Genomic DNA, 66,257 nt, shown 5'->3' with positions numbered 1-66,257 from the left:
AACTTCACCTAAAATTTAGTTTAGATAATATTAATATTTTTTGAGCTAATATTTAAAATATTTTTTAGATATATTCATTTGAATGACATGTATATGAATATATAACTTTTACTTTGAATTATAATATATGTGAGATTTCAATATCCGATATCTGGACCGAACTTGTATTACGATGTAACATAATTAAAAATATTCGAACTAATAATCTATTGAGTTCAATCAAAATCTAAAACGTTATATAGAGTTTAATTCTTAATTTTGATAATGTAAATAATGTCTAACTTTAAAGTGTAAGTAAATAAGTTATGTTTAAATAAGTAAAGTAAGTAGAAAAGATAGAAGATAGTGATAAGTCAAATAAGATGATAATAAATATAATCATAGTAATGTGATTATAGTGACATATAACTAAATAGATGATAAGTGATTATGTTTTTTAATTAGAAAACAATTTTCTATTTAGAAAGCCGTTTTTAAGAGTGTTTTAGGGGTCGTTTACTTCGTTTTTCTGTTTTTCCATTTCCAGTTTTCCATTTCTCCATTTCTCCAGTTTTCCTTCTCCATTCTTCCAGTTTTCCATTTCTCCAATTTTCTAATTTTCATTCCACATTCCCCTAATTCTTCATTTCTCTAATTTTTTGATTTTATTAAATACAACCACCTCATATAGCATTTTTACATTTATACAACAAATATAATAATAATAATAATAATAATAATAATAATAATAATAATAATAATGTGTGCATAAGGATGAGGAAAATGGAAAATGGAAAAAAGATAATAATAATAATAAAGATGATGATAATAATAACAATAATAATAATAATAATAATAATAATATGATGACGATGATGATGATAATAATAATAATAATAATAATAATAATAATAATAAAAAGATAATAATAATAATAATAATAATAATAATAATAATAATAATAATAATAATGATGATGATGGCAAAGGCGCAACTGAAGGAAAGGCAAAGACAAAACTAATAATAATAATAATAATAATAATAATAATAATAATAATAAAAAGACAATACTAATAATGGCAAAGGCGCTGAAGCAAAGCCAAACTAAAACTAAAACAAAAACAACGGAAAGGCACGCAGCAGGAATCGAACCAGCGACCTCATGGCCAAAGAGCACTGTTCACCCGTGTTTCTCTCCATATCTCCATTTGGAGATATCCAAATTTTCATTCTCCAAAAATATACATGAAGTGGAGAAATGGAGAAGGAATAAGCATTTGGAGGAAGAAATTTAGTAAACAACTTCTCCAATTTTCATTTTTCCACTTCTCAATTTCTCTATTTTTCTGGAAAATTCTCCATTTTTCCAAGTTGGTAAACGACCCCTTAGTTTTCTAAAAATTTTTAGAAATTATTTTTAGTTTTCAAAATGAAAACTGTGCTAGTAAACATGTATTCTGTTTTCTATTTTCCAGTTTCCAAAAATTTCCACAAATTTCTAGTTAGTAAACGGCCCCTATAGTTTTTGTTTTCTCCTAAGTTTTATTTTATAATAATTAGGTCTTTAAACTTTTAAAATGTGCAATTAAACCTTCTAATGTATTAAAACTGGTCAAGTGAGTTCAATTTATTAGTAACCAACAAGTTACTATAAAATCACACTGTTGATTGCTGTCAGTTGCTGTTGACCACTGTCTTCTTTTGATCGAAGAAGAAGGCAACCAAAAATAGTCTCCATTTTTCGGGGAAGGCGACCGGAAAATGGTTGTAATTCTCCAGGGAAAGTTTAAGAACCTTTTTTACTTTTCATATAAATTTAGAGGTTTATTTGATCATTTTCCTTTTTAAAAAAAATCTTCTACCATTCAAAAATATTATCTATGTGTTTTTTTTTTTTTTTTCTTTTTTAATGATGAGACTCATAAAAAGTGTAAAAACGTTACACATTTTGTTATTCATTTAAAACATAATGGTCAAATAATGATCGAATAATGCAATTGAGATTCCAAACTATTTTAAAAATTCTCCATTGAAACACTTGAAAATTGACAAAATATGCAATCAAGCCAATTAGTAAGTTAACCAATTATTATATCATAAACCACGATTGATTCACTGATTTAAAGCTCATTTTTAATATATTAAATATTTATTTTTTAAAAAATTCATTATTTTATACTAAAAATTCAATATTTGATATATATATTTTAAAAATACATTAAAATCTAACATTTTTAGTACTAAAAATGAATATTTATTCATGGGCATCGTAATGTAGAGCATGGTGCATAGTATAAGTTAACAATGTCAGAGTTGTCACTTAAGTAACACTAAAGGGACGTTATGCCATGGAACCGTGTTCACCATTCATGGTGAACACGGTTCTAACGGTGTTAGTACACCGTTATCTTTTTTTTTTTTTTCTTAATTAATTGCGTGACTTTTCTTCTTTATTTTCACATTTTGCGGTTTCACTTTAATTTAAGGTGAACAAAGATTTCGGACATTCATAAATTATGAATTCATGCCTACACATTCACTTTGGAACCATGCCTACACATTCCCGTCCGAAATCACGGACATTCATAAATTATGAATCCATGTCTGCACATTCACTTTGGAACCATGCCTACACATTCACTTTGGAACCATGAGATTATGAATTTTCTGTTATAAGATTATGAATTTTCTATTATGAGATTATGAATTTTCAGTTATGAGATTATGAATTTTCTGTTATGAGATTATGAATTTTCATTACATTCATAATTTCGGACATTCATAAATTATGAATTCATGCCTGCACATTCACTTTGGAACCATGCCTACATATTCCCGTCCGAAATCACGGACATTCATAAATTATGAATCCATGCCTGCACATTCACTTTGGAACCATGAGATTATGAATTTTCTGTTATAAGATTATAAATTTTCTGTTATGAGATTATGAATTTTCAGTTGTGAGATTATGAATTTTCTGTTATGCGATTATGAATTTTCTGTTATGAGATTATGAATTTTCATAAAATTCATAATCTCATAACAGAAAATTCATAATTTGATCAAACGCGCGCCGTTAACTCCACATCTGCGATTTTTTTTTTTTTTTTTGACTAAAACCGACGTCGTTTTGCCTTGTGTTCACCATTCTCGGTGAACACGATTCCATGGCATAATTTGCGAACACTAAATAAATTGACTTCCATTCCTTTAATTGTTTCGTATGGCCCATCTTTCTAACTCTATTGAAAAGGGCAAATTATATTATGCACCGCGGTGCATAATCGATTATGCACCGCGCGTCTTTTTTTTTTTTAAATGAAAATAAACAGTGTTTGTTTCCGCCGTTTCGCACCCTTTTGTAAAAAGTAACTCTGTTATTCAGTGTCATTTTATATACACTGCAGTTTCAGTTCAACACAACTACAGTTTCATTTCGATATAATTATAGTTTCATTCGATATTTATAAACTCAAATATGTGAAAATGTTATTTAATTTTATTTTATATACACTATAGTTTCATTAAAACACAACTACATGATCATTTTGATATAATTACAGCTTCATTGTACAATATACACTCAAATATGTGAAATGTTATTCAGTTTAATTTTATATACACTGCAGTTTCATTTCACTATAACTACAGTATCATTTTGATATAACTGCAGTGTCGGTTTAGATATACTATAGTGTCAGTTGATATTTAATACACCAAACAAGCGGACTCCGTTAACTCTAACGGCGGGCCGTTTCTTTACTTAAAGAAACGGCGCCGTTTTTTACCGCTGTGCAAATATAACGACTGATTGAAAAGACTACAACGAATTAATAAAAACGGCTACAATAACAACAAAGGCTGTACTAGAGGTAGAGTCTTTGTTTCTAAAATGAAATGATGGCCCAAATATTTGACGAAAATCACCACAGAAGTCTTCACCTACAATTTTTTATTTTAGATGAGAGCCTCTATGGTCCTCATCTACATCACTGAGTAAGTCAATAAAAAATTCTCCTTTTTTCCCTTCTCTTGTTAGGGAAGGACCTCCATGGTGTCTACCAAGAAGTCAGACCGATGAATGTTTCATCAGTTAGAGCATTTCCAACTGTTGATGTTTTTTTTTTTTGGTGAGTCCACAAAAAACTTGATTTTTCTCATTCTCTCTCCCTCTTTTCTTACTCCACTAAAGCTAAAATCAATGTTACAGAAAGCATTAGGCGTTCCGGGTGCGCCTAGACACCTCCTAGGTGATCGAGTAATTCAAGTATATCGTCTCCACTTTTTTCATTTAGGACTGTGAATTGTTAGACTGTTATAATCCCACAAACTAGTCAATTACATATATTAGATGATTAGTTGAATAAATGGCTAGAAAAATATAGGAGAGGAACAACCGAGCATGCAAAAAAAAAAAAAAAAAAAACCGACTCAATCAAGTTCAGCACTGACTCAACCAAGTTGGGCGCGCGCCTAGAGCACCTTGTCAGCCAGTTAATCGGTCGACCGACTAAAAACCGCCTAGGATTGAAATCGCCTCGGCCTAGGGGGTCGCCTAGACCGATTTTTATAGCACCGCCTTTAAAATTATGAAAAAAAAACTCAAAAAAACCCTTCTTGGGGTTGCTCAAGCTTTTCTTTCCTTTTTAAAAAAAAAAAAAAAAAAAAAAAATATATATATATATATATATATATATATATATATATATTTTTTTTTTTTTTTTTTCAATATTAATAGAACAGTAATAGGTAATTATAGAAAAAAAAAAAAAAATAGTACCAAATATTCAGAACATTGACTACTACGGAGTATAAAAGAAAAGGGTAATAAATAGTGAAACTGTGAAAGTAAAACAATTATCCTATTTAGAAAACATCACTAACCCCTTTTTATTCGCAGTAATCGACACTCCTACTATTCAGTATGGTAGAATTTCTAAATATAAAAGGCATGTTGAATGGCCACCCTATAGCAATATAATAATGATGAACACTAATAACAAGTCCAGCCTAAAAGGTTGAAAATGACTCAAACAGGAGTTGGATTTGGCAGACTTACAAACTCCAACCACAGAGCTGAAAGGGACACCAAGAGGCTATAGTGTGTATGGACCCAATCATAGAGAACAGCTCCAACTCTCCGGTTGAATCGATATGGAGCAGTTGCATATCTTTATCTGTTGGCCCTCCAGTTACCATCTTCGATTTAAACTTGAATTGTTCAACCAGGGACAGCTGGTAGGCAATCAAGAAAAGTGAAACCTGCAAATGCCAAAACAATCACTCATGACTGAGAAACAGTTAAAAGGATAATCGTGATAATAATCAATAACCCTAGAGTCTTTGTAGAAGTTCCAGCATTTCTGAGGCATCCAAGATTCTGAACAAGAAGTGTCTGGAATCCCATTTCTGGAGAAATAGTTGCATGAAAGTCTCTGGTGGGGGATACCCTTATGCAGAAGGAACTGCATTCACATGGAAGAAGACAAAAAAAAAAAAAAAAAAAAAAAAAAAAAAGGATGCACTGGGGTATCATTAAGTTCAAACTTCCCATTATTGCAAGGAATCCAACTGCATTGTAATTGTGCTTTTCATACAAATGGTGCTTGAATGGCAGAAAATACAAAACAACACAGCACTTACAACATGTGCAACTCAGATGAAGAAATGTGAGTGAGAGAAACAACCAGTCAACCATCACTATATGCACAAAGGAAACTTACGATCTGCTGACAAAGAACAAAAACTTAAAACATATCATTGATTTTACACCAAACTAAGCAGCCTAAATTTCAGGAATTGATTCTTTCAACGTACACAACACCACAGGAACAAAGCTCTGTGATCTGCAAGCAAACGTGAATTTGTTTATAGTCATCTAGGAAAAAGTCTAACCCGAGCCTTGACAAGATGAATGGCAAAATGTGCTCTCGGGCCTTGCTTGCTGTCAATTGATGCATCTCGGGTTGTTGGGACTGCAGCCATGAACCAGTATGGGATTATCAACCTTCCTTTGATAGCTCCATGTCCTATTCTAATTGATACCAAGTCTGCACCCAACTTAAGCAACAATTCTTTAACATCTCCTGCAAGGACAAAATCAGCTTGTTATCACCAACCAGGAATAAAGCTTGCCAAAAAAAGCCCAGTTCATATGAGAAGCAGAGCTGGGAGGGGAAGAGAACCATACTTATCACTTGGCAGAAGAAATGCGACGTAAAGAGGAAATCCAGCTGCCTGCACCAGAATTATCACCATTTACATGACCAGCATTGGTCGTTTCAGCAGGTAAAGTAGGTTTAGTTGCACTTGCTCTTCCAAAACCAGCTGGAGACAATGATGTAGATGCCATGTATGCATTGCTCAGCATCTATGAGACAAATTAATAATTTTAGGTTGTCCAATTGATCAGAAAGATAATAATAAAAATGAGTACATTTTTTATTTTACCAAACAGGAATAGTTGCATCAATAACATAATAGTTGAAATTGTAGTTTATAATGACAAGAAAAAAGGAAATTAGTTTATTTATTCATTCCTAACTCTATCAACCAAAATGAAATTACTAACATTTCTCTCAACTGTTTCAAGATTGCCAGAAGCCAAATTCCGATTTGTTGACAACTTGAATTGTGCACGAGCACCAGGACTAGTAGGAATGCTTGATTTTGTCAACTCAGCAGAATAAGGAGCATTGTTTCCCACTGAAATAGAAGAAATAGCTAGCTTTATTAATCCCTTGCAGTAAAATGAGTATGGAAGCACAGATGTTTAGCAAGGTTATGCTATTTCTGCAATGTAATACAGACAATAATATTGTCTTGTCATCAGCTTAGTTTCCTACATCTATGAATTTGACATATTAATTTTGGATTATAGAACCACTCAACCAAAACCAGAGCAACTAAATTCTCCCTGCTGTAATTCCTGATTAGCTGCCAAGCTATCAACAAGAATTTTCACTTGAAATTCTCCAAGGTACTATTATCTTAAAATGCAATGTGTTTATGAGATTCAGAAGTACATTTAGATCAAAGAAGTGGAACCAGTTCACCTAACCTTGATGCTTTTCTGAATCCAATGGAACTCTTCGGCTGCTCTCTCCATGCAGTGGCTGTTACATTTCAACTAAATCAAATTAATATCTAGGAGAAGAAGAGTGAAACTAGGCAGAAGGAAAATCGGCCACATCAAACTAAAAGACATTATAACCATCAAACTCTGGGTCAATGATGTAGAAGGGAAGAAAAGTGAGACTGGTGAGTGCTATCTATTGGCTAAAACAACATACCCGTTGCTGTGTTCTACTACTTTGTGCCTGCTGGTATTTTAGGATGGTCCAATCAAATATGTAATCAAATTCATATCCTGCATGATACAAAAAAATAGCCAGCTGACCTTCAGTACAATAAATGTGCAGAAACTAGAGACATGATGAAACACTGCATTACATCAAGAGGAAATGGGGTAATCAATATACAAACTAAGAACTATGACACGTATAATGAGGACAACAAGCACATGCCAAAGTAGCATTTCACTATCTCCATGGTACAGCATTGACAAAACCTGTTGCAGCACGAATTTATACTAACCTTCTCGAGTGAAGAGTTCTCTGAAGAGACGTTTCAAAAAACCATAGTCAGGCCGCTGATCAAATGTCAAAGAATGACAGTAATGGAAATATGACGCAAACTCAACAGGATGAGACTTGCACAAGACCTTCAGGTAGGACATCAAAAGCAAAATAAGAAATTTAAGAATAACTTCAAAACCTTGAAGGAAAAAGTAAATGAAATTTTATACACACCTCAATAGGGGTTGATAACTTCTTCTCACATATTTTGTCATATTTTTGCTTCTTGGTGGCAGCTTTGAGACCCTGCCATGGTAGGCTGTTCAAGAATTCAGAAGTAGGTTGAAGTCAAACTATACATGCATATAGATTAACAAGATAAATAAAGCCAAAGATTGAGAAGAAAAGAAAAGAAAAAAAAATAGTTACCTTCCTCTTAAGAAATAAAGAAGTACATATCCCAAAGATTCGAGGTCATCCCGCCTGCTTTGCTCTGTTAAACATAGAAAAAGCCAATGTCAAGCAAATGGCTAGTATCATCCAATCACTGTCAAACACTCGATTGACTCGAACTAAAATCCCATCCTTGGTCAAGGGATTTTGCATTTCTTTTCCTGTCATTCTCTTTATTAGAGGGAAGTGGTGTAAGAATGCTCACCGATCCCAAGATGAGTATTACAGCTTGCATATCGTGCAGTTCCTGTTAAATTCTTGTTCTCTCTGTATAAATGAAGGAAAAAAAAAAAGAAAAAAAAAAAAGAAGAAGAAGAAGAAGAGAAGCTCATTAACAGCAACAATAACTACATATTTTGCATAGTCAGGAAACTAAAAAGCAACATTACAATTGCTTCTAGAAATGGACTCAAGTCACATCATTGCAGAAAGCTGCAACTTATATGAGCTAGTTGTTACTTCCATATGAATACACTGACAGAGTGGTCAAGATGACAGTAACAGACAGAAAAGAAAATAAGATAGATTAAGTAGATAACTTGGCAATACAGGAATCAGGATTATGCATGTAAGGATCTCAGTACCTGTACGGAATGTGGCGATTCGTAGTTGCATCCCTATACCTTTTAGCAAGACCAAAATCAATGATGTAAACCTAAAAAGTTGAAAATTTTAATGAGAATCACTCAGAGAGATGTATGAAGGATGGGTTATCAAAAGAATAGCAAAATGATAAAAACAAAACACAATAGATTAGAAATAGTAGAATGAAGTCCACAGGGTATTTATTACCTGATTTGCTTTTCGACCAAGGCCCATAAGAAAATTATCCGGTTTAATATCTCTATGTAAAAACCCTTTAGAGTGGACGTACTCAATCCTAGTCATCTGCTCAACAGGAAAAGAAATAGAACATTTATTAGAGAAGAGTAAAGGACCCTAATAAAGGACAACTTATGAGTATCATATATTCTCAAGTGCAACACATTGGAAATACAGCTGTATCTGAGCATTGAATATACCATCTGATCAGCCAACATTAAGACAGTCTTCAATGAAAACTTTCTACCACAATATACAAAGAGATCCTCTAGACTTGGACCCAGCAAATCAAGGACAAGAGCGTTGTCTTCTCCATCCACTCCAGACCATTTTATATGGGGAATACCACCTAGAAAGAAAAAAACAAATCAAACCATTAAAGAACTTTAGCTACCTTAATCTGTGGCCCTTTGCCTCGTAAAATGTAACTAGACATATACTCCCTATTATAAAGACTTATTGTTCAACTGGCACATACTTCCTCCCTGGAGAATATTGTATAACTTGGCCTCGTAAAGAAGTTGAGGATGCTTAGTCTTGTTATTCTCCTGTCAAAAGGATTTATATAACCATCAGAATGTGATTTTGTGGGAATAAGGGGTGGGGGTTTGACACTGATGAAAAGGAAACACAAATACTACATAATGGTGCTCTAAAATTAATTGATGACCAGTGATGATGAATATTGGTTGAAACATATCTGAATTAATTCATGAATCCTTAACAAGCATTCTCATCTTAGCTTTCATTAGCTTAATTCAGTATCAAGACCTGAATACCCTTTACTGTTGCAGAAACGGCATGTCTAATAATTGCTAGCATATTCTCCATTACCATTACTTTTTTTTTTCCAGGACATCATTTGTCCTACTTGTGCTAAAAGGAATTAATTTTGTAATATAGAAGCAAGAAATTCTAGTAGATGAAAGCAGTGCCTTTTACAACCAATAACAGTAGCTACTGACTTGTAATTAAACATAATCACACACTGTTTGAATGTTTAAAGTAACTTACTGGAATTAATCTATTTACTTAAGTTAGAATAGTACAAAATTGTATTAAGGAGATCATCACTTATCACTAACATCCTGTTGTAAGCCATACTAAGCAACTTTTCTTAAACCTAAAGGCAACAACCGATGGAAGCTGCTCAGACAAGGGTTTTGTGGCTTTTGAGTTTGACAGGAGCAAAATTGATCAATTACACAATTACGTATTCATCAAAAATGCAGACAATAAAACTAAAATTGTGTGATCATACAATAGACAGTAAAATTCAATTGATTCGCATAATACACAAGCTAAATTGAAATTTAACTTACAATTTTGACGGCTACAATCTCGAACGTATCGATATGCTTTGCTGCAGAATACACAGAATCAACCAAGTTCAACACAAAGCGAAAATTACTCGAACTCATAAAAAACGAAAAAAAAAAAAAAAAAACCATAACAGATTCTGGTATAAACACGTGTGTATATACGTATAGCTTACCAAGGAAAATTTCGCCAAACGATCCACTTCCGATCTTACGGCCGAGCTTGTATTTACCTCCAACTATCCTCTCCATGCTTCAGATCGACGGATCAGACAGACTTTAGCTCAGATCACGCAAAAACAAAAAGCGGAGTTTTTGACGTTGTGAGCTGCCGAATCCGAGACGGAAAAAAGCAGTATATGTTTCCCCAGAAAATTGTCTAGAAAATCAGGTGGGAAAAAGTAGAACACGAGGATTTCAGGGGGGGAGAAGAGAGTGTCAGAAGTATGAACTGTGCTGTCGAAGACTTGGGAGAACAGCCCGTCCGCCGTTGCGAGAGAGAGAGAGAGGGGGAGAGAAACGAGTGTGTGTGAGAGGATAAAGGTGCCACGTAGACTGAGACTGGAGGGTAGTTTTGGGCTTTTGCTAGATCACGTTCCGTTGACTTGTTGACTATAATTTAATGGAGATAGGGTTAGGAATTACGGAGTAGGATGCCCGCTCTTCGTTTCCGGTTGAACAATTGGGGCAATTTATATCGTGCACCAGGGCGCACATTGCATTGTGCACCCTGGTGCAAAACGACGTTATTTTGTATTTTTTTTTTTTTGAAAATTTTGTTTTTTGTGTGTCGGCAATTAACTTCTTAAAAAAAAAATTCATGTTTTAAAAATGTATATAGTTATATAATAAAATGTACATAATTGAATAGCGTAATGCACATAATTGTATAACAAAATATACATACTCTTTTTTGAAAAGATAATACACATAATCTAACATAATACATAATACACATAAACTCTTAACATAATACACATAAATTTTCTGTTTCGAATGTACATAATTGTATATAAAAAATGTACATAATTGTATTAAAAAAATGTACATAATTGTATAACATAATGTACATAATGGTATAACATAATACACATACACTCTGTCACGTCAACTCCCCACACAACTTAACAAAACGACGTCGTTTTGGGAGGCGCGGGACGCACAGTGCTATGTGCGCCGTGGTGCACAGTATAACGATTGAACAATTGGTTCTCAGTTTTATTTTATTTTTTTAAAGCAAAAATGTGAAATATATTAAGTAAGATCAAGATTTAGTACATGCGTGATAAAGGGAAAAAGGATTGAGAAACAGTCTGTACAATCTGACTTAGAAATGACATCCCTAGCTAGCTCGTGGACGATTTTATTCGCAGATCGCTTAACAAAATAAAATCAGAGGTCAGAAAAATCCCTAGCTAAATCCTTAATGTTATTCACTAGTTGATCAAAGGATGAGCAAAGAGAATTGTTTTCAATAGCTTTGACCACCTGGGCACAGTCAGTTTCAACTTGAATACTTCAAGGTTGAGATTCTTGATCCATTTCAGAGCTTCGCGAACACTGAGAGCCTTCGCTTCGTCGGGTTCAAACAAGCCAGACTAAGGCACCAATTTAGCAGCTACAAATGCACCAACAAAATCTCTGATCACAAAACCAAGACCCATTTTTCAATTTCTAGAATCAAAAGCAACACCGACGTTCATTTTCAACCAGCTGGGAGGAGGTTTAGACTAGGGAGTAGTCTGAACAAATGAGGAATTAGAGACCTGAACACCAAATTTGATTCCCGTCCACTCCTGAAGAAAGACACAAGCCTAATCAACCACCGTGTTGGCATAGGTGGTCTTGTGATTCCAGACTTTGTCATTACAAGCTTCCTAAATACGCCAACAAATCATGATAACTTTGCACAGATGCCCCTTGTCAAGAGGATTGAAAATACTATCAACCCATTCGTGAAGATAATTACTGCTCCAATAGTTGATTCCACCAAGCAAATCCCAGCACTGTTTAGCTAAATCATAACTCACAAATAAATGGAAACTAGATTCATCATCATTCTTTCCAAAAGGTTGAACCCCAACCCTAAGGGCCCCCCACACCCCGACCCGACCTAGATTCATCATCATTGTTGCACGATTGATATAAGGAGGGAGTGTGAACCTGCTTAGTTCTCAACATACCATATGTAGGAATGTAGGGAGAGAATTCGAGTTAAACTGCCAAAAGAAAGTCTTTACCTTTGGAGGTAATCAAAAATTCCACATTCCGGTCCAGATAGGTACATCTGTCTCAAGAAAGTTGGCTGGATCATATTGTAACAACTTCGGACAGTAAACTTCCCTTTCGTATCGCCCATCTAAACAATTTTGTCTTCAACTTATGTCTCAGCTATAGAGATCTTCAAGATCTGATCAACATCTTCTTCCAAAAACAAATCCTTAAGAATATCAATTTCCAATTTGATTTTCTACACATTCATGAGAGACTCCACCTTTACGATGTTATTAATAGAAATGTTGAGAAAAAATCCAATAGAAAAAAAAAACAAAAGAAATTCCATTTTCAATTGAATTGGTTCAATTGAAAAATGGAAAAAAAAATACTAATAACTAATATATGAATAATTCATATATTCATTTAAATGAATGAAAATAAAACAAATGGACATGTATTAGCACTACATATAGAATCTATATACAAAAAATTGTAGCTGAAAAAGAAATGAAAAATAAATAAAAAGATAATTTTCATAATGAAATTGATATCATTGAGATGCTCAATCGCTGTGTGAGTAATATTATTGTTATTATTATTTTATGTTTATAACCTATAGTTAATTATGTATGGTTAGAATAAGTCTTCTGCTGGTAACCTGTTAGATAGGAACCGTTAGAGATAGACTCAGATATACTCTCATGTAATCTTATCTTTCTGTATTGAATTGTATTTTGAATTCTCATTTGGTATCAGCCTAAACACGATCCTCCACCGCAAAACACCCAACCCCCTCCTTACCCCACCATGTCGTCGAATTCGTCGGAGAGAACTCCGTCCGGCGACCGGAAATCCCTTGGCCGGCGCTCATCATTTCATTTCGATTAAGCTTACCTCTAGGAACTTTCTATTTTGGAGAACACAACTTCTCCCGTTTCTTAGAGGACAGGACTTAATCGGCTTCGTGGATGGCACAACACCGTGCCCTCCGGCGATGATTTCCGCGACGTCCGGCGAGTCTGGCTCCGGCGCTACCACCACCGCAACGGCGACTCCGAATCCAACGCATAAGGCCTGGGTTCTCCAGGATCAGTCTATCCTGAGCCTTTTAATTTCATCAATGTCTGATGAAGTCCGCTGGAGTTAGAACAAAAGGAGAAGAAGGATTAGGTAATCAAAGGTCATTCCAAACTTTGATGGAGGTCTCATCTCCCACCCTCCACCTAAACCCACCCCTAACAATATGTTAAGATTCAAGAATGCTACGCCAAATAAAAAAAAGTGTTACTACCCAAAATGACATCAAGAAAGGATTCTCTCGAGTAATAACGAGCCTTATTATAAACCGTTGCTACTAAGAAATTGAGATGTTGAATAAACCTCCACGCTTGTTTTGCCAACATGGAAACATATTGGCCCGTTTACTAACATAAAATTTTCTTCAATTTTCTGGAAAACTGGAAAATTAGAGAATAGAAAACAGACAACATGTTTACTAGCACAGATTTCCATTTTGAAAACTGAAAATAATTTTCCAGTTTTCTAGAAAACCGTTTTCAAAATGGAAAACAAAATTTTCTATCATCTATTTGATTATATGTCACTATAACCACATTAATATGATTACATTCATTATCATATTCTTTTACTTATCACCATCTTCTATCTTTTTTACTTTACTTATTTAAACATAACTTATTTGCTTAATTACACTTTAAAGTTAGACATTATTTACGTTATCGAAATTAAGAATCGAACTCTATACAATGTTTTAGATTTTGATTGAACTCAATAGATTATTAGTTCGAATATTTTTAGTTATGTTATATCGTAATGCAAGTTCGATTCGAATATCAGATATTGAAATCTCACATATATTAGAATTCAAAGTAAAAATTATATATTCATATACATACCATTCAAATGAATATATCAAAAAATATTTTAAATTTTAGCTCAAAAAATATTAATATTATCTAAACTAAATTTTAGGTGAACTTAATTGGTTATTTATTCAGACATATTTTTTTAGTTTTTATGTAAAAATCTTAAATATATTAGACTTAAAAGTAAAAAAAATTAAATTAAATTTATTCTATTTAAACCAAACTTATGTAAAAATATATTAAATATAAGATCTAAAAATCACTCGAAATTAAACTTGTGTTAATTTTATAACGTTAGTCTAAACAAAAATAAATTAAAAAAAATAAGTGTTAGTAAACAAGTTTTCTAAACAGAAAGTAGAGAATGAAAACTGAAAAATTTAAAAACATAAAACAGAGAACAATTTTCTGTTAGTAAACGGGCCTAAAGTCCCGATTTTCCCAAATTTCATACCTCCCCATTTCTCAGGCACACAAAGAGACTCCCAACTCTTCCATCTAATCCCTTTACTCCTATCACCCTCACAGTCCCACCAGTACCCATTCATAGCCCTCTCAATTTCCTTACTGGTTTCAAGAGGTAGGAGAAACACGCTCATAGCATAGGTAGGCATGGCTTGGATTACATTCTTAAGAATAACTTCTCTTCCCGCTCTAGAGAGGAATATACTACTACAACTCTTAACTCTTCCCACCACTTTATCTTTTATGTAGCCAATAATTTATCTTTTATTTCTCCTACTCATAGAAGGAAAACCTAGATATCCTCCACTGAGGTTGCCCTCCCTCATCCCGAGCAAAAAACTCAACTCATCCCTTATAGCAGTTTGAACATTATGACTAAAACTGGTTATGGACTTGGAATGATTAATAATCTGTCTTGGGGTAGACACAAACTCCTTGATAGTATTGTTCAATATAGTGCATTCAGTGATGTTAACCCTACAAAAAATGTAACAATCATCTGCAAAGAAGATTTTAGAAATTTCAGGGGCTCCTCTGGCCACTTGAACCCCATGAATCTACCATGTAAGGAGAGATAGGATCTCCCTAATGTAAACCTCTAGTAGGATATATAGTACCAACTTCCCTTCCTTCCAGGATAATTCTATAATCGACAATAGAGATAAAGATGGAAAAAAAAAAGAAGATAAAAGTTACTGGCTTATTTTTGAAACGCTATTTAAGGTAGTATTTCAAAATAAGCTCTTATTTTGAGAAGAAGGATATATAGTACCAACGCTACTTTCTCAACCTATTGAAACATAAAGAACCAATAACGCCTCCACTAAGGCTCAAACTCACAACTTTTCAAATGAAAGTCCAACACAGGTACCATTAGACCACATAGTCCTGGTAGTTATAAACTCTTAAATAAGCTCTACCAAACAGAATCCTAATAAAAAATAACACCTAAGCATTATTATCAAATACTCCGTATCAATTAATCAAAATGAGTTTTAAATAAAACTTTCATTTACTATTCTCCTCCCAAAAGCTTGAATTCCCAATCTCAAAGGCCTCCGCACTAGGGGTGAGCAAACGGTCAATCGGTTATATAATCAACCGAAAAAATTGAAAAATCGACCGTGATTTTTGACCTCATAACTGACCAAAACCGACCGAAAGTAATACTATAACCGACCGAAAAACCAAAATTATCTTCAAAAATCAATGCTTAATACTTGGCTATGTATCACCCCCTATCTTCTAGCTATATATTTCTCCCTGGCTAATAGTTCTAAAATTGTGTTTAATTCCCATCCATCTCTCATCAAACGCACAGAAGAAACCAAGCTGTCAGCGCGACAATCAGATTATCAGAAGCAGCTATCCAGCTATGCGGCAGTTTTTGAAGATGAAATCTTAATTCACGCAATGAAGCAGAAGTAGTGATACTCCTCATCTTCACGTTTGTGAAATATATATATTCTCATGCAAAGAAAAAAAAACTTGACAGTATGATTGGACTATATATATATATATATATATATATAGGAAGGTATCAGGTGCATTTGTGGCTTCTCGTGCGGTTGATTAATGTGCGTGAGTTTTATACTTAATGTGCGTGAGTCTTGTGCTTAATGTGCCTGAGATTTGTACTTAATGTGCATGAAAATATTAATGTGCGTGAGTTTTGTACTTAATGTGCCTAAGTATTGTGCTTAATGTGAGTGAGGTTTGTGCTTAATGTGCGTGAGTTTTAACACAATCGCACAGAAAGCTATAAACAAAATACATTCAGACAACAAACTCACACCTCAAGCTAACGGAAGCGATGAAGAACAAAGAGAGGGGAAGAGATGATTAAGGGAAAAGAGGAAAACTGTTTTATTAGAAAGAGAAGACGAAGACGACGACGACGACGTATATGACGAAGAACAGAGAGAGGAGAAGAGAGGATTAAGGGAATATGAAGAGAAGACGAAGACGTATATGGTGAAGAACAGAGAGAGAGAGGAAGAGAGGATTAAGGGTAGTAAGGGAAGACGAAGACGAAGACGTATATGTACAGGAGCAATAGGAACACATTAAACTTTTCAAATTCATGCACATTAAGCACACAACTCACGCACCTTAGGCACAAGACTCACAAACCTTAAGTACAAAACTCACACACATTAACATTACACACCCACGCACATTAAGTACAAGACACACGCACATTGAGTACAAAACTCACGCACATTAATCAACCGCACGGGAAGCATTCAACCGCACTGGAACCTTTCAATATAAATAAATAAATAAATAAATATATATATATATATATATATATATATATATATATATATATATATATATATATATATATATATATATATATATATAATCGGTTATCGGTCCCCGATAACCGAAAGATTATAACCACAAAATAATCGAAAAATTGAAAAATCAAATTTTTTAAAGATTAATAACCGAAATTGACTTTTTTGGTTGGTTCAGTTATGTGACGGTTAATTGATAGTTTGCTCAATCCTATTCCGCACCCTGTCCGACAGAACATTTAGAAGGACGTAAATCACACTGTCTCATCACTTAACAAATATGGCCAAATATCTGTGTGCAATATGCCTACTTTAAACATAAGAGCATCTACATCAGTAGATATTAGGAGCATAATGTCAGATTCAATCTCTTGAGTGGGGATAATATCTAGTGTGAAGATGAGATAATGGTGAGAAGATTTCTCCTGCAAAATATGGGTTAATGTCAGAAAAGAAAGAAAAAAAAAAAATAATGATCATCGCTGCTGTGCGCGTTTCGCGCACAGCAGCAAGCCCACATGGGCGCGTCAGGCGCGCCGTTCGGCGCGCCTGACACCTCTGTTTTTTTAATTTTTTTTTGTTTTTAATTTTTAGTTTTGGTTTTTTTTTTTTTTTTTTTTTTTTTTTTTTCCTCCCCTTCCCCATTCTCTTTCCTAATCACTCTTACATTATCCTCCTATTCTCCCCAACCATTGTGGATGCTCTAATTATCTCACTGCCTGTCCAGGTTCGGTTTTTGGTCTCCTCCCAATTCTTCCTATGAACCATTGAGAATGGAAGGGAGAGAAATGTAATTTCCAATAAAAAACATAAACCATGGCTAGTTTCGTCTTCATCGTACTCGGAGGTCACACAGAGCTAAAAGATGGGAGGAGAAATGGAGAAGATGGTGGCGGTAGGCCTTGTTTGGGGAGCCACAAACGCCTTGATGAGAAAAGGCGCACTTAAATGGGACGAGAAGCTCAGATCTTCCAGCCATCCAGACACGCCGCAACACCCAGTCCTCAAAACCCTCAACAACTGGTTCAACCTGCTATTGACTTGGCAGTACTCTCTCCCATTCCTCCTCAACCTTTCCGCTTCGGCAGCTTTCTTCGCAATCCTCAGCGACACGCCCATTTCTGTAGCTGTTCCAGTCACCAATGGGACGACGTTTGCCGCCACCGCCGTGTTTGGGATGCTTCTCGGAGAAGAGACCCGGGTCGGGTTTGCTCTGTTTGGTACTTTTCTGATTGTTCTTGGAGTTTATATTTGTGTCACGTGAATACATTTTGATCAAAGGTTACCTAATTTTTTTGTTACCCTAGAACTTTATCACTTTTGTGCAATTGAGTTACAAGTTGTTCTTAGTTCACTTTGAGTTGAGTAAATGGAGTTGCCCTTAAAAGGGATTATGGGTTAAAGGATTAACTGGCAGCTAGAAAGATTGAGAATAAGTTGAAATGGAATGAAAGTTTGAATCTTTTTGTGCTGCGATATTCTATGCAGTCTGGTTCTTGATTGAAGTGGGAAAATTATGCTAAAATTTTGTGAAATTTTATATTGCTATGAGAAATGGATGTTGTTAAGTAACAAAGACTGGGTTCTTGGTGATTATTGAGCATTAACATGAACACATTACTTTGCACTATTCTGGTCTATGATATTCCTCGGAGTCTAGGATAGATTATTCACAATTGAGGAGCATAAGTTGATTGGTTGGAACCAAAAGGTTCTGTTTCGATATTACCTAGTAGAAAGAGATTCCTGAGTAATAGATATAGGTTTGTAATGGGGTTCTTGCCTAAAAGACGGTTATGGAGGCTGATTGATTGGCAGAAGGAAAGAGGGCTACACTAAGCGTGTTGTTTAATTGGTACTTGAGTGAATGAAACAGCCAGGTTCTCGTGGCTCGTTGAGTATATTTCTCCGGCTTGCTGCTTGCCCTTGTGATTGCTTAGTTGTGCGCTTGCACTTATACTGCAATTTTAACAAGGGCTATTGGAAGATTGAGTTTGTTAGTCACACACCGATCTTCTCTTTTTAGTTCTTTGAGACACAATTTTATAATGGAAATGATACAAATGTATGATCAAATAATGTTTGTGATTGGTGTTGTCTGATTTGTCATATTTAGTCTTAACTCTTGTATTTGTGTGTATACTCGCACCACTTGACCGTTCTACTTGTCTAAAGTTATTGCATGCAATGATAATCAGATGTCGATGATGTGTCTTGGTATATACGTAGCAATGTTGTAAAAATCGGCCGCCTAGGCACTAGGCGCCCCTAGGCCGAGGCCATTTCAGCCCTAGGCGGCTTTTAGTTGGCTGGCCGACTAGGCGCCTTAGGCGCCTAACTCCGCCTAGTTGGTGCCCAACTAGGCTGAGTGGTATTTTTTGCCTATTCGGTTGCTCCTATATTCCTCTAGCCATGTACTCAACTAACCATCTAACATATGTAGTTGATTAGTTTGTGGGATTATAATAGTTTAACAACTTACAGCCTTGGGTGGAAAAAGTGGAGACGATATACTCGAATTACTCGACTGCCTAGGAGGCGCTCTAGGCGCTAGGAGCCCCCCAGGCGCCCGCCTAGCGCCTTCTGCAACATATTACGTAGTAGTTGGTAACTGATATATTAAAGCTTAACACGGGTTGTGAACCATTTTGGCTTCTGAAATATTGTTTTTGATACTATTTGGAGTCCAGGGAGGCCTTACTCAATGAGGTAGTTGAGAATAGTTAGATCTGTTAGGTGTGTCGAATAAGTTGTTGGTTTTGTATGTGTCTCTGTGTTTTCTGTAGAGCAGAAGGATGAAAATGCAGAACCCTTTTTTCCCCTCCTTCTCTCTTGCTTCTGTTCTTCCCGTTGCTAGAAGAACAGATCCAAGAGAAAAGGGAAAATAAAAGATTCTGCACTTTTTCGTTCTTCGGGTACTAAACAAACTCACTAATAAAACCGACAACTTATTCACCAGTTAAGAAATCTAACTATTCTTAAGTATTAACAACCTCCTCGAGTGACACCTGGCTGGACTTGAACAAGTTCTAAGGGTTAGGAACCTCAGATCGACGTATGCTACCTGGTCCATTCCAGAAGCCCGCCTTTTTCTTGAAATTGCGGTATTTAGCACTAAACAAACCTTAAAGTGCTCCAGACTGTCAATCTTTATCAGACATTCTCTAGTTGCCTAATTCTTTTAATTCCAGTGGTTGCTTAGTTGCTTGACAATCATTACACGAACAAAAGTTGGCATCACTAATACTCTTTGATCCTGTTTGGTAACATAGTTAGCTTATCAGCCAATTTTGACTTATTTGACCACTATTAGTTGTTTGACTTGGTTAAACATTCAATAATATAAGTGTTTGATTAAGCCTTTTGTAACAGCTTATTGCTTCAAAATGTTAGAATTCAAAAAAATGCTCAAAGTAGCTTTTTCGATAAGCTTTTTGAGAAAAACATTTTGCATGTAATCAGCTATTAGCTAACAGCTAATTTACCAAACATCTTTCTACAATCAGCTAATGCTATCAACTAGTTAAACCCACTAACCCAATCAGCTAACAGGTAACAACTATTTACCAAACACCCCAATTTACTTTTCTTCACCTTCATTATAACTGCTCTGAATGACATATCTGTAGAACTGCAAGCAGTAGTTTAGTGGAAAAGTCGGTCAAATCATGATTATATAAGCTACTGATATTAGGAATTTCTTGTCAGTCTGTTCATAGTTGTAATACACATGATTGAAGAGATATCGAATGAAAAACTTGCAGTAATTAGAATAGAAACGCAACATCTGGAGAGGCGAAGGGGAAGAAGAACATTGAAACTTGCTTATTTATCTTGCTTAAGAACTTGCCTACCATGACATGTGTTTATCTTGTTTAACAGCTAACCAATTTGCCATGCATTTATCTTGTATTTCAATTAATATAATCTGCCCCACATCTACACAACATCAATCGCACATGTCTTGCCCTGCATGTTGCTGTTTGTTGAAAGCTCAACTCATGAGTTGTTTTCTTTCTTTCTTTCTTTCTTTCATTTTCATTTTTTTGGTTTTGTTTTTCCTGAAAATTTCTGCTATTTCCCAACCCCTTCTACCCCACCCCTCTTCCCTCCCCACCGGACACCACAGCCAGCCTTTGCCAGTACCCTCAGTTGCTAGATTCCAGCAGCTAGTGGTTGATGGTGACTTGAAAAACAAAAAATAAAAACTTCATATTTTATTTTGGGAAAATGATTCTTAAATTATAGAAAAAAGCACTTGTTTTCGCTCAATTGTTTGCAAAATGGGGTTTTTTTTAATTCGTTCTTGAGTTCTAGTAAGGTTTGGTTAAAAAAAGTCACTTCGCATATAATTGAGAGATGAAAAAAGCCACTTAGCAATAGTTGGGGGCCGAAAAGTATCAGTTTCCCTTTTATTTTCTTTGTTCTATCATGGTGTTGAGATTATAATCTAAATATAGACTAATAATCTTTAAATTAATAACTATGACAATATTGGGTTGCCACTTGCCAAACATTCCAAGAATATATTATTTTGGGTGACGAGAAAACCTGCACCCATTACCTGAGGGTGTGCTGCCAGTAAAGATTCAAACCAAGAAGGCTGTTAGGTCGTTTTCACAGGAAGTTGAACTTAGAACTTTGTGGTTACCAAGCCAACAGATCAATTTGGTTGTGGTTGCCTCACCAAGAATATATTATTTGCATAACCATAAAATCTATTATTATCATAAGTATTGTCTAACTTGTAAAAGGAATACAGAGATGAAGGTCTGAGAAGTTACATTCCAAGTTGTATTGAATATCCAGTTAAAAATCAAAGAATGGAGTATAAAAAATTGAAGTCAAACAGTAAAAAAACAATGGGGAATGGATTAAGAACTGATATCTTAGAGGATTATTGTTGTGAGTTGTGTATAATGGATGATCTTCTTAGCTAGGACTGTGGCATATAGCATTCTCCAGGCATCAACCCTTTGAATCTCTTTGTATCTTTGCAGTAGTCATAGACCATGAAGTTTTGCCTGACCCAGTTCATCTGGCCGGCCTTTGCGTAGCTGAGGCGGCTGAATGCGGCGGTGCTCCACCAGTTTTGCCTTGAAGGGGTGGCGCACTGGGCGATGCTGGCCGTCCCGTTCCAGTAACACCCCCTTGGCCGGAAGTTCCGGTACTTGGCGATGAACGGAGCTTTGGTCCAGTCAATCTTGTCCAGCCCGCCCCTCGTCGCCCAGTCGTCGGCGTCCCAGAGGCTTGAGTAGACCCTCATGGGTTGTTGGTTCGGGTAGGGGATTCCTAGGCTGGTGTAGTTCCTGTACACCCTGATTGGCACGCCGTCAATGTACCATCTGAAACCAGAAAACGACGTTTTAAGCTGATAGTAAGACTATACATTTATTGGTCTGGTCTTCTTGATTTGTAAGACTATAAGTAAGACTATACATTTATTGGTCTAGTCTTCTTGATTTGAGCCAGTCAGCTATGAACAATTAGTAAGATTACACATTCTATATTCTTGTGATAACTGCAACAAGATTACAAGTCTGACTACTAAAAAGACTAGACTTTTATATCATTGGTGATAGACTACTTACACGATGGCGTTGGGGTTCCAATGAATGGTGTAGTTGTGATAGTCGGCGGTGGGATCAAACCAGGGGTGGAACTGCACTTCCCGGCCGGCGGTGCCATGAGTGAAAATATTCGTATGGATAATGTAAGGTTGCCCGGAGACATTGCCGAGGAACTCAAAGTCAATCTCGTCGTGCTTGTTGCCGGTCGACGATAGCTGCATGCCAACAAGACACATGCAACAATGCATCAGAACTTAACCAAATTAGTCAGACTGATTGATTAGCTAATCAGAAGATTACAAGTTCAACTCTGATTTATCCCGTACTTACATAGTATGCGGTGACTGTTCCAGCAGAGTTCCCCGGAACCAACTTGATCTGCATCTCAAAGCTCCCAAACAAGAATTCCCTCTTGGATTGAACACCAGAACCTATACATACACATACATGCATATAGTTCCCATGCATTGATTCATGCAATGCAAGTTCAAATTTAAAGGAAGAAGAGATGAGATAGCTTGCCGGAGGTTTGGTCGAGAACGAGCTGAAGATCATCGGCGAGCATGGAGGAATGATTGGCGGCGCCCCAGTAGACGAACATGCTATTCGAGATTTTGGCATCCACTGACATCATCATCATCTCTGCTGCACAGATGAAGAACAGAGACAACGATAAAACTCGAAAACCTGCGGCCATTTTTGATCTGCAACAACGAACGTTAGTTCTCTTTCTTCAATTCCTTGTTTTCTGCTACTCCGTACTGATGAAACAAATTAAAGACTTTGGAAATTAAATTAGGCGTTTTTGGTCTCTGCTGGCTTGTAATATATGCTATTTATAGCCCACAATCGTTACATATATTGACCAGTACAGCCTGCAGGTCTTCTCTTATTATTATTGTTATAATCGTAATAATTAATTAATTATCTTTTTGTTTATATCTGCGTTTGATTTGCTAGAATCACCATACGCGGGAGGAAGAATGAAATGGAGTCCACAAAGAATTTTGGTAAAACAAATAAAAAACACAAAAAAAAAATAATAAAGGTACTTCCATTAGAAATCGTTTATTTTCAATAATATTTGGACCATCAAAATAATTGGTAAACATTTATGAATTTTTCATAACCATGGATAGTCAGAAATTTTAAACTTTAGAAAAATATAAGGTTAGATTGGTATTATTAATCACTAGTACGTATATGTGGTTGGTATTAGTAATGATTATTTTCCTGAATACTCAAAATCATCAAAGAAGTTATTTTTGACATTTTTTAATAGTTACAAAATGAAAATTTTCTCACCGCGTGAGAGTAAAATAATGTTATTCTCAATATATTTTACCTTTTTTTTTTTTTTTTGTTTGTTTGTTGGTATACCTAGAAATTTGGAACAAGGTAAAATTACAAATCCACTTTACATTAACTTTAATTTGACCACACATACAACATCTACTAGGTCAATCAAGGTTCAACCCGGCAACCCCTCTTGTGGGTCTTTTGAACGGTGCACAAACGAATAGGCAAATCATCAAAGTTGTCATCCAATTAGCCTAAAAAATTATCTCTAGATAAATATATGGAGTATCTAATACTCCATCCGTTCTATTTTATTTGTCTGATGATTTGATTAATGAGACTTGACTGAAAGTTATTTTTAATTCAATTTTTCATAATATTAAATTTATTAGTATATAAAATTTATATATTTAGAAACTACATTAAAAATATTATCAAATACAAAATTCAAATTTAAAAATTACTAAAGAAAATAAGTAATGAAGAAATAGTTGCTTTGATCAATGAATAGTAAACATGACAAACAAAATGAGACAGTACGTGGGAGTATCACGTTACTACAACTTTTTACATGTGTTTCGATTCCATTATCCGATAAACACATTGATGGATTTAATTAACCCGGGTAGCCCGAATTACTAAACCCGATAAATAAAGAATAAATAATAAAGTAGGAAAAGACAAGTAATATATGTGGCGGAGACAATTCTTGTATTATTAATAAAGGAATAAGGATCAAATTGGCCACTGAACGTAACCTGAAAATGCAATTAGGCCATTAAACGAAAAAAAAATGTGCAATTAGGCCACTAAACACTTCGAATGTATGCAATTTCACCTGATAGCAGGTTACTATTAATTTTAGCAAGTTACCTGCTTAAGTGACATCTGAGTTGTATTTTTAATAAATTTTAATAAATTTTAATAATAAATTAAAAAACAAAAAAACGACGGCAGCCACCCCCTTCCCCCACCCCCCACCTCTCTTCATTCGTCTCCGCCGGAGACGAAGGAGGGGGGAAGGGGGCGGTCACCCCGTGGTTTATTTAATTTTTTCTAATTTTTTTAAATTTATTATTAAAATTTATTAAAAATGCCAACTCAGCTGCCATGTAAGCAGGTAACCTGCTAAAATTGATGGTAACCTGCTATCCGGTGAAATTGCATATATTTGGAGTGTTCAGTGACATAATTGCACGTTTTTGGAGTGTCCAGTGGCCTAATTGCACTTTTTTTTTTTTTTTTTTCGTTCAGTGGCCTAATTGCATTTTCAGGTTACGTTAAGTGGCCAATTTGAACCTTATTCCAATAATAAATAAAGTTGTAATGATTGAACATGATAAGAGATGTCCTAATTAAGACAATAATGAGCATTTTTTTTTATACTAAAGCTTCCTCCTAACCGTTCCCATGCATGAGAATAGGGTGGGCGTTTGGATCCTCTTTGACCGCGTCCGCGCATGTAGCGCACAAGGCCGAGCCGTCTCTAGCCGAGGGCACCCTGGGCCGAGGCCGCCTCCAGTCGAGGGCACCCCGGGCTGAGGCGAGGCGCTCCAAGCCGAGGCCACCTCGGGCTAAGGCGCCCCAAGCCCGGGTCGTCTCCATTTCTCCTCGGGTCAGTTTGATCCAGGTCCATCTCTAATATATCAATGAAACATAATTATATTCAGTTTGATTTAGCCTCTGTGGTTGTTCAGTTGAGTTACCATGATTTACATCCTCCCAAATACTGTGTCGGGTCGGGGTGTGGGGGGCCCTTGGGGTTGGGATTCAACCTTTTGGAAGAATGAAACATAATTATATAAGTAATCGTTATATATAAGAATCAAACACAAATGGAATTTCCCTTTTGACCGGTAAAGATCAACGTAACGACAACTAAAATTAGATTGACAGAGAGGATTTGGAAGTTGGTAAGCTAAGGTGGGTGGGACTATATGTGGGCTGGTAAAACAACGTAACGTGCATAACACTAATGAATTTTAGGCCACAATAATCCAGCTAGCTAGCTGTGTCGATCCAATCACCCATCAAATGTGAACTTGCAGATTGTGAAAGGACCAGACGCGCATGCTGACCCCCCATATTATAAGTTACGTTATATGCATATTGTGCGAAAATAAGTGTATAATATTACCATATGATATTATAGTTTTGATTTGCTATGCCGTAATGCACTGTGCACAAGTTTGTTTGTTTTATTAAAAGGAGGGATTGAATTATTGTCTCTATTTTGGGTATCATCAGTGTACAAGCAAATTTAAAGAACTTGTATACCATTGAAACATATCTCGTGATTAACCTCTGATGGATATATTATGCTCGGAGCGAATCGATCTGGAGAGACGGATCCAAGCCACCTTGGCCCAACGTGCTTGGGTCGTGGTCGTTTCGGCCTAAGGAGCTCGGCCATAGGCCGAGCCCTGCCTGTGACGAGCTCAGCCAGGCCGAGCTCAGGCCACGCACAAGGGCCTCGGCTAGGCCGAGTCGGTCTGTGTTGGGCTCGGCTGGGCAGAGCTCAGGCCATAATGAGCTCGCCCGCGCTTTGGACCGGGTCCCGAGGGGGGGACGCGGTCAAAGCGGGAGATCTAACTACCCCGGTTTAGGGGGAGCGGTTTGAGGGTTTGGCTTGTATAAAAATCTCCTACCTTGTCTCATTACCTTACACACTTTGTCCTAATGGATCGTTGTAATAGCCCATTTACGGCATTTAATATAATATACGGTCTCCGCGACCTTACGACATCGTTTTGCTCATTTTATATATCACATATATGTTCTTTACCGGGTTTAAGTAATTCGGGTCCACCCCGAATAAATTAAATCCATCAACCTCATTTATCGAAACTAAGAGGTAGGGGTAAGTGGGGTCCTCAAGATTGAAGTGCAATAGATACGTTCCTTTGATATTTAAGTAATTTAATTAATAAACTACCTAAGAGTTTAGGACAATTGGTAAGCGAGCAGTTAATTTAACTACAATGACATCGGTTTTTTATTAGAATTCATATTATATTGAAATGAGTAATTATTATTGTAAAATTTATACTTATATTGAGGAAATTACATTTATATTAGAAAGAAAAATAATGATATAATAATTAAAGAATTTTGAACTACATATAGAGCCCGTTTGAAAATTTAGAAAATGTTTGCGATCGAAAATAATTTCCAAAAATGACTCATTTTTTTTTTTTTTAAATATTTTAACTTTTTGGTGTTTGACTGAAGTAAAACTTCTCATCTACTAAATCGGACGCAAATTTCAAGCACTTCCTATATATGGGATAAGATAACGCATATAAGAGGCAAGGCACATACAGGTTCACCCGTTATTATGTTCAAATATTGTTGGCTAGATATTGAACATAACGGGACACAGGTCTTGTCAGGTGCACCGTTATGTTCTTCATGCAATATAATGCATGCACCATTATATTCATTCTCTCCCCTCTGACGCTCACACCTAACTTATTTCATTCAATTCAATGGTTGAAATATAATTTTCAGTTATATTCTTCCGTTACAAATTATTTACGGTACAAAAAAGTTAATAATGATCTAATTATTTAACTCTGTACTGTTTCGTTTCACACGTCTATATTATATAAATAATGACAAAAGTGTGAAGAATTTTACACACCTATGGACAAGACTGTTCTAAGTAGCTTCAACAATAGTGTGAAATACGTAATTATTTAACTTTGTTTTGTTTCACATGTCTCCAAACATGGTTGTGTTTATATATGCTAAAATTTCTCATATTATATATTGATGTAAATTTCATTTATATACAAGAAATTAAGCTATATATATATGTGTGTGTCTGTGGCGGAGCCAGAAAGTCAGGTTGGGGGGGGGGGGGGGCAAATTTATTAGAGGAAATTTATGAGTTAATACCAAAAATGGTCCTTCGACAATTAGCTAATATTCGATTTTGTCCCAAAGTATTAAGCGTACTTAATTTAGTCCTCTCACTTTTAAAATCAAACTCAATTAAGTCCTCCATTACAATTACCATCAATCCACCGTTATCTTGAGAGTAAAAAAGTCATTTTATTTGCTCCAAACCCGTTTATCCTGTATCCATTCTCACCCGCACAGCTTTCTTCGACATGAAACAGTTCTTCCTCTCCCTCCTTTCACTCATCTCCTTCCTCGCTGCAAAGGAAGCTTTTAACACAGCTAAAGTCAATACCCAGAGTAATGTCATGGTGAAAACAACAAATGCGTCTTCAATTGTGGCCAACCAACACAGAGATGGTACCATATTCTGTGATCCTTCCTTATCGATGACGACAATGAACTCATCCTTTCGAGGACGCAGCGACTCTAAACTCCGGCAGATTCATGTACGCCTTGCCATTTTTTTTTTTTTTTTTTTTTTTTTACAGAATCAAGAAATTCCTCAACGAGGGATCGGAGCGAAAATTGCAAAAATCAATTCTTTCGAGGTCATATTGTCAAGAATCAAACGACGTCGTCGGCACTAACATGGTTCTTCTGGCTACTGTCATCGGACGTGGAACACAACATCCTAATTAATGGACCTTTTTGCCCCTCAAAATAACGGCAGATAGATGGCAATTGTAACGGAAGACCATTTTGGGTACCGTTTTAAATGTTAGAGGACTAAATTGAGTACGTTTAATACTTTGGGACAAAATTGAGTATTAGCTAATAGTCGGAGGACCATTTTGGGTATTAACTCAGAAATTTATCATCTTAGTCGATATTAGTATCAACCACACAATATTATTATATATATACCATATATGATTGTGCCAGTTATGATTGATAATTATTTTTAATTATACTATGTGCAATAATATATGAAATATATAATTATATGAGTACGATTGTTAAGATTGTCAAACATTACTTTTGAATTTTTTACATAACACAAAAATTATACAATAGTAAAAAAATAAGAAAAACTACACTTTTAATCACTAAGTTATAGGGTAATTGAAGAATTTATAATTATTAGTCGTGCTTACTTTTCGTCCCTAAAATATACTCCGATCCGTAATTGATGTTGCAAATTTCGTCCATTTACTAACAAAACATTAGGAACGAAGTATAGCTTAGAAAGGAAGAGTGACCACAACCTGTTATTAAAAGGACGAAATTTGCAACGTCAGTTATAGCATAGGGACGAAAAGTGAACACGACCAACAATTATGGACGAATTCTACAATTATCACATAACTTAGGAACGAAAAGTGTAACTTTAATTTCGAGTTCATTTAATATATACATAATAGATTATTTTTTTAAAAAAATTAGGAGGGGGGCAAAAATGTAATTTATCCATATTATAATAATATATACCTATATATTTAATAAAAATGGGGGGTGAGGGGGGGGGGGGGGGGGGGGGCAGGGCCCCCCAACCCCAGGGGTGCCTCTGCCCCTATGTATGTATGTATGTATGTATGTATGTATGTATGTATGTATGTATATATATATATATATATATATATATATATATATATATATATAGGCTTATGTTCTTGCATTGTAAGATGAATGCCTCATCAGGTGAATCATGCGGTGAAATCCTAGCCATAGATCAAAATATTCCTTAAAAAAAAAAAATCGCCACATACGTGATCTATAACAATGTGCACTAGAAGGTACAACAATATGCTTTGGAAGAAGGGACAATGTGCACGGAAGGAAAAATATGCACTGTAAGCCACAAAAATATGCAACAACTATTCTGATCTGAGATGCCCCGGAATCATCATCATCCTCTTTGGCCACGAAGATCTTGCGGGGGAGATAGACACTGATCTCTCTAGCCGCGTGCGAGTTCCGGGTCAGAAACTGTTCCTCACGAAGGCGCCGACGGCGGGAGGCGATTGTCCTGCAGTAGCTATAAGAAGCGAGAAGGAGGGCGGAGAAGAGGAGAGCGAAGCCAAAGGCAATAGCAATTAATGGCGTAGCCTATTTGGACATAACATGAAATGACACTTTTGCCCCTTCCATTTAAGATTTTTTCGCGAGTTAAAATTTTTCAGTCACATTTGATCAACAATTTGACCGACGTGACTAAAATTGATAAAAATTGCATAGTTAAAGTACTAAATTAACACTTTTGAAAGCTGTGAATTGCAATTAACAGGACTTCAATAGTCAGTAGACCAAAATTAAAATTTACTCTTTTATTAACTTTCTTTAGTGTTACACATTTAGTGTTAATTTTTTAATTTTTTTAATTTAACAATTGAATTTGTAGAATGAAATTAAAAAACTGGAAAAATGGAGAATGGAAATTAGAAAACTGGAAAAAAAAAATAAAGAAATGGAGTAAAAGACCCCTTAACTTAGCTTCCCTAAGGGGTGAGGCCTTTACTATTTGAGAATATTTTGTACCAACGATTTATGTAGCTGTTGTTTTCTATCTGTGGTGTATTTTACACAGATGTGCTATACAGTACCCCTCTTAAAAATGGCTGGAATTCTTTTTAGTGTTTTCTTCAATTACCATGCACAATGTAAGGCAAGAGCTCATAGTATAGCGCAAATTATGCCCCGGAAACGTGTTCACCATGAACAGTGAACACGGGTCTAAACGGTGTCGTTTTTATGAAATTTTTTTAGTTAATGTGCTGTTAACGGCGCGCATTTGTTCAGATTATAAATTTTCTGTTATGAGATTATGAATGTACTGTACATTCATAATCTCATAACAGAAAATTTATAATCGCATAAAAGAAAAACATTTATTAAATTATGAATTTTCTGTTATGAGATTATGAATTTACAGTTATGTAATTATGAATTTTCTGTAAATTCATAATCTCATAACAGAAAATTCATAATTTAATAACAGAAAATTCATAATCTCATAAAAGAAAATTCATAATTTCATAACTGCACATTCATAAATCCATGCCTGTACATTCATAATTTATGAATGTTGAAGAAACTTGTGCGAAGAGAAAGTGAAACCGCGAAATGTGAAAATGAAGAAGAAAAGTCACGCAGTTAATTAAGAAACAAAAAAAAAAAAAAAAAAAAAAAAAGATAACAGTGCACCGTTACCGTTGGGACTAGGATGGTGAACACGGTTCCATGGCATAACGATTGATAGTATAGTGTGCAGGCCAAAAAAAATCTATGTACATGCACCTTCATTATGGCAAAGTATATCATGAGGTTTAGCCCATTAAGAGTGATGGACTAATGGGTCTATAGATAGCTTATTAATAATTATAATAAATAACAACAACATCAAATAAAATTAAAGTAGTTTTACGAAACCCCTATAACATTAATATAATGAATTAAAAGTCTTACTTAAAACTTTCAATAAAATTGTAGAAGGATGGAGTAAGATTGGAGTCTGGGTTTGGATTAGACTTTTTGTATGTAGAAGTGTATAAGCTGATTTTTGAGACTAGATTGACTTGATTTATTCAAACCCAGGAAACTTAGGTTATCAACCAAAAAAACTTTTACAAAGACTTACTCTTAGGGGTCGATTGGTTCACGGAATGTCAGATTACCTTAGGGAATGTTAGATTGTTTGGAATGTTAGATTACTGGAATGTTAGATTCTTGTGTTTGGTTAAAATTGGAATATGTAATATAATCATGTTTGGTTTAGGGTTATCTTTTATTCACATACTATAATATCCTTAACATATTTTCATATATTTTAATAAATTTAAAAATTAAAATAAATAAATAAGATAACGGTATCATATATAATTACATAATTTTAAAATATTAACTGAAATATTGAACTTGAGAAACAAAATTATTTTATATGCTAACCTAACATAATAAAAATAAAAAATATAATTACAAAAATAATTTTATATATGTGTGTGTGTGTGTAATAAACTAACATAATCAAGGTTATCTTACATAACCTTAGAAATTGAAGGGAATCACATTCCCTTCAAAATCCTATGTGGAGGGAATGTGACATTCCTGGGGAATGTTAGATTCCCTGAGATAATATTAACCAAACATAGGAATGTGAGCTTTGGAATGTCACATTCCCTTGGTTATGTTATATAACCTGAACCAAACGCCCCCTTAATGTATATAGGTTGAACACTGTGTTGATGGACCTAATATAATATATACTCAAGAACTATTTTAATTTATTAAATGAAAATTTTACAATATCGTAAGTTAAAATGTTGGTATGCTTTTTAAAGTGAAAATTTTTACAATGTCATGTGTTTTGTAAAAAATATAAAAATGGATAGTCCAACTTATAAAATACAAAATATAACTTTGTAAATCACACAACATGCACTATAATTTATAACATTGTAAATTTATAATATATATATATATATATATATATATATATATAGCAGGATCAAATGAGAACATGGTCCTCCGGTAAAAAGTGATAACTGATCTCAGCCGTCTATTAGGATTCATCAATGGTGAAGGTTTTAATAATAATAAAAAAAAACATGGTCAATTTTAAAATTATTGAAAATTTTTAAGAGCATGGTTCATTTTATAATTATTGCAAACTTGAAAATTTAGTAACCGTAAGATCTATCTTATCTGTTGATTTCTCAAGATGAAGGGTGTAGATATATCTACACTTTTCAAAGGGGATTATTCTTACCTGAACCCTCCCCGTTAGGATTAAATAAAAATAACATTCTAGGTGAATCAATCAATCAATGCCCCCGGGTCCATAGGAATCAATGCTTCATCACCAAAATTCAATTTTGTGACCACCCATTATATAATAAAAATATCACCGGATAGTACTTGGCTTTAAGATTAATAATCGTACTAACAAGAAAATAAGTGTTTTTTTTTTTTAATGAGATTGCGACAATATCATATGAGAACTTTAAAAGGTAAAACAATGTCTTTTTAATACAATCAATGAGGTGAAGGAGCACGGCCGATTTAAGTACAGTTTTTGAGTGGGCGGTGCTTTTATCAATCATTTTAAAAATATTTTTACATAAAGATGAGTTTGGCAAAGCAGTAAATGCAGGCGTTCTGGACACGTTTGGTTACTTTAGTCGCCTACATAAATCATCATAATAACATACTTTTATGCATATATGGCTGCTACCTTAAATAATTAAGGTCACAACTTTGTTTCATGCTCCCTCTCTCTTTTTCTTTTTTCTTCTTGTTTTCGTTATTGTTATTATTATTGTTGTTTTATTTGTTTGTAACAATAATTACATTACGCGTTTCAAACAAGACTCGAATCCCAAGATAAGGAGGCGTATAAAAATCAGCTAGCAATTAACTTATAGATAGTATCAATTGTTTGTAACTAAGAAAGTGTTTATTAGTAAATTAACTATTTATGGTGGATGAGTCACCTATAAAATGACTTTAAAATACATAAATACATTTTTTTATTTATTGAATTATCTTTAAATTAAATTAAGTTTTAGGTATATATTTTACAATTAAGTTTATTTTAAATAATAATTATTATTATTATAATTGTTGGTTAGAGTATCGTGTTGATAACATGTTGTAAATTAGTCTTTTTAACTCAATATTTCAAGATGATTTTAACAAATACAGGAACTGCTTAAAGAGCATTTTCATTGACAATTGTTATATATATATATATATATATATATATATATATATATATATAGAGAGAGAGAGAGAGAGAGAGAGAGAGAGAGAGAGAGAGAAATAACCCGTATATAAAATAACACTAAAATAGGAGAAAATATATAGGATAATGACCATATAACATATGAAGTACCATAACAATTTTCACCACACACAAGTACATCCTTGGCAAATTATGTTGTGGACTCATTGTGGACACGAGTCTAAAACGACGTCGTTTTCAGGGAAAACGTGGCATTTCAGTTTAAAAAATAAATTGATTTCGTCTCGCCGTTAACGGTATTATTTGTTTTTGGAATTATGAATGTACAGTTATGGAATTATGAATATACAGTTATGGAATTATGAACACAGAGCTCTGAGATTATGAACTTACAATTATGAACATATAGTGATAAAATTATGAACATAGAGCTCTAAAATTGTGAACATAGAGCTTCAAAAATTATGAGTTTACAGTTATTGAATTATGAATGTACAGTTACGGAATTATGAATGTACAGTTATGCAATTATGAATGTACAGTTATGGAATTATGAACACAGAGCTCTGACATTATGAACTTACAATTATGAACATATAGTAATAAAATTATGAACATATGCTCCTATAACAAAGCGGTGTAAAATTAAAAAAAAAAATGGTGGAAGATAACGGTGCCACTAACGGCACCGTTACCGTGTCCACAATGCATGCTGGACACGGGTCCATAGCATAACGATTGTACATCCTTCTACTCCTTCCCCGCCAAAAGGCCCGGCCCGACAGAGAATATAAATCACGGTAACTCAATGGCTCAACAATCATGGTCATTTTCAATTGCCGGTGCGCACAAGCGATATGTTCATTTTGGGCATAATTCCTACGTTGCCGCTACTGAATTTCGAATATTGATTATTTCTTCTCCCAAATGCTGAACCACCAAGCTAAGCCTGTGAGGACTGCTCATTGGGTCATTCTAAACTCAAACCACCAATATTCGTGACAAGAAATTCCCAATATTCGTGACATGATTGAAACCTCAACCATACTTCTCATCAATTAGACCAATATTATAAAGGCATTTCTCTTTCATTTCCCGCATTTGATATCCTGCGTTTTCCTGTTCATCACGTTTTTCTCTGAAAATCACTGTTGTATCATGTTGTTTCTTTCTTTTCACTTTTATTTTGCCTTTGGGTAAATCTGCAAACTGATTAGCTATGATAGATTATGTTCTGATTACTGATTAGAATCCAATTAATTAAAGCTAATTAGGATCTGATCTGATCTGATTTGATCCAGAACATCTTGTTGGATGCATGGTAGCAGATGTAAGGTAGTGATTAGATGTACCTCGGTTTTAAGGTTCTTTCACTTTTTTTTTGCCAAATGTGACAAATATGCTATCCACCAACAAGAAGTTAAAACCTGATACATGCATATATGTAAGTCTACCACGTACATTTTACTCGGCTCACTTAACGATGTTACTTGCACTCAAGCGAGTGAGATACCCTACCGGGATGTAATTTTACTTGAGCTGTTGATCATTCTAATCAATCAATTCTAAGGGTAAATAAGTTTAATTCTTGCTTCGGAAGTGATCTTGATGAATCTTAGCACTGCATTATGTTTACTTCTCAGTAGGTCACACATCTTGCCGTAAGTCAAGCACATTCTTCTTAAAACCACACACTTAATAGCAAATTTCATTGGCGCTAACTTAAAACCAATTGGTGAACTTAAAATCAATTGGTGATAGTAGATGGACATTAATTATTTAATCACATCCCTCCATGTTAAGCCACTGCGCCACGTCTCGAATCGAGCAGGGGCTGAACTCGGCCAACCCAACCCATCTACGCCCGACGCCTGACAATCCCCCTGCGCCATGTCTCGAATCTAGCAGGACTGAACTCGGCCAACCCGTATGACGCCCGACGCCCAACAATCCCCCCACGTTTCGAATCGAGCAGGGGCTGAACTCGGGTTGGCTCTGAGAGCGTTGGACTATGCTTACTTCCCAATGGGTCACCCATCCTATGACTGTTGTAAATCAAACACACTTAACTACAAAATTTTTTGACTATCTGTGTCATATCCTATTTAAAACCAATTAGGGATAAGTATGTGAAATTAATCATTTAACCACATCCTTTCATGGTAACTCACAACACCACGTCTTGAATCGAGCAGGGGCTGAACTCGATCAACCCGCCGACCGACGCCCAATAGAAAGGGCGGCAGCCTAGCGAATGATCATGCTTTATATATATACCTGAAGGTCACAAGTTTGATTTTAACACCTTCTCAGCTGAATCCGCTTCACATGATATTCCTATTACGATTTTAAATTAAATGATCTTAATTGATAGACGTACAAGATAATATATAGTATACATTATTCATTGTGTTAGAAAAAACGACACAAACATTGCAAATCAAAGACACAAAACACGTACAAGATAATGGTATACATTATTAACATCATATCTGGCATCAAAAGATTGTTTCTTCTAGTATAGATAAAAATACCTAAGTTTTCAAAAAAAAAAAAAGATAAAAATACCTAAAATTGGAGTTGCAGTAATTTTTCAACTTTAATTTTAAATATTTTTTTTTAAATAATAATTTGTTTACTGATTCTTATTGGTATAATTGGTTCATTGCCTTTTCTACCAGCTCAATCATGCATGTTATTTCGGTTACATTGTATTGGGTATTATCAACAACATGTTCTGAATATACTTTGTACAATCAGACATACCGTACCATACATGATTGTACTTAATTATCAAAAATTAATATATAGTCCGTTCAAAAACATATATATTATTGATAGGATAGAACTTTCGGATCTAATGAACCAAAAGAAAGTAATTATTCCTTAAGAAAGAAGCAAAAAGAGAAAGAAAGAAAGAAAAATAAAAAGCAAATTGTTGATATGATGGTGTCTGCTACAGTACTCCCTAACAGCTTATGTATTCTCCATGAAATTAACAAATTGAATTCCATCAATTCAAGTTGCCAATACTTTTTGCAACTTTAACTTAAAAAGTTGTTCTTTTCTACATTTAAATAGGTTTTAATGTAAGGTGACAGATGCATTCCCGTACAGTTTTTTAAGTGACGCGAAAAATCTGCAGTCACTATTTGAGAATATGCATTTCCGTACCGTTCAAAGTACCAGAAAAACAATACTAATAAATTGGGTGGTCATCATTAGATCAGAGTGACAGTCTCAGCTCCAAATCCAGTTCTTGATTGCCCTTGGAATCAGAGGTCTGGTCACCCGAGCCGGTCGAGCCGCTCCGGTCTCTCGTCCCCCTTCTGTCCGTTGGATCCTGTTTATTGATCACGAGAGAATTAAAATATTATCGTTAGGTGGAAAAAGAAATTTGGAAATTATAAGGAAGAATGTGTGCAGTTAGGCAAATGTATGTACCTCTAGTTGTTGGCTGAGGAAATGTCTAGTCATGTTGGGTTGTGCATATTGTTGGGGCTCATAGACTGTACCAGGATGCCAACTGATTTTGTCCAGGTTGAATTGATTAGGAGTGGCAAAGGACAAAGACAAATACAACTATATATATATATATATATATATATATATATATATATGTACATTATATGTGTATATATACAGTAACTCGACTAAAGATTTAATCTCAACCTTAGATTGGAGCTGGCTTGAGAATCTCCATATCTCATATTCGCTCTTTCCATCTCGCTCATATTCATCTGTAATATGTATGAAAAATACGAAATCCGGTTTAGAGTACATGAAATTGGTAATATATATATTCTTTTCAAGATAACATGAATCTCACTACCCTATTCTCTATAGACGTACCGAATGAACAACACATGAATACATATATGCCTCCCAACAACTTAGCCTTAGCTTTCCCATCCAAATTAACTTTATCTTGTACAGTAATGTTGGGACGATACAAAATAGAATATATCTTGATTGCGAAAAATAATACTTGTTTCGCTTAAATTTTCTGGGAAATGGTATCTTAGCTTATCAATCATCTCACATTTATAGTAAATCTTGCTAAACCAGACATTATGGATCCTAGGCAAATCATAAGACTAGGTTGTTCTTGAAGCAATAATGTCACGTTGGATGTGATGCAACCTTGAAAGCTCAAATCTAGCTAGGGTTTATTTTGAAGACCAGATGGGATATGCCAGACTAGCAAATCCAAATGGGTTATTTCATCGAATAATTTAATTAAATAAAGAGGATAATATCACATCTTTGATTCGGGAAATTAAATATCATAGAAAATCAAGATTTCCTTCATGCAAATTAAACTAATATTATTCCTTAATTCACTCGATCAATTATTATAGGATCCTCTTAATTACCATGATGCCTTGGTGGCCTGGATAACCGTAAGACGACGAGGAGTACGAGAATGATGGAGATGGAGAGTAACCCGTCTGCAATCTCATATCCTCCTGCATATAAATTTTCAACAAACTCTAAACCCCACATAATAAAATTTATGAAAATTAAACCACATACCCTTTAATTTACTAGAAAGCTAGCAACTGTTATTGGAAAACGTGACTTGAATGAAGCTCGCCTCGTGACTCAGTCGGACCACAATGAAGTAAACTAACATATGTAGTAAAAAGAATAATATAATTGACAATTATTTTATACAGGTGTAGTACAAACACTATTCTTGAAGAAATTAAGGATGATGAGGCAAGAAACTCGAAACCCCACACAACAAAATTCAAGAAAATTATATATCTTTTGATTTATGGGAAAGTTCGTAGATAGCAACTCCTCGCAGTAAAAAAATCATAAGTAGGTAATCAGTATACTGACAGACTCAAATCAAGAAAGCTAGCTAAGGTAACTCCAATGTACCCATGTAGTAAAAACACTATTCTTGAAGAAATTAAGGATGATGAGGCAAGAAACTCAAAACTCCACGCAACAAAATTCAAGAAACTATAAACCCCACCCAACAAAATTCAAGAAAATCTATCTTTTGATTTATGGGAAAGTTCGTAGCAACTCCTCGCAGAAAAAACCATATATAAGTAGGTAATCAGTCTAGATTGCTCGTAACTGACAGACTAAAATTAAAAAAGCTAGCTAATTGGTAGCTACAATGTACCTGTGTAGTAAAAACACTATTCTCGAAAAAATTAAGGAGGGTGAGTCAAATTGCTAGTGCTTTATAGTAGCATTTTGGTTGACAGACCCTAAAATCCCATCTTAAAAACTAACTTAAAAGTGAAAGTTTTCAAAGTCTAACGTTAGAACTGCAAAAATGATAATAAGATAGAATAAAACCTGGGAAAGGTTGGTGTCGAAAGGATTATGGTGAAGAGAATCAGGAAGAAAAGTGCAACCCATTTGGGAGTGCAATCTAATCTTCTCTAACTGGGCAACCCCGAGGCCTCTTTGCGGCTGTTTAGGTTTGTCTGAACCGCTCTTCTTGCTCTTCCTGGACGACCCCGACCCCGAGGAAGACGATGATGTTCTTTCCTGATGATGATGATGGTTTCCCAGGTTTGAGTCCCCATAGTAACTCATGTTGTTCCTAGCTTGTTTCCTTAAATTCTTCTTCGTTAGTTCTCCAATAATAATCCCAGCAGAAATTAATCCTAGCCACTGCTTTCTTGATTGCAGGGTCGGATCGATCGGATCAGAGCTCACCTTTTTCTTGAAACAAAAACAGCGAAAGCGCTATCTATATGGAGATCGCCAAGAAAGAATAAGCTGCGCTGCAGCCTTTTTAAGCTAAGCTGTTTTACACTTTATACTAATTATTGCATCGCTGGATCAGATTGTATTTACATTTGTATCTCATTTCATCTCTCTCTCTCTATATGTATTTATCTATATATATATAATACTTGGATAGTATGTATGCATTCATTATATATATTTTCCCCTTTATATATATATATATTTGCTAGCTAGTTAGTTGATGTTGTGAACTTCTATAAACTTCTTGCATTATTTATTTATTGTCTTTGTCATGGACTTTGAATTGAGTATGTACTACAAATTTGAATATGTCTCATGTCTATCTACTCCCTAGTCATACACTCATTCAATAGTATAATTGTATAATACGCACTACTGGAAATTATGGAATTTCCGACCACCTGAAAGTGATCTTAAATCAAGTCGAAAGTCTTGTTCCGACTACTTTTGGTATCTGGAAAAACCTTTGTTGCTATTTCCGACCACTTTTGGTATCTGGAAAAATCTTTGTTGCTATTTCCGACCACTTTTTACTTTCAACTTGATTTGAGATCACTTTCAGGTGGTCGGAAATCCATAATTTCTAGCCATGACGTCTAGTATGGTATTCTGATCTATATGGGTAAACTACTGTTGACTCTATTATAAGGTAGTATATATTCTATACTTTGTCTAAGTATTGCAGCCCAAAAAGTCAATGCCCCACCATCGGAGTTTGATCAAATATTAGTAAATTCGCTAATGTTCATATATTCGACGATATTCACTGATTTATTAGTCTCATAGTTTCCAAAAACCGATATTGGGTGTGTCTCTACACTACACGGGTTGAAGATAAAACTAACATTAAAAGGGTCAAAAAGATGTCTTGGGTATGTTGGTTGTTGAAAACTTTTCAATTTTGGAACAACTCCATCCAAGTTAGTTGAAGTGCTGGCTTGACAATCACAAAATTCAAAGCCTGACGTAATGATATATTGACCTCCATGGTTCGAGTTAGTCACCAATAGGCAACCTAGAGTCCTAGACATGTTTACAGTATTGTGATCCTGATTAGGGTCACACTGCTAGATTTACCCAATGCACCCTTGGGTAGTGATTAACTACGAGTTCTCCTTGTCACCAAATTTATTTATTTGAATTTTTGACTACCCAAAGTGGTTGAAAATTGAGGATTTTCACTCAGAACTTCTGTTTGGATCTGATCACTTTTTAAATCTTAAACACTAATACTTTTTTTTTTTTAATAACATTTTGATATGTTTGTATGGTACACCGAAAGTACTTATCTCACTTCTTCAAATTGGAAGCCACGAAACAATTAAGATGTATAAGACACTAAAACATGCATTTGTCCATTCGTATCTAATAGAGTGGATTAAGGCGAAGCCATATATAATAATCAATCAACGTAACACTTCATGTGTAACGCTACTTTGTTGGATGGGTCATGGGGCAAATTAATTAAAGGACTGTTTGGTTCGATTGGAAGGACATAAGAGGACTATTCTAGTAAATGACTTTGCCTCGTACAATCATGTTTTTGACAAAACATAGGAGAGATCCAAGGAATTTGATGTATAAATGGTTGGTATTGTATGTACTTATGGGACCATAAAACTAATTCATATTCTCATGGATCACGTCAGTATGGTCACTACGTAATTTCCTACCACGCACCTAAGTGGATTTAATTTCCACCTTTTATTATTATTTTTATATATGGTTTATAGAGCGTGACATATTTTTTATTCTTAATAAATTATTATTATTTTTTAAAGAAAGGTATAGTGGTAAAGAAATTTTAATGTGTCAGAAACACGTACAAGGTCCAACAAGGAGTGAGATTTATTTATGGATCCTAGAAATCTTATTAGCTGCTTCCTAGGGATTTTCTCATTCTTGCAATTACATTTTGAAAAAAAAAAAAAAAGAGTTTTAATTTTGCTCTTTCAATTATTCCCGAATTATAAATTTATGGGTGTTTGATAATAAATATCTGATAGCTGATTGAGTTAGTGAGTTTGACTAGTTGATAGCATTAGTTGATTGTAGAAAAGTGTTTGATAAATTAGCTGTTAGCTTATAGCTGATTACAAGCAAAATGACTTTCTCAAAAAAGCTGATCTAAAAAGCTACGTACTTTGAGTAGCTTTTTGAATTTTAGCATTTTGGAGCAATAAGTTGTTACAAAAAAATAATTAATCAAACATTCATATTGATTGTTTAACCAAGTCAAACAGCTAATAGTGGTCAAATAAGCAAAAATTGACTGATAAGCTAATTATGTTACCAAATAAAGCCTAGTCTTTCTCTTTCAAATTTTTACAAATCTGGTTGTTGTGCATAATAAATTGCAATCTAACTATCAGTTTATTTGGTAACAAAGTTTGACTACTCATGTGAAAAATAATAGATCCGAACCTTCGTTCCATGTTACCTTATAAAGAGACTACGTGTTCGATCATGTGTTGATTGATTCGTCAAAAAGTAATCAGTCGATATATGTGAAGGGCATGTTGAATGTAACTAATGTGCATCTAACTAACAGCTTAGGTATTTAGTTAATACGAAACACATCATTTAATTCTGGTTCTTTAACTGTTAAATAAGTTGTAAATTCAGTTCATCCGGCCACGTACTAGGTAAGATGTCAAACTCCATTTGTATACAGGTTTTTATAAATGCATGCACATTTACAATTTCTTATAAAACCGTATATACAAAAAGAGTTTGATATCTCAGTTAATCGAAGAATTAAGTTTACAACTTGTGTAATAATTAAAGAACCAGATTTGTAAAAAGGGAAAGATCAGAGATGATTTAGGGACAAAAAGTGTGCTATTTTTAACAAAATAAATTTTGTAAAAATGTTATAATTTAAAGGAAATATGCTAAAATTAATTAATGTATAATAGATTAGAATAATTAATTTAATGTGAGTTGCCATGCACCAAATCTAATCAAGCTGTTTGGCGCATGATTTTGTGGGTCATATTTTATGAGTTGTGTTTGTGGTGGAAAGTGAGAATCCTCTCATTTCTTAATTTGACATGTGAACCTATCCAAGTACAAGGGGGAGAAATTAAATAAAGGAAAACAACAATCCATCACTTCCTTAAGGCCCCAGCCATTTGATTTGAAGGATGAGCACATCCTCTTTTATTCAAGCATGATCAATTCTTTTTTATTGGAGATAAATGGATTAAGGTTTTTTTTTTAAAAAAAAAAAAAAAAAGAAAATTCATTTAAAAAGACTCGAAACGGTCAAACACTCATAATGAAGTAAGTGGCCTGCTCGCATCTAATTGAGTTTTATTAAGAAAAAGTATTAATGTACAGAGTGAATGGAGGACAAAAGTCAAATTAAGATACTAATTCAATCCCCCTCGTGTAGGTGATGGTGTGAGGATTGAACAAATTCGCTCCTTAAAAAGAGATAAGTAACTCGTACAAGAACAACAATAATGACATCTTTATGAATTATATATCACATATCCATATATATGTTTATTTTATTATAGTACGTGTTGTCAATAAACAATTAAATTTGTCAAATTATAAATATATAAAAAGTACATATGCTAATATATATATATATATATATATATATATATATATATATAAGAAATTTATTAAAAACATAGCGACCAAAACAATAACTTGACACTCAACACTACAAACTTGCAAAATAAATAAATAAATAAATAAATAAATAAAAATCAACTAACAATAAGATTTTTTGTTGTCCTCTTTCCCTAACTAAATTGAAAAGAAGACTTATAACAACGACGTAGGGAAGATAACCTCATCCTCTCTAACATAATCATACATGTCGTCAAAAATTACATCAATTTCTTGCTCACATAGTGAGGAATAATGTGAAACGTCATTATCAGCTAAGCGTCTCAAACTAATGTTCATATACTCTAACTAATAAACACCAGCTGCAACAACCACGCGAACCTTATCGATCTCTAACATTAGCGACTAGAGAAATATGAGAGAAATTTAAATGAGTTATATTATCCCTAACAAATTAAAGAAAACAATGCCAAGTACTTTATAGTTTAATGTTATCACTATTATTACCCGTAAGAAAAATGTTAAATTCAAGTGGACAATAATCGATCCGAACATTATTTTTACCACTAGCTTAATGTGCCCATTTTTCCAACGTAACCCAACTTACCACCAACTTTTTTCCTTAGTGTCAGAAGTCCTTGTTACTTTTACTTATGGTAGTTCATATAATTTTTTAAAATCAAGAATGGCAATAGGGTTATCAAATTAGGGACGACCCTACATTCATCAATCAACTATCACAGTTTGACTGAATTGAAGTTTTTACATTTCTACCTCTAACTTACTGCTTGTAGGTATTCATCGTAAATATATATATACTTTAATATTGATAATATGCTTTTTAAATAATATTTATTAGTTTTCAAAAAAAAATATTTATATATTCTAAAATTGGTGAATTTTTATATTCACAAATTATGCTAAAAATAGAAGAAATGAAAAATTAGAAAATGATAGAAGTAAATGAAATCTTGGTCTTCGTTACTTTTTATGGTCCTAATTCTAGACACTTATGAAATCAAATTTTCCATTACCAGCGCATTCTGTAACAACATTGTTACTTCTAAGTTCGATCTCTTTTATTTACTTAATTAGTTAAATTTTTTCCCAAAATAATGAATAGAGAACAAAGTCAATAATTTTACATGCATGCTCCAATGTCTTTGGATAATATTTCTTGCACATCATAAGTCTCATAATATTTGGCATACTTATCATAGCCACCCTAGTAGGGCTATTGTAGATATATTCGTAGAATATGATGTATGTGTCAAATTCATTATTAAAAAAAAAAAAAAAAAAAGGAAAGAGAAGAGAAATTTCGCTTTTAATTAAAGTCAAATACATACGAAAATTCTTTTTCAAGAATTAATAATTATAAAGAATTTTTATTCAAAAAATTTTGGTTGGATAAAACAAATAGGTTAATATATTTAGATCATAAAATGCATATATATCCAGTGATTCCATTCCAATCCCCTTGCTGGAGCAAACAAACGCATATGCAACAAAAATTATTAGCCTATCATTTCTCTTTTATCATTTATCCTAATTAATTCCAACCTCACAATTCTCTCTGTCGTTTATCACCTCACTATTCACTAACCTCAAACACTAAACATAAATATATTTGGCTTATCAGGGACAACGAAGGCTTAGGGCATCCCATCTATAGATTTTGGGTAGGTTTTTGAGAAAAGCTAGCTTATATGGAAGAGAAAAGATGAGGAGAGAGAGGAAAAAAAAAAAAAAAAAAAAAACTTCTTTGCAAGACATTGGTTTTTGACAGACTTGTGAGACCCACCAAATTCTATAATTTTTGTGCACGGGTCGCGTGAAACGCAACCCAACGCCCAGCCGGACGCGTTAATATAATGACGCAAAGTGTTTTTTTTTTTTCAGCTTTTTTTTTTTTTTTTGTTTTTTTCCTTTTTCTCTTCCCTCCTTTATTCTCTTTCCTAATCACACTTGTAAAAACTCCTCAAAACAACAACTATATATTGAGGATGCTCTTAAGTGCCAACGTTTTAAAGGGGCTATGTATAATTATAAAGTGCACCCGCTCTTAATCTACGTATTTTATATATCATATATATGATATGCTTTGTGGTTTTGCATGGTGTATGTCTGCACATTTGAGCTGGTGTTCTCATATGGTCCATCTCATATATATATATATATATATATATATATATATATATATATATGTATGTATGTATGTATGTATGTATGTATGTATGTATGGACGGAGCCAGAAATTCGGTTGAGGGGGGGGGGGGGGGGGGGGGGGGGGGGGCGAAGAAGTAGAGAAGGTTTTAAAAATTTTTTTTTTCAGTAAAGACGAAACATTAAAACAAAATAGATAATTAAAAAAAAAACACATCTCATTATTAATATAAAAGAATGTTATATATGTATGTGTATTAAATATTAAACAACTATTAAAAACGTTACTATGTTGAAACCATAGGGGATGAGTCAAAAAAAATATCTCATTATTAATATAAAAGAATGTTATATATGTGTGTGTATTAAATATTAAACAGCTATTAAAAACGTGACTGTGTTGAAACCATAGGGGATGAGTCAAAAAAAAATCTCATTATTAATATAAAAGAATGTTATATATGTGTGTGTATTAAATTAAATATTAAACAGCTATTAAAAACGTGACTGTGTTGAAACCATAGGGGATGCGTCAAAAAAAAATTGTTGAAGCCAACTATAAAAAAATATGTCAAAACCAAGATTTGAACCCCTATCTTTTATCATATAACTCAACATGTGCTCAACTAACTCATCTAAATCAACTCTTGTTGACATTTAATAGTTTTATTTTACTAATACTAACACATATACTATATATACATATATACATACAAAAATTATATATGGGGTGGGGTTGGGGTGGGGGGGGGGGGGGCAGCTGACCCCCCTACCCCCCTTTGGCTCCGTCCCTGGAGGGGGGGCAAAGAAGTGGGATGGATTCAGTGGCGCATTCAGGAATTTTTTTCAGTGGGGCAAAAAATTAAAATAAAAGAGAAAGTTTGAAAAAAAAAAATGAAACACTTAAGAAGTATAACAATAAATATTGTTCGATATAGCGAAAAATAAAACATATTAAAACTTTATAAGAATATTTATAACAAAATATGAAACATAATTAATTTGATAAAACAATTCGAATATAAAACACATTATAAATTACACATTCCATTATTAATATAAGGGAAAATGACACTTTTTCCCCCTAAGTTATATACTTATAGCACATTTTCCCCCTCAATTATTTATGTAAGCACATTAGTCCCCTCAATTATTTTAAAAGTGATGGTTTTTCCCCCTAATATATTAAATTGACATTTCTACCCTTAAAGTAAACATTTTATTTATTTTACTTCTCCAACAAATTATTCCATATATGTAGCGATGACCACGGTTCGGTTCGAACTGAACTGAACGCTATAGCAATCGAATTAAAAAATTTCAGTTATGATTCAGATCTAGAACCCAATATTTGGATTTCAATTTATTAAATTTATGAATCAAAAAAACTGGATCCTGAACCGTGAACCGGTGATTTCGGATCCGGTTCGCGATTTTGAACCGTCTTTATTTTAAAATTTTATTTTTTATTTTAAAATATTCTAAATTCAACAATAAATATATTTTATTTTTTCAGTTCGAAACATGAACCGGCCATTCCGGTTCGCGATTTTAATAAACTCTAAATATCGCCACTTAAATATGTCCATTTAACATTTCAGGGGGAAAAAGAGCCACTTAAATAATTCAGGGAGAAAAAGTGCTATAAGTATATAACTCAGGGGGAAAAATGTCATTTTCCCTTAATATAAAGAAAGTTATATATACATCTCATTATTAATATAAAAAAGAAAGACATCACATTATTAATATAAAAGAAAGTTATATAATCATGTTGAAGCAAAGATGTGAAGAAAATTATGACTATGTCAATCCAAAGACTCAAACCCAAGCCATTTTGAAAATCATACATGTTTCCTATCACCTTATCTACCAAAGCTTTTGTTTACATAATCTGTTTTATAATACTTATACTAATAATGTACTATATATACATATTATATACAAAGGCTATATATAGGGTAGGGGTGGGGTGGGGTGGGGTGGGGTGAGGGGGGCAGCTGCCCCCCTTTGGCTCCATCTCTGTATATATGAGTAAATTTCAGGAATGGTCCCTTGACTATTGATTTTGTTCCAAATTTGGTCATTTAGTTAAATATCTATTTAATAAACATTAAATTTAAAAATAATAATGTATGGATAGATGATATTAGTTTACACGTTTTTACGAGATCACTCATGAGAGACATGCCCTATATATATATTAATGGTGAATTTTTATATTCAGTGACTATATTATTATATTTCAATTAGTTTAAAATCGAGATGCTGCGCTAATAGAGTAGAAAGAATCAAGGATTATGATGCTGCATCAAAATTGCATACATAGTTTTTAATTTTAAGGAAAATAATAAAAACCAACATGCATTATTGTAGTTGAAAAATGATATAAAAAATAATGAAGATGTTGAATTCAAGTGGCCTATGATCAAATAAAATGAGTTCTAAACAACAATCATATGAAATGCATTATTAATCTTAATTTTTCCTAATTAAGACATTTATATCATTTTTAAAAATGTTAATTAACATCTTGTTAATTAGTCGGTGGAACATCTCATATCTTTAAATGTCACCATATATTAACATTTAAAATCATATATTAATTAGATTTTGACTCAAAAGAAAAGAAAAAGAACTATCTAATACCCAACCGTACCAAAAGCCCCATCAAGCGGAGGATGATTTCCAACAAGAGAAAGTGTTTCTAATCTGTCTAGAAAAACCAAGAAAAGGTGATGTATGCATATATTTCAAAATAATATATGTTGTATCTTAATTTTCGTTATATCATCATCACTAATCCTATTTGTATCGGGAAGCATCTTAAGAATGTGTCAGAAAAGATACCACTCAGATTAATCATGTTCGTGTTGAGAAGTAATGTATCTCAAAGATGTTCCAGGAAAGATATATACCAATGGTACTAATCCTATTTATATTGTGAAGGATCTCAAAAATTTGTCAGGATGGATCTCAAGGATAATAAAGTGCTCCCTTACGAGTTTTAAGGTTGTTACGTTTTCGAGATTCAAATTTGAGACATGCAGGTAAACACGAACTTAAACTAAAAATATTTCTTTTGTGATATATTTTTCAAATGTACAAATAAACATGTCTTTTTTTGTTTTGTTTTTTTTTTTTTTTTTTTTAATTTGTCAATTGTCATTTTTCTAGAAAAACAGAGAATTTTTTCGGTTAATAAATATAATAATGCACCGTTATGATTATATGAATCTCGATTGAACTTTTCCACCAATATATGAATTTCATCTCCACTAAAAATCTAAACCAATAGTTTGATTGCATATTTATGTTTAACTATATGTTCATCATGTCCCCTCACGTAGATTATAGTCTCTTTTTTATGCATGACCTTGTATATGGGATTAACTCTGCAGATTCTAAATTCAAAGATATAGTCTGTCTTAATTAAAAAGTTAAACTAATAGTTGGATTGTATATATGTTCAGTATTATTGTTCATTAACGTTTTACAAAACAGATAACTTAAAATTGATACTAGGTATTCAGTATACTCCCATGGCCACTGCATGATTCCTGCCCAAATAAAGAAATCATTATATAAACGTTGGGTGATTCTCTTCTTGAGTTGCTTCAATAAAGGCACCTCTTTTTCTCCCAAAATCACAATAAAATATTTAGTTTTAGTTAAAAGCATATTGTAAATTAAAGTAGTGGACTACCCAGACATGTATAGCGCAAGGTTTGCCACTTACAACATATTTAATTAATTAAACTCTTAAAGAACTCATTCTTTATTAACTCCAAAGTTACACACAATAGAATACTTAGTTATAAGCATAATTATAATAATATTTTTGACAGTAAGTTAGCTTGACACGAAGTTATTAGAAGCATAAACAATAATATTTTAAGGATAATTATAACATTAGGACAGACATTGGAGGAAACAAGGGATTCTGTTGATTAGGTGTTGATTGGTGTTTGTTAACAAGAAATGATTTGATGTGTTCATACTGATTGTATTTAGTCACATCTTATCAATTCATTTTTAATTTACAGTTCCATTATTTGATTTTTTTTTTTCTTTAAAAAATTAAAGCTTGAATTAACTTTAATTTATTGTGATAGTTACTTTTCAGCGGTAGACTAAAATTGTTATCTTTTAATGAATGGTTATATTGTTAAGATAAACTGTTGTTGAAGTGGTTGGAACAGTTCAAAAAAAAAAAAAAAATCGATTAGGAGAATTAAGGTTTGGTAGGAGTGTCAAAGACCTTATTGTCGAGCGGCATAACTGTGACTCTCTTAAATGAGAGGTTGATAGATACTACTGTTGGAAATCCGTTGGTGAAAATAAATAATAATCTAATAAAATAGGATTATTATTTTTCTGGAAAAGAAGGGAAGAAAAGATGGAGAATTTGACTAGTATTTGGTGTTGGGTTTTTGCAAAAGTCAAGCGATCACTCTTTCCTTAATACCTTATTTGCCACCTCCCAAAAGTGCTAGGAGCGTTGTGGCCTAGGCTTCAGGATAAAACTTGCTATGATTCAATGTTTGAGCACTCAAACAAAGAATCCGGCGAACAAAGCAAGATTATGAACACAGTAGGTTTAAGAAAGGAGTAGAAGCAGAAGTGTTTTGAAGCTGAAAGGGTGTACGTATGTGTGTTGTGCTTGTGAAAAGTTTCTGCCTTACTCCTTCTTATATAGGGGGGAAGGAATGAATAGCCTTTACTTTGACAATTAAAACTGACATTAAACTAGCCTTGCAACAGCTATAACATCAGGCCACTACCTGAGAATTAAATTCAGAATTCAAAATTGGAATTAATAGAAAATTAATTCCGTAATAGATGAATTTAATCTCTACAACAGTCAGAACTTTCGGGTTCAGACCGTTGGTGTACAGGGTTCGGCCTCAGCTTTCGACCTCACCCAGTTTACGTTTCGGCCACACCTGGCTGAAACCAACCATAATGCCAGTTCATAGTTTCGGCCCCTCAAGGCCGAAACATTCCAGTGGCGTGTTGGAGAAATGATACCGAAGTTTGGCATAACTTAGCCCGCAAGGTCAGCCAATTTCCGGATGACATTCGTGCCCGCAGGTGCCCGCGCACATGAGCTCGGGCTTGAATCAAGCCTTTTCGATCTCGTTTCTAGTTGGAATTTGATTTTCAGGGTATTTTGAAATTGGAAACAACTGTGTTCAAACGGTCGATCCTTGCATAGGATAGGTGGGGAGTCACTATACCCTTTGAACCTTCCCTTGTGAAGACATGTTTACTTTACTGGTTGTACGGTAGAACGCGATGTCTTTGAACCGACTGCCGTTTGTGTAGACGATGACATATCTCACACAGGAACCTCCCAACCATGCTCTTGTTCTCACAAGTGTGCCCGTTTTGGTCGTGGGTCACCGTTTCTGGTTCTGCGAGAGTTTCTAAAGAATTGTGCCCAACAATTCTCATTTGAAGCGACCCTCACTTCTCTCTTACATAGGTGGTTCTTTCTCGAGTATCCCGTATACTCAAGAATCATTAAAGCATCAACATGCTAGCCTCGTGCGGGAGTCACTGTTTTAACGAGGAGTGGTAGGGAGTCCAAGACCCCCACAGTGACACGCTCCGTTCCATAATTTAGTTGTCCCATTGAACCTATACTAGGTGCCAGCTAGGTTGGGTATCCACTATAGAACTTTTTAGTCCAAGGGCATTAGACCCATTCCTCGTGTCAACTTCTCCATCATTCTTCCATTTTTTTCAGAAAAATAATAATCTTAATTTATTGGATTATTATTTGTTTTTCACCAACGGATATCCAACAACTACAATATAATAGAGTCAGTATCTAGTACTAAAAAAAAGGTCCGTCATGTTCTTGTTGAGTGGATGACTAAAGAACCAATTCCATCCCGTCGCCATTCAAACATGACGATGACTGTTACGTAAGTATAAGAAAATAATGTTGTGCATTAACTACTAATTAAAACTTTTGGTATAATGATAAATGAAAATAAATGCGTCTTCACTACAAGTATTAATATATCTTTTGACGTAATAGTAACTCTCTGATTATCAAAATAGTTATTGTAATGTTACCACTATTTCAAAGGAAGCTTAATGACTACGTTAGGCAAGTTAACAGGAAGCCAACATGCCTCTCATTCAATAATCATAGACCAAATTCAAATCAAGATAACGATACATTTTAAGAATATTTAATCTCATATATTCTATAGTATGTATTTAATTTATATTCAGTTTATTGTTAGTCGTTAATCGATAGCACTTATGTATTTATGTATATATTGACTATAATATATGTGAAATTTTATTCTAATATAATTATTACAATATAGAGCTCAAAATAAAATAAAAGAGCCATGAGCCCCTGATGCTCTGCAACAATCGTTATATCATGCACCAGGGCGCACAATGCATTGTGCGTCCTGACCAAAACGACGTTGTTTGTTATGTTCCAATTTTATGTGTATTATGTTAAGAGTTTATGTGTATTATGTTATGAGTTTATGTGTATTATGTTAAGGGTTTATGTGCATTATGTTAAGAGTTTATGTGTATTATGTTAAGAGTTTATGTGTATTATGTATTATGTTAGATTATGTGTATTCTATTATGAATTTATGTGTATTTTGTTATGAATTTATGTACATTCGAAATAAGATTTTTTTTTTTGAAGTTAACGGTAAAAATGGAAACCGGAATTTCTATTTAAAAAAAAAAAAAAATAACATGACCAAAACGACAGGACGGTGTACAATGCATTGTGCTTTCTGGCGCACGATATAATTTGCCAGTATGCAAGGTAGTTTGGTCCAATGGTTAGAGGATTAATTAGTTTTATTTATTTAGAGTAGTTGTAAATGATTGTATTAATATATAAAAATTTATAATTACAATTTATATAGTATATTTAACAAAATTAAAATCATACCAAAAAAAAAACATAAATAAAGATAAATTGAGTGGAGAATATCTACTGTAGATTTTGGGGCACATGCAAAACTACTGGCCAGGTGCATTACATTGCTCCACACGATAGCTAGGCAGCTAGCGCAATCTTTTGGAAAATGCTATTTCATTTTTTTAATTAAAAAATGATGAAAATCAAAGCAAAAAAAAAAGAAAAACAATTTTCAAATCAATCCAACTAGACACAAAATCAACCATAATCCTATAAACAAATTAGAGATTCTCTAGTTAATATTAATAATTGTTTGAACTGCCAAGTAGCCAGCCATGAAGGGTTAGGGTCTATGTCTCTCTCTATCCATAGGATTGGAGTGTTGTGTTGTGTTAGAAAAAAAAAATTGAAGATTTAAAACCGATAGATCAAAAGTATATATCAGTTAATTTTAACTTGTTTGATCACTATTAGCTGTTTGATTTAGTTAAACAACTAATATGAGTGTTTTATTAACTAGTTTTTTGTAACAACTTATTACTCCAAAATCCTAAAATTCAAAAAATTACTCAAAATAACTTTTTTTTCGATCAACTTTTTGAAAAAGTCATTTTGCATGTAATCAGCTAACAACTAATTTATCAAACATCTTTCTACAATTAATTAATGTTATTAATTAGTGAAACCTACTAACCCAATCAGCTAACAGCTATATATTTACCAAACACCCCATAATAAAAATAACTTTTTAATTTTAGCCCTTAAATTTTTTTGACCCATTAGAATAAATTTTATGTTCCAAAAATTTTAATTATAAAATTACTTCAAAACATTTTCAAATTTTTTTATATGGAAACATTTCTAAAATTTAAAAAGTTATTTTTTATTGAGAATTTTCATATATCATAGATCGTACTCATGAATCCATAGACCCTTAAAATACTGCTTTAGTTTAAGGGTCTAGGGTCTATGTGTCTCTCTGTCCATCTTTATGAGATAATAATTAAGAAAAGAATCATCCAAGATTGATCCTATTGTCAAATATTACGGAGTATAATATATAATATGAGTTGCTTTAACTTTATTATATTATTATATGCGAAATATTTTATAGGTTCGTATATTAAGTAATAATATCATTCTTGCCCATATACAATTATAAATGATATTTATTTGTCTCTCATTTATATATTTAATTTTAATAATAATAATAATCCAAATTATTCATAATTTAATTTTTATAGTACATAATTTAATATTAATAAATAAAATTTATATACATAAATATCACATTAAAGTAGGTCCATTAATTATTCTTGTCTATACAAACACACAATTAGAGTTAATACCCAAAATCGTCCTCGACTATAGTGATTTTTCTCAATTTCGTCCTAAACGACTTTGGTGACCTAATATCATCCCAGACTTTTGTGTTTCGCTCAATTTAGTCTCAAATTTTTGTGTTTTTGCTCAATTTAGTCCCTCATTTGTTATTCTGTCCATTTGGTGTTAAATAAATAGACAATTCAGTAATTTTAATATTGGCATCTCTTTACTCATAGACATGTGAACTGCGAAATCCTTTTTTTTTTTTTTTTTTTTACGAATTACTCCTAAAACTGCAAATATAAAATTTGATTTGCAGGTCCGGGAGTATTTCTGGGTGTAATTCGTACAAGAAAGAAGAATTTCGCACTTCACAAGTTGAAAGTAAAGAGAGATCAATATTGACATTACTGAATTGTCCCTTTATTTAACACCAATTTGACGAAATAACAAATGGAGGACTAAATTGAGCGAAACACAAAAGTCTGGGACGATATTAGGTCACCAAAGTCGATTAGGACGAAATTGAGAAAAACCACTATAGTCGAGGACGATTTTGGGTATTAACTCCACACAATTAGAAAAAATGTGTTATTTTTTTCTTTTGTATTTACCTTATAATTTTTATATCATCATGATATAATAATAAATTAAAACTCTTTATATTTGTTATTCATGATCTTATTGGCAAAATATTGTGTGGATCACGGTTCAAAATGACGTTGTTGAATTTTATGAGTTAAAATAATGTACATTATGTGTTAGAATAATAAAACTTCTGAGGTAAGATAATGCACATTATGTATTAGAATAATATGCATTATCTGTTAGAATAATGTACATTATGAGTTAGAATATGTACTTTATGTGTTAGAATAATGTACATTATGAGTTAGAATAATGAAACTTCTGGAGTAAGATAATGTACATTATGTGTTAGAATAATGTACATTATGAGTTATAAAAATATATATTGCAGTGGGTCGCATGAAAAAAAAATTATGTGAAACGATGTAATTTTTGAAATATGGCCCACACAGCTATGTGGCAATCGTTATATCGTGGACCATGGTAAAAAAAAAAAAAAAAAAAAAAAAAAAAAAAAAAAAAAAAAAAAACGACATCGTTTCTTTAAGTAAAGAAACGGCTGCCGTTACATCAGATCTCATATTTTTTGTGTGTTCATAACAAAATGAAACTACAGCGCATCTAAAACAAAATTGTCTCACATATTGTTTTTATATTATCAAATGAAACTGTAATTGAATTGAAATGATACTTTAGTTGTGTTAAAATGAAATTACAGTATGTATAAAATGAAACTGAATAATATGTCTCACATATTGAATGTATATAGTCAAATAGAACAGCAGTTGAATAGAAATGATACTGTAGTTGTGTTGTAATGAAACTACATTGTATATAAAATGAAACTGAATAACAGTTTCACATATTTGAGTGTATATTATCCAATGAAATTGTAGTTATATCGAAATGATACTGTAGTTGTGTTGTAATGAAACTACGGTGTATATAAAATGAAACTGAATAACATTTCATATATTTAAGTGTATAATGTCCAATGAAACTGTAGTTATATCGAAATGATACTGTAATTGTGTTGTAATGAACTAAAGTTATATTATATTTAAAAACTCCATCTAAAATTCTACTAAATATAATAGGGTCCTCCTATAAAAAGTAGATTGATCTCAATAATCCATCAAGGTTCATCAATAATCGAATGTTTAAATTAAAAAAATTAAAATACATGGAATTAATTTTATAATTGTTGAAAACTTTAAGAGCGGTGTTCATTTTATAATTATTGCAAACTTGAAAGTTTAGTAATAGTAATATTCTAGCTTTTGATTTTTCAAGATGAAGGATGTGGATGTTTCCACACTTTTTATATGGAGTGGATCAGGTGTATAGATAACTTCTCGTGCGTTTGTGCCGTTAACACAAAAAGACGCACCTTAAGCATTAAAATGACGCACCTTAAGTACACAAATCACGCACCTTAAGCACACAAACAAAGCACCTTAAGAACACAAACCACGCACCTAAAGTTTTAAAATGGCGCACCTTAAGCACACAAACAAAGCACCTTAAGAACACAAACCACACACCTAAAGTTTTAAAATGGTGCACTTTAAGTTTCAACAACTGACGCACCTTAAGCATACAAATCATGCACCATAAGAAGGAAAACAACGCATCTAATAAAGTTTTAGGCTGACGCACCTTAAGTTTCAACACCTAACGCACCTTAAGCACACAAACATCGCACCTTAAGAAAGAAAATCACGCACCTAAAGCTTTAAATCGACGCACTTAAGTTTTCAACAACTAACGCACCTTAAGCCATATAGTACAAAAATCACGCACCTTAAGCATAAAAATCACACACCTTAAGAAGAAAAATCACACACCTTAAGAAGGAACATCACGCACCTTAAAATTTGACCTAGATGCAAAAAGACCAAATTGCCACCACATTTTTTTAACCATTGTTAATCCTGGACGTTGATTTAGACAAGATCAATGGCTCAAATTTAACTGCAGAATCGCACGGGACACACCCAACCGCACGGGAACTGAATTCACTCTACATACACGAAATGTATATATATATATATATATATATATATATATATATATATATATATATATATATATATATATATATATATATATATATATATATATATATATATATATATATATATATATATATATATATATATATATATATATATATATACATGTTACTAGATATTTAGTTAATGTAGTTTGTTCACTTGTTGTTTCTTAAAATTTGATAACATATGCTATGGGATCAAGTCCTACCGTTGACATTCTTGTTAAATTTTGATTTTTTTGTCCGAGACATTTTTTTCCATTCACAAAGGGGGAAGAATATATCTATGATTCATATCAAAATTTGATGTTTTGTCATAGATATTTTTAAATCCATTTCAACTTTGCCCTCACTAAAAAAAAAAAAAAAAAAAAAAAAAAAAAAAAAAAAATCAAAAATCTTGGATCCACCCTAACACTTAACTATCCGTTTCATCGCAATTTATATTTATACAATATATGATGTGAGGTTGTTTTTAGGGTTGGGGATTTAACATTTTAGAAGAATTATATGATGTAAGGTTACCAAGACTATGTGGTCTAATGGTATCCGGGTTGGATTTTCATTCGGAAGATTACGAGTTCGAGCCTCAGTGGAGGTGTTATTGGTTCTTTGTGTTTCAGTAGGTTGAGAAAGTATATGAACAGATACTACAATGTCATAGATCCAGTAGCTTTCAAAAAATATATATGATGTGAGGTTAAAACTAATGCCTCCAACATAAATAAATAGTGTAATTATTAACTATTGTTTAGTAATAGCCAGCATGTATGTGGATTTGCGATGAGAAGTCAGATCATATAATTAATTATATGAAATTAAACATATAGCTTATCCTACACATTAGGTATCTAGAAATAGTTCCTTGCAAATCCTAAATTGACAACCAACTTGTGACACATGTACCTACCAGTATTAATACAAAACAGAATTTTGTCCATTAATAATGTCGTCTATTATTTATTGGTGTTTCGGTTTAAGACAAATTTTCTGACAAAAAGCATGTCTCAAATAAAAAAAATTAAAAATCTTTTATAAATTTCGTTTGTAATTATTGAGTATAATATATATAACTATAACAATAATATAATATAAGTTTAAACTTTAATTTTCAATGATCAAGCTAAGGATGTAACATTATGTATCAAATATTAAATAACATTCGCCAGTATGTTTTCTTAAAAATATTATTCAAAATATACTCTCGTGATTCGAAACTCATCATCAAGTATATGAGTAAGTTTTAAATGAGATACTTTCATGTGAGACATGCAATGTAATACATTTTAGTTAAAATATAAACTTTTATGTATTTATAAAAAAAAAATGGTATTGCATTTTAATTAAAAAGTATTATACGCCTAATGGTGAGACGGTCTCACACAAGACTTATTCATCAAGTATATATATTTTATTAACATGAATTTTTTCCAGCCTATGGCCTTATAATTCAATAATAATTACCTAAAACTTCATATAAAAAGTCTCAAGTTCAAATTTAATCTCTTATTTTTATATGCACTTAGAAACAATCTTAATTAACTCTGAATAGATGATTGAGTGGTGGAGCATAATTCGGTGATGACGAGTTTGATTTTGTTAACAGGATGGGATTTATCTAGTATACACCTTTAGAGTAGTGATTACAGATTTTTCAGTCTCCTTACCAGAAATAAGTTTTAAGTATTTATTTTGTAATTTAATTTTAGTCATAATATTAAAATACTATCCACCAACATTTGAATGAACAAATTTATAAATATATAGTATTATTATTCAAACAAATATTGCATTTGAAGAGGTTGGGATTTGGTGGAACATGTGCCAATATATTATAATATAATGCATTGGAGGGATAAGCCATCACTGGAGAATTAATTTGGTCCGTCTCTTGATTCATGCAGAGAATAATGGATTCCTACATCTCTTTTGCTAAAAAAGATTACACCCAAAAAAATACAAAAAATCATTTCATTAATTTAGTTTGTGTATCCATGTTCTGCCACACTAGAAGATTTTCTTCTCAGCTATCTGGCAAAACACACATGCAGACACTGTTACATCATACACATTAAACATTTAAAAAAAAAAAAAAAAGAAAAAAAAAAAAAAAGAAAATGGCATTTTCCTCCTGAGTTATATACTTATATGATGAACTATCTTGGATCATATGAACAACAAGGTGAAAGGAAAAAGAGGAAGCATTGATTGAGATGTAAACTGGAAAGATGAGTGTGTATCATTACATACAGAAGAAGAAGGAAAAGCACTATATGAATGAACCAAAAACGGTTATAACTAACTAAGGTGGGAAAAGACTTAGAAGCCCTTCATTGGAAAGCTTGTGTGTTGCAGCCTGTGTCCATACAGCATGATGCACCACTTCACCATATTCAGCTTGCATCACTTCATCACTCCCCGTAAGCTGGAGCATGAAGATCTTGAAGGCCCAGCTTAGCATGAAAAGTATCAAATAGAGCAATAGGCAGAGGTTTAGTAAATCCATCAGCTATCTGTTTATGAGAGGGGATGCTCATCAGTTTTATGACTCCTTGATGGACTTTCTGCTTGACTATACGGCAGTCAATTTCTATATGCTTTGTCCTTTCATGAAAGACATGATTCTCTCCTATTGCCACAGCTGATCTGTTGTCACAAAACAAGGCAATAGGACTACTCCATTGCACATTCAAATCTGTTAGGAGATATATGAGCCATTGTATTTCACAAACTGTGGAGGCTAATGCCCTATACTCAGCCTCAGATGAAGACTTGGAAACTGTGGCTTGTTTCTTTGTCTTCCAGGAAACAAGAGAATTGCCAAGGTAAATGCAGTAGCCTGTTATGGATTTCCTTGTTTCAGTGCAATTTGCCCAATCTGAGTCTGAAAAACCTTGCAGCTTGATCTGAGAAGCAGAAGAGTAGAACAGCCCTTTGCCTGGGGAGCCTTTGAGGTATCTTAACACCCTATGAGCTGCTGCTAGATGTGTATCCCTTGGCTTATCCACATACTGAGATAGCTGCTGGACAGCATATGCAATATCAGGCCTTGTGTTAGTCAAATATAGAAGTTTACCAACTAATCTCCTGAAATCTTCAGGTTTGTGTAGGAGAATGCCATCAGTGCTTGTAAGTTTGTGGCTCTGAGTGCATGGTGTCTTTGCAGGCTTAGCATCAAGAAATCCATTTTCTTGTAGGATATCCAATGTGTATTTTCTTTGGCACAGGATAAGACCATTAGGACTCCTAAAAGCCTCAATTCCCAGAAAGTAATTAAGCTGGCCAAGATCTTTAATCTTGAAAGAGTCATCCAACATCTGTTTTAGTCCTTGTATCTGCTTTGAGTCTGTTCCTGCGACCAGAATGTCATCTACATATATAAGCAAGGCTATAAATGAGTTGTCCACAGCTTTGGTAAATAAAGAAGGATCAGCAGATGACTGTTGGAAACCATCAAATTGTAGGGCCTTTGTTAGCTTGGCATTCTATTGCCTACTAGCCTGTTTCAAACCATATAAGGACCTCTTTAGTTTGCAGACTTGATCAGGTATGTCACTCTCAAAGCCTGGAGGCAACACCATATAGACTTCCTCATCAAGATCACCATGCAAGAAAGCATTATTGATATCAAGTTGTTGAATGTCCCAACCCTTGACAACTGCCAAAGCTAGAAAAGTCTTGATAGTAGTCATCCTAGCTACAGGAGAGAAAGTGTCAATATAATCCACCCCAAGCTGTTGAGTGTAGCCTTTTGCAACCAGCCTTGCCTTATATCTCTCAATTGAGCCATCTGATTTGTGTTTCACCTTGTAAACCCACCTACAACCAATTGGTGATTTCCCAGTGGGCAATTTTGTAAGAGTCCATGTATCATTCTGAATTAGGGCCTCTATCTCAGCTTGCATAGCCTTCCTCCATGCCTCATGTTGTACTGCTTCATGGTAGGACTGTGGCTCATGTGCAGAGGTAATAGAAGAGACACAAAACTTGTGAGCAGAGGACAACTTGTCATAGGAGATATAATTCTGTATGGGATGAGGAGAAGTTCTCAAAACAGAACTATGACAGTAGTAATCATGTAATTTGGAAGGAACATTTTTAGGCCTTGATGACCTTCTAAGCTGTGCTTGATGCTGATCAGCAACTATCTCATTAATGGTTGTATGATCAAGAATTTCAGACTCTGATTCCTGAGAATCCTCCAGGTTGTGCTCAATATTTGGTCCATCAGAGGTAGCCATTGCTTCATCACCATTATCATATGCAATGTCATTAATGTGGTCAACCTCAAGATTGATCATGATATTATCTTGATCATTGCTTCTGTTAGGATGCTTCTCAAACTCAGTGTTGAAATCAGCCTCAATAGAAACAGGAACCAAGGGAAGTGAAGGATTGATGGCTTCAGTTTCTGTAGGCTCAGGCACAAGTGTTGGACTTTGATCTTTAAAAGGAAACACATGCTCATAGAACTTAACATCTCTTGAAATAAAAACTGCTTGAGTGTTAAGGTCATAAAGAATATACCCCTTCACATTAGCTGGATATCCCAAGAAGACACATTTTCTTGCCCTTGATTCCATCTTGTTTCTGCCCTGTGGAGGAGTGGCACCAAAGCACAAACAACCAAAAGTCCTGAGTTGCCCATAATCTACAGTCTTGTTGTGTAAAATTTCAAAGGGAGTCTTCCCATTAACCACATCAGTAGGTAACCTGTTAATGAGATAGGATGCATGCAGCACACAGTGACCCCAAAAATTCATAGGTAAGCCTGATTGAAACCTCAAGGACCTAGCTACATTCAATATGTGTTGGTGTTTCCTTTCTGCCACCCCATTCTGTTGGGGAGTATACACACAGGATCTTTGATGAACTATGCCCTTTTCATCAAGGAAAGTTCTCATTAAGAACTCAGTACCATTATCAGTTCTTATGGTTTTAATTTTGGCTGAAAACTGAGTGCAAACATGATTATAGAAGTCTTGAAATATAGTCCTGACTTCTGACTTACTTGTCATCATATGCAACCAAGTAAACCTGCTATGGTCATCCACAATGGTTAGGAAATAGTGTTCTCCTTTGAGAGATGCCACTGCAAAAGGACCCCAGACATCCATGTGGATTAGGTCAAAACAATGTTCAGACCTGGACATGCTAGTTGGAAAAGGAGATCTTCTGTGTTTAGCAAAATGACAGGCATCACAAACTAAAACATCACATTTCTGAGAAGCAGTATGTTTTATTCCATTCAAAACAGAAATCCTATTGATGGGATAATGACCCAATCTATTATGCCATACTTCTAAAGACAAGGAATTACACTGGAAATCATTTAGAATAGGAGAATGAGCTTTCTTCTTAACAGGAGGATCACTGACCAAGTATAATCCATCTCTCTGCCTAGCAAAACCATCCATTGTTCCAAGATGAGCCTGGACAGCACAAGAATCGGCTTCTAAAACCAATCTACAGCCTGACTGTTTAGTCAGTTTACTTGCAGAGATAATGTTGAAGGTAAAAGATGGAATGTACAACACATTAGTCAATAAGATATTCTGATTAAGCCTTATCTGTCCAATGTGAGTGACACTCACAATCTCCCCATTAGGTAGCTTAACAGATATTCCCTGAACCCTCTCATATCCATCAAAGTAATCTAATGAGCAGGTAATATGGTCTGTGGCCCCTGAGTCCACTATCCAAAAATCATATGTATTCATCACAACATTAAGAGAAGGATTAGAAGTAGTTCTACCTTCACTGGGAGCCTCCATGGAGTCTTTGAAGCTAGGTTTGACTCCTGAACCAGCAATAGTCACAGCAGCATTGCTAGAAGATTGACTCCCCTTATTTTGATTCTGCAAAAGAGAAAGAAGCTTTTGAAACTGATCAGCAGAAATCCCTATATCACCTACTTGGTTTACAGCTGCATTTCAAGAGTGTTGTGTGTCCTGAGCTTGTTTATTCTTGGACTTATAACCTGCAACCCACCCTGGGGGATAGCTATGCTTTTTATAGCATTTCTCAACTGTATGCCCAAGCATGCCACAGAAGGTACATTTTGGGATATTTTTCCCTCCATTGCCTGTGAATTTCTTTCTGTTATTGGATGCTGCTACTGCCAACAATGATTGTTCTTCTGCAGTTTGAGTCTGATCATTGTAGACTGCATTGGATTGGATTAAGTCATTGCACTTTTGACTGATAGAGCCTTTGATCTTCCTCTCAACTTTCAAGGTCATGTTGAGCACTGTAGACCCTTAAATTTTGATAAATATTGATTATTTATCAATATTAGTATATTTGAATATATTTGAAATATTTTGGATAATATTGATATTATCTAATTTGTTAATTAGATAATATCAAAAGAGTTTGAGCTTATCAAAACTCTCTATCCTACAGCTATAAATAGGAGCTCTCATTTCTATGTAATCTGACACATCCTAGGAAAAATCATAGAAAGTATTCAGAGATCACAATAAAAATGTGATCCTGAAAGTAAAAACCCCTCCTACTCCCCTCCTACTCCATATGTTGATGCATGTTGATCCAAACCTCTATTGAAGATCAAGCCATTTGAACCCGGAGGCCCTTCAAGAAGAACAAGCTATATAGACAAGCCCTTCTTTGAAGATCAAGCCACTTGAAACCCGGAGGCCCTTCAATGGTGGAGTGTTCAAGGCACCAATTGAAGAATCAGAGGATATCCAGAGACATGTACCTTCTTGATTGATACTCAATGTAACTCTAGAACTTTGAATTTTAAAATATATATTCAATTTTCTTTGTTTACAAGCACCTTCTCCATTTCTGGAATTGGATCCATGACCAATACTCCAGACTTAATGGTTTCATAATCCTCATTCAGACCTTCTAGGAATCGGATCACATAATCCTCCTCTCTTTGCTTCTGCATTCTACTCATTAGAGTACAGGAGCACTTAGGCACACATTCGCACATCAACAAGGGCCTTAGAGCATTCATCTGCTGCCAAAGAGCATTGCTCTTGGTAAAATATTCATTCACTGTCATACTTCCCTGAACACTCCTAAAAATTTGATTCTGAACTTTAGAGATCTTGTGTGAATCAGATTGTGAGTACCTCTTCTGTAGTGCACTCCATATGTCCGAGACTTTATCGAAGTACATTACGCTATCTGCTATGTTAGGACTGGTGGACTTCAAAATCCATGAACTCACGATGCGATGGCATCTCCTCCATGATCCGATCTTCGGATCATTCTCTGCTGGACTCGGAATGCTTCCAGTTGCAAATTCGAACTTATTCTTAACCTCCAGGGCGATCCTCATTGATCTACTCCAAGATGAGTAGTTGAGCTCGGTTAATGGAGGTGAAACAAGGCATAAGTTCGGATTTTCTGTAATGTGTAAGTACATTGGATCATCAAAATCATCACTTCGCTGTGTATGATTAGTTGAAGCTGAGGAGGCTCCTGCTCCAGCATGTTCCGATCCATTTCCGTTGCCGTTTGCTCCCACTGTTATAGCTCCGGCGTAGCTTCTGCGAATCTCTGATACCATGATGAACTATCTTGGATCATATGAACAACAAGGTGAAAGGGAAAAAAGGAAGCATTGATTGAGATGTAAACTGGAAAGATGAGTGTGTATCATTACATACAGAAGAAGAAGGAAAAGCACTATATGAAGGAACCAAAAACGGTTATAACTAACTAAGGTGGGAAAAGACTTAGAAGCCCTTCATTGGAAAGCTTATGTGTTGCAGCCTGTGTCCATACAGCATGATGCACCACTTCACCATATTCAGCTTGCATCACTTCATCATTATAGCGCTTTTCCCCCCTCAATTATTCAAGTGGCTGTTTTTCCCCCTAAAATGTTAAATGGGCATATTTATCCTTAAAATAAATATTTTATTTATTTTTCTTCTCCAACAAATTATGACCATAATTTGGTTCAAACCAAATAAACACTATAGCAACCAAACCGAAATATTCCAATTACAATTTAGAATCGAAACTCGATATTTAGAGTTTATTAAAATCCCGGAACGGACGGTTCATGTTCCGAACTGAAAAAATAAAATACATTTATTGTTGAATTTAGACTATTTTTAAAATAAAAATAAAAATTTAAAAATAAAAACGGTTCAAAATCGCGAATCGGGTCCGGAACCGCCGGTTCACGGTTCAGGATCCAATTTTTTTGATTCATAATTTTAATAAATTGAAATCCAAATATTGAGTTCTAGATCTGAATCATAACCGGAAACTTTTAATTCGATTGCTATAGTGTCTGATTCAGTTCGAACCGAATCGTGGTCATCCTTACGTATACGCAATAATTTGTTGGAGAAGTAAAATAAATAAAATGTTTATTTTAAGGGTATAAATGTCAATTTAATATATTAGGGGGGGAAAACACCACTTTTAGAATAATTGAAGGGGCTAATGTGCTTACCTAAATAATTGAGGGGGGAAAAGTGCTATAAGTATATAACTCAGGGAGAAAAAGTGCCATTTTTCCAATATATATATATATATATATATATATATATATATATATATATATATATATATATATATATATATATATATATATATATATATATATATATATATATATATATATATAAAATTTTACAGTGAAATATCATAAATGTACTTTACATTTAATAGATAGATAGAGTTGTTGAAATTCTCATAAGTAGATAAATTAGATATACGTGTGTATAAGGGCCGGGAGGGGCAGTGAGGAAATTTTTTTATCACATGATATTGTAATGGGCTAGCTAAATTGTTTAGGTAATTTACTTGATAATCACAAGGTTACAAGTTTGATTTTTTGCGTAAGATGACTGATGACATATTAGCCTTCTTGATTTGGGGAGGTCAGTTATGAGCTACCCAAATTGGTTTACCTCATTTGCTAACTAGATCAAGGTCAAGTTTATCCAATGCACACTCTCAGATAGTAATTGCGGGTTTCCCTCATCGTCAAAAAAAATGGGAAATATTGTGTTTTATTCTTCTTTTCTCTCCTCTATTTAGTTTACTTTCTTGTTGGATAGGCCTCCGGCGGCAAATTATTCTGTGGATCCAGGTTCAAAATACACAATTCACTTACTGAACGTTCAGAATTTTGTAAAAGGTAAATTGTGAACATTTAGTATGTAAATTGTAAACATTAATTAAGTAAATTGTAAATATTCAATATGTAAAATGTGTATTTTGGATCTGAATCTACATTCACATATAAATTGTGTATTTTGGACCTAAATCCACCTTGCAAGGTGAAACTTGGTTCATGGTATAACAACTGGCTTCCGGCTTGACAAGCCAAACTACTATTTTCATGATGATGTGTTATGTACGTGTGCATGATAATGAGAGTCTATAGGCTATTATTTAGGAGAGGGATGAGAGAATATTCCTTCCATATAGTTACTAGAGAGATGTGAAGATCTTGAATTTTTATTTTTATTTTTTTGAAAATTGAAGATCTTGAATTTAATTTTTTTTGAAGGGAAAAGTAAGCAACTTTATTAGAATAAATGTTTAAATACAAGTAGGAATAATAGATAACCAATGCATAGGAACAGGTTGTAAACGAGCTGCTCTAGCTAAGGTATGAGCAAACTTGTTCGCTGATTTCGAAAGAAAATTAATTGTATTGAAACAATTGAATATTTTAGCTTGTTATAACTATGTATATTTATAGATGATTTAATTTCACCGGAGGTCCCTTGTTTTTTGTAGCAATTCCAAATTTAGTCCCAGACTATTGTTTTTGCCATTTTACATCCCAGACTATTGTTTTTTGGACACTTTTAGTCCTTCTTATGATTTTTTCTATTTTTAGTAAGGGCATTTTTGTCTCTTCATATTTTTCTTTTGTTATTTTTCCGGTTTCAATCAGTTTAATTGGTTTAAAACGTTAGGTAACCTCTGATTTTTAGTAATCATATTTTCAACTAATTTTTAGTAAAGTCCTAAACTAATTAAACTTGTTGAAATCGGAAAAATAACAAAAGAAAAATATGAAGAGACAAAAATGTCCTTACTAAAAATAGAAAAAATCATGAGAATGACTAAAAGTGTCCAAAAAATGTTAGTCTGGAATGTAAAATGACAAAAACGATAGTCTAGGACTAAATTTGGAATTGCCACCAAAGACAAGGGACCTCCGGTGGAATTAACTCTTTATAGATAGTGAGAACGAATCCCACTTTGCATAGAAAATAGGATCCCTGTGCGCGTTGACGCTTGACGCTTGACTCTGTCTACTGAGTCATTGAGTCACCGTAATTTACATCATTCCAAATACTCTGTTGGATCAGAGTGTGGGACCCTTGATGTTGGGGATTCAACCTTTTGGGATAAAAAGAAAATTGGATTCTTGCAAACTACATACTAATGT

The 66,257-nt window shown here is 33.8% G+C and overlaps 4 protein-coding genes across 5 annotated transcripts; 1 reads left to right on the top strand and 3 right to left on the bottom strand.

The window, feature by feature from the left end:
• Positions 1-5,512: 5,512 nt before the first annotated feature.
• On the bottom strand, positions 5,513-10,694 carry LOC109153157 (casein kinase 1-like protein 3). Its single transcript, XM_019300958.1, has 15 exons — positions 10,330-10,694; positions 10,157-10,197; positions 9,313-9,382; positions 9,035-9,183; positions 8,805-8,900; positions 8,597-8,667; positions 8,218-8,279; positions 7,989-8,052; positions 7,794-7,878; positions 7,579-7,705; positions 7,275-7,351; positions 7,043-7,097; positions 6,554-6,687; positions 6,173-6,352; positions 5,513-6,068 (listed from the first exon to the last, which is right to left on the bottom strand). Exons 1-14 carry the CDS (start codon positions 10,403-10,405, stop codon positions 6,176-6,178), a joined length of 1,284 nt encoding a protein of 427 aa, XP_019156503.1. The 5' UTR covers positions 10,406-10,694; the 3' UTR covers positions 5,513-6,068; positions 6,173-6,175.
• Positions 10,695-17,810: 7,116 nt separating this feature from the next.
• On the top strand, positions 17,811-19,154 carry LOC109153159 (transmembrane protein 234 homolog). The gene is made up of 2 exons (XM_019300961.1): positions 17,811-18,244; positions 18,513-19,154. The coding sequence occupies exons 1-2, from the start codon at positions 17,890-17,892 to the stop codon at positions 18,545-18,547; spliced, it is 390 nt and encodes a 129-aa protein (XP_019156506.1). The 5' UTR covers positions 17,811-17,889; the 3' UTR covers positions 18,548-19,154.
• Positions 19,155-21,791: 2,637 nt separating this feature from the next.
• On the bottom strand, positions 21,792-23,396 carry LOC109153158 (probable xyloglucan endotransglucosylase/hydrolase protein 26). 2 transcript variants are annotated; one of them, XM_019300960.1, is made up of 5 exons: positions 23,326-23,396; positions 23,117-23,293; positions 22,925-23,025; positions 22,616-22,809; positions 21,792-22,369 (listed from the first exon to the last, which is right to left on the bottom strand). In XM_019300960.1, the coding sequence occupies exons 2-5, from the start codon at positions 23,289-23,291 to the stop codon at positions 21,961-21,963; spliced, it is 879 nt and encodes a 292-aa protein (XP_019156505.1). In that variant the 5' UTR covers positions 23,292-23,293; positions 23,326-23,396; the 3' UTR covers positions 21,792-21,960. The 2 variants fall into 2 exon arrangements, with proteins under 2 accessions (XP_019156505.1, XP_019156504.1); XM_019300959.1 differs by having other exon boundaries at positions 23,117-23,395.
• A 13,042-nt stretch (positions 23,397-36,438) lies between these two features.
• On the bottom strand, positions 36,439-39,343 carry LOC109152682 (protein SPEAR1). Its single transcript, XM_019300333.1, has 5 exons — positions 38,799-39,343; positions 37,853-37,945; positions 37,149-37,216; positions 36,921-37,002; positions 36,439-36,819 (listed from the first exon to the last, which is right to left on the bottom strand). Exons 1-5 carry the CDS (start codon positions 39,039-39,041, stop codon positions 36,703-36,705), a joined length of 603 nt encoding a protein of 200 aa, XP_019155878.1. The 5' UTR covers positions 39,042-39,343; the 3' UTR covers positions 36,439-36,702.
• Between the last annotated feature and the right edge of the window lie 26,914 nt (positions 39,344-66,257).

Source organism: Ipomoea nil, unplaced genomic scaffold (assembly GCF_001879475.1).
Source record: "Ipomoea nil cultivar Tokyo-kokei standard unplaced genomic scaffold, Asagao_1.1 scaffold2480, whole genome shotgun sequence".
Lineage (NCBI taxonomy): Eukaryota > Viridiplantae > Streptophyta > Magnoliopsida > Solanales > Convolvulaceae > Ipomoea > Ipomoea nil.
Note: the sequence above shows the minus strand (reverse complement) of the source record. Positions and strands in the feature narration are given on the sequence as shown.

What these genes read in the sequence shown, in the direction of transcription:
- LOC109153157 (XM_019300958.1), bottom strand. Translation starts at nt 10,405, where the DNA reads ATGGAGAGGATAGTTGGAGGTAAATACAAGCTCGGCCGTAAGATCGGA. An exon ending in TAATACTCATCTTGGGATCG is followed by an intron (nt 8,053 to 8,217) that starts GTGAGCATTCTT and finishes TATGTTTAACAG; the next exon opens with AGCAAAGCAGGCGGGATGAC. An exon ending in GGATTCAGAAAAGCATCAAG is followed by an intron (nt 6,688 to 7,042) that starts GTTAGGTGAACT and finishes CTTCTATTTCAG; the next exon opens with TGGGAAACAATGCTCCTTAT.
- LOC109153159 (XM_019300961.1), top strand. Translation starts at nt 17,890, where the DNA reads ATGGGAGGAGAAATGGAGAAGATGGTGGCGGTAGGCCTTGTTTGGGGA. An exon ending in GGTCGGGTTTGCTCTGTTTG is followed by an intron (nt 18,245 to 18,512) that starts GTACTTTTCTGA and finishes TATTCTATGCAG; the next exon opens with TCTGGTTCTTGATTGAAGTG.
- LOC109153158 (XM_019300960.1), bottom strand. Translation starts at nt 23,291, where the DNA reads ATGGCCGCAGGTTTTCGAGTTTTATCGTTGTCTCTGTTCTTCATCTGT. An exon ending in CGTTCTCGACCAAACCTCCG is followed by an intron (nt 23,026 to 23,116) that starts GCAAGCTATCTC and finishes GTGTATGTATAG; the next exon opens with GTTCTGGTGTTCAATCCAAG. An exon ending in GAACAGTCACCGCATACTAT is followed by an intron (nt 22,810 to 22,924) that starts GTAAGTACGGGA and finishes GTTGGCATGCAG; the next exon opens with CTATCGTCGACCGGCAACAA.
- LOC109152682 (XM_019300333.1), bottom strand. Translation starts at nt 39,041, where the DNA reads ATGAGTTACTATGGGGACTCAAACCTGGGAAACCATCATCATCATCAG. An exon ending in CAGGCCACCAAGGCATCATG is followed by an intron (nt 37,217 to 37,852) that starts GTAATTAAGAGG and finishes TACATATTACAG; the next exon opens with ATGAATATGAGCGAGATGGA. An exon ending in CAAGCCAGCTCCAATCTAAG is followed by an intron (nt 37,003 to 37,148) that starts GTTGAGATTAAA and finishes GGACAAAATCAG; the next exon opens with TTGGCATCCTGGTACAGTCT.